The sequence below is a fragment of the Abrus precatorius genome, unplaced genomic scaffold (genome assembly GCF_003935025.1).
Source record: "Abrus precatorius isolate BTA unplaced genomic scaffold, Abrus_2018 Scaffold10, whole genome shotgun sequence".
Classification (NCBI taxonomy): domain Eukaryota; kingdom Viridiplantae; phylum Streptophyta; class Magnoliopsida; order Fabales; family Fabaceae; genus Abrus; species Abrus precatorius.
The window spans coordinates 10,807,883-10,879,971 of record NW_020874292.1 but is presented as its reverse complement, the minus strand read 5'-3'; the positions used below and the strand labels follow the sequence as shown (position 1 = coordinate 10,879,971).

The 72,089-nt window shown below is 32.1% G+C and overlaps 3 protein-coding genes, 1 non-coding gene and 1 pseudogene across 6 annotated transcripts in view; 3 read left to right on the top strand and 2 right to left on the bottom strand.

Annotated features, from left to right (window-relative positions):
- The window catches only part of LOC113851419 (spermidine synthase 2-like), a 19,453-nt gene extending 10,016 nt beyond the window's left edge, over positions 1–9,437 (bottom strand). Inside the window, exon 1 of the mRNA XM_027481888.1 lies at positions 9,362–9,437. Within this exon, the coding sequence (XP_027337689.1) occupies positions 9,362–9,437 (76 nt within the window). The remainder of the gene's footprint in view (positions 1–9,361) is intronic.
- Positions 9,438–29,403: 19,966 nt separating this feature from the next.
- On the top strand, positions 29,404–33,941 carry LOC113851410 (probable cyclic nucleotide-gated ion channel 16). The gene is made up of 6 exons (XM_027481878.1): positions 29,404–29,847; positions 30,637–30,849; positions 31,219–31,532; positions 31,832–31,943; positions 32,057–32,293; positions 33,195–33,941. Exons 1-6 carry the CDS (start codon positions 29,404–29,406, stop codon positions 33,939–33,941), a joined length of 2,067 nt encoding a protein of 688 aa, XP_027337679.1.
- A 7,382-nt stretch (positions 33,942–41,323) lies between these two features.
- Positions 41,324–46,342, top strand: LOC113853137 (aldehyde dehydrogenase family 2 member B4, mitochondrial-like). Of its 3 annotated transcripts, none has more exons than XM_027483608.1 (11): positions 41,324–41,608; positions 42,114–42,248; positions 42,338–42,480; positions 42,567–42,720; positions 42,826–43,055; positions 43,625–43,714; positions 44,328–44,501; positions 44,594–44,731; positions 44,922–45,059; positions 45,136–45,197; positions 45,673–46,342. In XM_027483608.1, the coding sequence occupies exons 1-11, from the start codon at positions 41,521–41,523 to the stop codon at positions 45,944–45,946; spliced, it is 1,626 nt and encodes a 541-aa protein (XP_027339409.1). In that variant the 5' UTR covers positions 41,324–41,520; the 3' UTR covers positions 45,947–46,342. The 3 variants fall into 3 exon arrangements, with proteins under 3 accessions (XP_027339409.1, XP_027339410.1, XP_027339408.1); XM_027483609.1 differs by having other exon boundaries at positions 41,345–41,611; XM_027483607.1 differs by having other exon boundaries at positions 41,350–41,608; positions 44,922–45,051; positions 45,128–45,197; positions 45,673–46,097.
- Positions 46,343–46,695: 353 nt separating this feature from the next.
- Positions 46,696–69,848, top strand: LOC113874758 (annotated as a pseudogene).
- Positions 51,045–51,151, bottom strand: LOC113853351. Its single transcript, XR_003502524.1, has one exon. It is a non-coding gene; the product is annotated as a small nucleolar RNA R71 (small nucleolar RNA).
- Positions 69,849–72,089: the final 2,241 nt, after the last annotated feature.

Sequence of the window (72,089 nt, the reverse complement as noted above, 5' to 3'; positions counted from 1 at the left end):
TATATGGCCTGTGGTATACCCACGCTCAATGTTGATATTGTAACGCCCCAAATTTTGTAACTATATATATATATATATATATATATATATATATATTGTTTTATGAATATAAATATATGTGGATTGCTATAAGTTGTTGTGTTCGATTTATATGATGATGATGTGAATACATGTGTAGAAATATATATGGATAAGTCTGTGAGTATAAGTGTATATGTTGGTTTGTGGTTGAATTGAAATTGTTGAGTATGTTTGGAATTGATTGAAAATTTGGTTAAATGTATAATGCAGGGGATTTGAAGTTGTAGCGAGAAGGCCCTGAGCGAGTTGAGTGATTCTGTTGTATTCTTGCTGTAGCAAGAGGCTTCTCGCTGTAGCGAGAAGGTAATAAAGAGGGGTGCAATTCTGAGTGCAGTTTCACTGTAGCGAGATTCTACAAAACCTAGAGTGCAATTTTCTCTGAGATTTTTGCTGTAGCGAGGAAGGGTCTCGCTGCAGCGAGAGATGGCTTGCCGTAGTGAGAGTATTGCGACCAAAAGAGTATTTGAGGGGTTTAGAGTTTGGGAAACACATTCCCACTCTTTTCTCTTTATCTCTCTTCCAATTATATCCATTCCTAACTCGTTCTTACCAATTAAACTGCCTCCAAAGCCGTTTGTGAGTTGGATTGAAGGTTGAATTGTGTTTGGGACGCTTGGAGGTAAGCTTTAAGAGTTAGGGTTCCGATTTTCAGTTTTTAGGGCATGTAGTGTCTAAAGATGGAATTATGGTAGATCCCGCGAAGGTGGAAGTGGTAACCCAATGGCTGAGACTAAAGAATGTGACGAAAATCTGCAGTTTCCTAGGACTAGCGGGCTATTATAGGAAATTCATTGAAGGGTTTTCTAAAATAGCTTTACCTTTGAGAAAGCTGACCCGTAAGGGTAAGGAGTTTTCCATTCCTCTTCCTTTTTCTTTTGATTTCTCATGGAGTTTTCCATGTATTTAGGATGGAACTCATGTGGAGAGCACATTCTTTGTTGATTTCGTGTTTGGGTCTTCGATTTGAGGTAAGGGGGGACTCTACCCTATCTCTTATGCTTAGAATTCGTTTGTATGATTATGTTTGTGAATGAGAGTGATTGGAATATTCGAATACGAGTGTTTTAATGAAAGTAACTTGATTGTAGTGAGATTGTGGTGAAAAGATTGCGTGGATTATAGTGTAATGGACATTAAGCATAATGTGTGTGATGTAGTAATTTGATTGTGATAGAGTGTTGATGTTTAAGTGTAATGTGATTGAATGCGGGCATACGTGTCATGTGTGAAATTAAATGTAATGATGTGATTGAAGATGTGGATAATTGTTTGTGATTGCATGCCATTTGTCGATGATGAACAATATGAAATGGTTGAATATGGGTGGAAATGGCATGTTCAATGCGATTGTGGTTGTGTCTGAAATGTGGGAAAATTATAAATGGTTCAGCGATATAATAGGGGTGTGGAAGATGGGGCAGTAGAAATACCTTGAAGAAGAGAGGGTGGTGGTGACATTAACAGTGAGCGTGGGTACATGTTGTTAGCAATCTACACTAGCAAGTGCACTAGGATTGCAGCAAGTGATGAGTAAATTTAAGATCCAAATATCGTCTCCACAGGGAATTTAGATTCAAGTATCACTTCATAGAATTATAACCATTTAAGCTTTTTCGAAATTGTAAGGAGAGTGGTAACATCTAATAACAGCAAACTGGAACAATTAAAAGTAAAATGAACTTGCAGAAAACAAAACAATGAACACACAGTTATGTGATAACAGAGGGAGAAACCATAGCTAGGGAATTGCTTCACCAAAACTCCAATGTTTAATCAATAAAGTTCTGAATTAACAAGCAATTGGAAAGAATGACAATCAGTTTCACATTATACTATTCAGAGGTTAATTCCTTAACTCAGTGAACCTAACATTCAATTAAACCATTCTAATTCCTTAGATCTAATTCAATTCAATGTTGCTTTAAGTGTAAGAAACCAAAAGATTGCAAGATCAAAGTTCCTTATCCCTAAGAAAACTAAAATCTCGGTGATTGGTTCAGATCTGAAGAACAAATTCAATTTCCATTGACAAAGGTTCCTCTGAATTTAGTTAATCAAATTTCCATTCAATTCACACGTGAAGTTCAGAATCAATCACTCAATCTATTCCAAAGCTTGAAATCCAGATCCAAATCAATTCAACATGTTCATTTCAGATCTACAATCCCTAACTATGAACGAATTACACAGCCATGGCAGCAGAAGAAGAAAAAGAAAGAGAAGAAGAGAAGAAGAAACTCAGAAACGCCATGGAAGCTTGCTCCACTCCAATTCCTCTTCGTGAAGTTCCAATATCTGAATCCCCACTCCTCTCTCTCACTTCCTCTAACCAGAAACTAACTAAAAAAATTGAAAATGAACAGAATCCCTTTTTTCCGGATCGTTTCTGGTATTTATAAAATTTCCCAGATTTTCACGTCATCACTTTTATGAGAAATAGTAGTTACGCAGAGAGTTTTTGGTTGCACGTTAACACTTTTCCCAGAAATAGTGGCCACGCGCATTTTCCTGATATTGAGAGCTCTCTGGAACTATCACTCTTGATGATAAAAGTGACAACGCAGAGCCAAGGTAGTTGCGCGTTATCACTTTTTCTGATAAAAGTGACTACGCGCAGCTCGCCAAGTTGAAGATTTTCTAGAACGATCACTTTTGATGACAATAGTTGTTACGCAGAGCTTTCCTAATATTTTGCCTCTCTGGAACTATCACTTTTAATAATAAAAGTGATAACGCCCAGGCTTCACTTTTCTTTGAGTTCTGAAGTGATCACTTTCACTGACAATAGTGATCACGCCCAGTCTGCAATTTATTATTCTTGAGTTTTTGGAGTCCAGACTTGCTTCTTTCCTCTTCCTTGTCATCAAACTTCCATGAATATGATCCTTGCTCAATTTATTCCTACAAAAACAAGATTAAAAACTTAATTTCTAAGCAAAAATTTCACAATTGCTAAAATAACTACATATGTAAACAAAATTCAATTCTTTCTCTTTTTCTAAGTTTTTCTGCTTTCTTTATATATTTTTCTTATCATTTATGTTAGAATTATGCTAAAATATCAGTCAAAATATGGATTCATCAGTACACCACAGGTCACACACTCTCCTCCTGACTCGGCCTCTGACTAACACTTTTGCTAAGGGGCCCATAACTACACACGTTGTATCTGTGAGAAGGGGGTTATCCGGCAACCATCAATGATGTGAATTAAGTAAGTCTCTGAGGTTGAGGGCATCAAGAAACTGTGATCATAGTGCAACAGTGAGCATGACTAACATGCAGTGAGTGCACGTGTGTGTGTATGATGAATGTTTGATGGTGCAGTGAGCACACCTGTTTGTGATTGAGAATGAAATGATGGAATTAATGCCTTATACTTGTTGATGCATGATTTAGAATATGTATGGAATGAGCAAGGTGAGACTCTATGCTTGTTAATATGTGTGATAGTGTAGAGTACTTACCCTTACATTTATTTTTTAGGTGACCAAGACGATTACCACTAGGCTCAGTGAAGGAATGGATGAAACTGCTATAGGGTTTATAATGTTATTTTCTTGAAAAATCTTATGTAATTAAACTAGTCCTATAGCAATGACTTGATATAAATTGTAATCCATCCTTATTTTAGAACACTTTATTGAACTGTGTATTGAGAATTATTTGAATGAAAATTTTTATTATTTCCAATTTTACAAAATTTATTTATTTGGAAAATTAAATCAAGGTGTTACATATGTCACCACTACTCTCTCTTCTTCAAGATATTTCTATCGCCTCCATCTTTCACACCCCAGTATATCGTTAAATCATTCATAGTTTTCCAACATATTCACACATATCCACATTCACATTCAACATGTCATTCCACACACTTTCAACCATTTTATATTATTCAACATCAATCAACGACATGCCTAAGCATTTCAACAACATTCTCAATCATATTACACTTAAACATTAAATTCTTATCAAAACTCCATCATAATGAAATTACTACATCACACACATTATGCTCAAGACCCATCACACTATAATCTACGCAATCTTTTCACCGCAATCTCACTACAATCAAGTCATTTTCATTAAAACACTCATTTTCTAACATTCCAATTATTCACCTTCACAATCATAACCATACAAACGAATTCTAAGCAAAAAGGGATAGAGTAGAGTTCCCCTTACCTTAGAATGAAGACCCAATACGAAACTCAATAATGAAAATGCTCCCAAAGAGAATTGAGAAAACAGAGAAGAGGGATGAAAACTGAAACCCTAGCCATCAAAACTTACCTCTGAACGCTCTAAACATGATTCCAACCTTCAATCTCGCACCCAATTAGTTTTGGAGACAATTTAAACGGTGAAATAGGATTGGGGGTTGAGAGAATCGAAGAGATTTCAAAGAGAGGAATGGGAAATGAATTTCCTAAATCCTAAACCCCTCAAATACCCCTTTGGTCACGATGTTCTCGCTATAGCGAGACATCCTCGCAGCAGTGACACCCTTCCTCGCTACAGTGAAAATATCAAAGGAAACTACACTTTGATTTCTGCAGAATCTCGCTACAGCAAGGTCCTCTCGCTACAACGAGACTGCACCAAGAAATGCACCCTCTTCTGTCGCTTTCTCACTACAGTGAGGACTCGCGACAAAATCACCCAACTCGCCTAGGGCCTTCTCGCTATAGCGAGAATGTCTCTGCAACACACACTTAACCTATTCTCTTAATCACTCCAACTCAACAACCAGTTAAACATTTTCAATCAATTTACATATATTCACATATATTCCTACACACGTATTCTCATCATCACACAGTCAAATGTATATATATATTCACATCATCATATGTCTCAAACACAAAACATATAACAATTTACATACACTTACATTAATAAATCAAAATATTATTATTACAAAATTTGGGGTGTTACATTTTTCACAATTTCCTGAGCTGCATGAGCTAACTTAGCATATCAAAGATCAAAATTTACATTCTTATTTCAACAAAAATGCTAAGTACACATTGTTTGAATACAAATTTTGACTTGATATAGTTGAGAGAAGGTTGTTATAGGCATACAATCCGTTCCCTTGTAGTAAAATTAGTTTAGTGTCCTAAGATTTAACAAATAATGGTTAAAGAAAATTTCAAAATAGACTTTATTTGTCTTTACAAAATGTTCACACTGAGTAAATTTTTGTAAACTCTAAGAACATGAAGTAAATTTTTTAGAATCACAGGAAAAGAAGAATTTTCAAATAGAATTTTAGAATTGTCAATGTGTTTTATAGGAATACATGCAACATTCATTACTAAGTTATGCAAATTCTTGACCATTATATATAGCTGATAAGTCTGTATTTTGACATACTTTTTGAGCATGTTCATACTCACTTACTATTGATTTGAATGAAGTTTTACACTAATTACTTTGTTAATTGTTGTAGATGAGCATGTGTGAAGGCTCAAGGGATATTCTGGGCTCAATTTCAAGAGAATTAGGCCATTAAAGATGAAGCATGCCTAGTTCCTTATTTCTAGCATGCCCATGCTAAAGCATCATGCATGCCTAGTCCTCTCGTTTTAGCACGCCCATGCTTTGTTAGCATGCACGACCGTGCCACAATCAAGCATGCTTATAACTCTAGTATAAGCACGGTGTTGCATTCACTTGGTACAGCCCTGCTCACCTATGCAAATCATAAACTTAACATGATTTAGGAGTTTTAAACCCTATAAAAGAAGGCATGGGGGCAACGATTCAATATAGGGCTAGGCAAAAAATCCAGTTTTATAAATCTAATCCATAACTAATATTAAATTAGTTTAAAAAATCTAAATCTATATTAAACTGGTTTTTTCATTAACTATATTTGTGTAACCAGTTTAGTGTCTAAATCTACTTTCTAAAACTAGATTTTTTATTTTATTATTTTATTTATCCAAATCTATATATATGAAAGTACTATCTTCTATATTAATTTTATTATTATTTATATTATTAATTTTTATTTTTATAGGTTTTAATGTAAACTTTCATCATCAACAAAAAATAATATAAATATTTTATAAACTTCTATAAAATATAATATAATTAATAAATATTGTTAAAATATTTTTGAAATACACTAATTTAATAGAACATTACATATAACAAATTCGTTTTACCTTAAAAAAATTCACATATTTAAATCTAAGCACAAAATTTAAATCTATGAATAGATGTCCATTCACTTTTTCACTTTTAATCCTTCAGCGAAATTAATATTTTAAAAAAATTAAATTAGCATTTGGTAGTTTCGTTGGAAATTTGGACTAAGTCCACCCCTGCACTATTTGATCCCAAACAAATGTGTAAACATATCAAATTTTTAACTATGTACAGAAAAAAATATTTTCATTTATTTAAATCATAATAAATTAAATTTAAAATTAATTCAACGTAAAACTAAATTTAAAACTAGTTTCAACAAAAACTAAATTTAGAACTGATTTTAAATTAAATTTAAATTTCAAAACTACTTTTAAATTGATTAAAAATAAAATAAAATAGTTTAAAATTTGATCCATATAATTAGTTTGTGTAATAGATAAATAATAAAAATTAAAATATATATAAATATTTATTAGTTTAATAAAATAAAAAATAAAAAATATAATTATTAATAAATTAAAATATATGTAAATATTGTCTTTACATATATTGTTAATTTCTATATAGATGTAATGGGTTAGATTACCCTTTATACTTATATTTTATCTTTAATAAAATGTTGATGCTTAACAAAAAATTATATATATGCAAATGTAATGTTATATTAATTATTATAAAATTTAAATATTTTTTTATATAATAATGTAATAATGATATAAAAATATTTATAGTATATTTTTATTATATTTAAAACTAGTTTTAAACCAAATCTAAATTTTAAAATCAAATTTAAACTGATTTTTGAAAAAATTAAAATGAATTAGTTTATAATCCAATCCATATAATTGGATTTTAAATAGATCTAGATTGGTTTTTAGAAAATCTAATCCATGTTCACCCTTAGTTCAGTATCTAATTTTCAGACTTTCCTTCTATGTTTCTATGTGACTCTCTCATCTCTTCTACATGGGATCTCTGACACATTCCTGTAGGATTTAAAACTTCAAGCAACCGAATTTGGAGAACAGGATCTTCCTTCCAGCTTGTTTTCCATCTTTGTTCATGACATTGTTTATGCCTTTGTTTACAAATGCTTTAGTTTCTTTCTTCAACATGAGTAGCTAAATCCATAGTTAGGGCTATGGAAACTCTTATTCATGACTTTATGCAATATTTATAATTAAATCTAGGTTTGATTTCTATTTGTGATTAGTGTTTCTCCTACTACTTTTGATTGTGTGTTGTGAACTGGCTACTTGTAACATAACTCTAATTAATTACATCGTTAAGCGATTCTACCTCAATTAGTTAATAGATCTATAAGATAAAACGAGACAAATGATTAAGTGGACCAAACCAATCTTTCTCTTTTATTAGATTAACAAGTTCATATGTTTTTCGTGCTTCCTTTAATTGATATCTTACATGACCATTGGGGATATTAATTTAGGAGAAAAAAATATTAATACTACATGACCATTGGGTATTAGTGACAACTGTATGAATAATTGGTAATCATAAGGACATTAGATCTAAAGTTAATTAGAAAAAGAACATAAATGATTGAATGAGTAAACCCATATGCCCTAGGTTTCCCTTCTATAACTTTCTCTAAGGCGTGTGTTGTGATTTCTGCTTTGAGATTTGGTGACAATTGTTTTAAATTCTTAAACTTTAATATGCAATTTCGCATCCATTATGTTCAAACAATTAGATAAAGAAATTCTTATTAATTGGAAATCAATCCTTATGGGACGATAATTTTAGGACTCATTTTAAAACTCCTTTATTACTTTTTGACAGGTACGATTGCCTTCTGAATAATAACCTTGGTGTATAGGCTAGACATTTTAGATGTCATAAAATTTGAGGCACCTAAATTAGATACAATGTAAGATATATTATTAGGGTAAGTGTAGTGATTAATGTTTGTGGTTAAGACTCTACATTGGCAACATATGCTTATTACTGAGATGGTGTATTATTCTAGTTAGTGAAAGATTCATTATTTTGATCAACAAATGAATGAGATAGATTTTGATTAAATCTTTGATAGCAATTCTTTATACATTTCTAATTTTCTATAGAAGGTTTGGACCAATTGTTTAATCTTGCTTCTTTGAAGTTTTAATCTTTATTTGAATTATCATCTCCACCTTTGCCATTATTATAACCTCCTCCAAAATTGAAATTGACTTTTTTTGTTGTGATTATGTGCATGATTTTCTTGAATAGGGAAAGGAAGATCATTATTCTTTCTATTCTTAATGCTTTCTTCTTGAACCATCAAAAGAGCTTCTATTCCATCAATGATGTAAGGATTCATTCTAAACATAATTACACTAATGATACTTTTTCTATAATCTTATGAATATAACATTACTATGTTAGGTATCTTTGAGTGGAATACCTATAGTTGGTATATACACTAAGACTCTGAATATTTCTATTCAATATAACATAATATATAAAATACATACAAGGTCACAAACATAGAACAAACTTCTTAGGAAAGTAATATTTTTGTTAAACTAAAATATTATCTTATTGTGTTAGATTCATCAAATATGAGCCTAGTCATAGTAAGACAAAATTATGGTTAGTCATCTCAATGTGTTTATAAATAGAACATAAGATGTCAAACTCAAGCCACCTTTATGGAAAAAATAATTATAAATTGTTCTTGTGGACATCCATAGAGACATAGTTGTCATTGTTGGGATGTGTAAACAAAGTTTCACATTGATTAGAATTAGAGAGGATCAAGGGCATATAAATATAGTAGATCTCTATTAGTACGAAGCCTTTTGGATGATGTCCAAAAACAAAACCATGAAGCTTAGGTTCAAAGTGGACAATATCATACTAGTGTGGAGATATAGTAAAAAGTTCATCGGTTTGGGTAGAGCCCAGGTGTGTAGTGATGGTTGTGGATTCCTATGGGATAGCTATGAGAAACGCAAGGGGTAAAGGTGATATTTCTTTTCTTCTCTACCCAACAGTCACTGCCATGTTCATTTCTTGACCAACTTCTTCTTCCATGTAGTCTCTTTATTTTTTCACATCTTCTCATTTTTCTTCTAGAGCTATTCATTTAGGGCATGAACTTGAATACGGACTATATCCTCCACCCTCCCTAAGTGCAAGAGAAGGGGCTTCCCCAATGATAGAGTCTGCAAAGCAGCCTCCATGCCATAAATGCAACATCTATAAAAATTGCTACCATCTTTGATCACACAATGTCCTTATCAACAAACTCTGTGTCCTTAGTAGATGCAACCTTCACCCTTTGGACATAGTCACCCTACAATTTAGTGTAGATAATTATATATTAAGCTAAATTTTTTTAAATTATTTAATAAAAAATATAATTTGAGAAAACCATACTTACATATGTTGTCTGAATACCAATCCACGAGGTGTTGTCTCCCTTGCAAGCATGCGTCTTCTTGAACACCTCTCTATGCATAGGTTTTGAAAATAAATTGTATGCCAGTACTCTTGCAAGGCATGAAGAAAGTTGGATGCTATCCAATTTTCACATGACAAGTCTTGATAGGCTTTAATGTACATTTGTCTTAGTCGATTTGCAGTATGACTCTTCTAGGCCTTGAAAATCATCTTCTTGTCTTGGGAGAATGATGAAGTGGCTCTACATAAATAGAAATTAATTAATCAAAGTAAAAAAAATTAGAGATCTAGTTAGATTTAAAATAAATCAATTGACTATTATTACCTTATAATCTTTGTACTACTCCACCTTTTTATCCGTAGCAAAACTGTTGTAAGGCTCATCATACATATTTTTAATGGTATCAGTGACTTAGTGGATACCAACTAAACACATAATAGAAATACATTATATAATAGATAATGACAACATAAAATAAGTGGATCCATTCAATCTCAAACCTAGAAGCACTCTAGAGGGTGCATGGGTCTATGATTGTTGTCCAAAGGAAGATGCAACAACATTGGATCCCTCGCTTGTGTGTTGTGTAGAGGGGAATGATGTGGTTTATGTAGTTGATAGTGCAAGCTGGAGGAAGAGGAGATACATACCCACGGTTGGGCACCATGATGCATTGCTTCTGCCCCTAACCTAGTAGGTCTGCACTGCAGCTGGAGTGGAGATGAAAGTAGGAGCAATAAGTGAAGGGGTGTTGCTACTACTACCATGACTAAGATATTAAGTAGCACTTTTCTTACCTTTACCTTTATCTATCATTTCTAACTGAAAGATAATATTTGGTTAGTCCAAAATATCATAGCACACAACACTATATAAACATCTTTTGTTTTACATTACACAAATTTTTAATATAAATTTTGATTGAATCTTTCCCTAATGTATGAACATTTCCTTATGTATAATATAATTTAATTCAAACAATAAAAAATATATATTGATAAATAATCATAAACATACAAATCATAATCTCAAAATCTTCCTAGTTAGAGTACATCCTCTTACAATACCACAACATGCATACTCTATAATCTTTGCAAAGACAAACAATAATGTAACTTCCTTTATTTATTCAAATAATTTTCTCCTTTAAAAATAGAAATATCAATATGATGTGATTAAAATGAGTAAAAGATAAATAAATATAGAGAAGATTTTTTTTTTGTATGTATATAAAATTTGAATTGATGAAAATAAGCAAAATTTAGAATTTCATACATATAAATCCCATTCATAATAGAATTAATTTTGAGATTATATATTCACAATTAAAAAAAAGCTAAAATTTTATAGTAATGAATAATTGCTAAATATTACACCTGTACTTTGAATCATTATTTAAAATAATTACATATTATAAATAATTTAGAATAGAAACTCAATTAATAACATTATTACAATTTTTCCAATAAACTAAATCCTGCAGAGCAGTTCTTTTCCTATTATTCCTTGCAAGTATGATTCTAGAATGGATCAATCTCCTTTTTATCTCTTCATTACTTGAAAAGTTTGTAAGGGTAAGCATTCCTTGTCCCACAAAATTTTTATTTCATAAAATAAAAATAAAACAGAAACATTTCCAATACAACATATAACAAATAGACCTATTCTATTGTTAACAGGTTTAACTAAATAAAATTATTCATATTATGCCAAACATCCATTCATCACTCAATCAATTAATGTCTATTTCTCCTTTATCAACACGATCATCCATTTTCTCAACTCATGTTACTTTAATCATTTCAATTCCAAAATATTCATCAAATAAGAGTACTTCTAGGTACTCACGGCCCCCAAAGTACTGCCAATGTACTCTCCCTAGTTACGAAGGACTTATGCAGCATGGATAGTCGATGGTTAGCTAAACTACACACGGATACAACATATGTGTTCACAGCCTTCCAAGCAAAGGTATATTTAGGAGTTTGGTTAAGAAATGAGTGGGAGGCCTGTAAATGCATCCCACTTATACATCGTGTACACGTCAGTGAACTGCATTTACCATTCTCATTTCCCCCATATTTTCATAATCAACTCTAAACCCTATACCTTTAGTGTATCCCTGAATTATCTATATAGTATCTCAACAGTAGCACATCAAGTTATACTATTCTAATACATATGTTGCAAACGCACTAATTGATGTACTACAACATGTGTTATAATCTCACTCATTGGTGTATTATAACGCATATATTATAATAGCACCAAATGGCATATTTGTGACACACGTACTAGTATTCCTTTCTCTTTTCTCCACAAATATTCATCACTTTTCATATCACACAATTTCCTTTTCTTTTGATAATATATACAATTTCCAATTCGCATATATGACCTTAAACATCATTTTCAATTTCACAATTTCTATTTTCTCACATAATCAATTTTATACTTTCTCAGAATTCTCAAATATTCATATTTATTGAAACCTAACCCAACTCACACAAATAGGATATGATACCTTTTATATCACTCTCACATAATAACAAACTTCTCAATTACACATATCATTACAAGTTCAATACAATCATCATGTTCTATCATTTCAACACATATTCACAAGACAGAAACATATAAGCACATAATTTTATACAATATGCTGATGGTTAGACTATTAGAAATTTTATTTCTAATAGTTAATGTGGGCAATACATATTATTTATACTATTTTTATTAGCTATTTACATTTTATTAGCCTTAATAAAAGTGATCTATTTTTGGTAAGCCTTTAAACTACTAATTAAAAATAAATAATATGAATAAAGGAATATGCGCTCAATAAGTGGAGACTAGATTTGGCCCGTTAGGGGTTGATGGGAACCCTAATAGGTTTAAAATCATAAAGTTGGTCATGGTCCCTAATATGCTAAAATAAGAAACATCTCTCTGTCTCCCCATTACAAAAGAAATATCAAGTCCTATTAAAGAATCCAGTGATTTTGGCTGAGGAAGAGCATTGCAACAAAAGGCTATTCCTCTGCAACCTCTGATCAACGTCAATCGATCCACGTATTCCTAAAACCTCCTATCTCTATTTGATAATTTGAAGTAATGGTACTTAAGTTTTATTTGAAATCCCATATGCTTCAAAAGGAAAATTTCTAACAAGTGGTATCAGAGCTCCATTACTGTTAGATTATTGGATTTTAAGATTGATTAATTTCTACTTTCCAGGAATAATTTGGTTTTATTTTATTCCTTTTAGGTTCATCTGATTTTTTGGGTTTGAAGTTCAAACACTTAATAATATGTATATTTCTAAATGCTTATGCGTAATTTATACATTTATGATAACATGTGTCGCATGATTATTATTATTATTATTATTATTATTTTATTAATAATGTTTGGCATTCTTTGGAATCATATATTTGTTGCAAATATTTATAAGGATGTTGACTTTGAGTCGCTCATATGCAATTTATATCTATAAAGACATTATCGTTGCATGAGTAAATTTTTATTTGGCAGATTATAGATCCTTTTTTTTATTATTATTTATCTAGTAACTTTTAATTAAATTAGTTGATGTGATATATTGCTAAAGCAATCTCTATTATAGAAATTGATTTACTTAAAAATTACATGGATATTGGTATGGGGTTATTCATGTGGGTTGTGCTTCTACCCAAAGGTGAGACACAATTTGACCAAATATTCTCATGCTTATGACAATAAATTTACGACAGTTATAAAGTTATTTATTCATATGGGTGATCTTTTGTGCAAAGATGGTTTTTTACCTTACAGAACCGACTGTCAATATTTGATCGTTGCGTGAGAGTACCATTTACAAACCAACTTTCATGCCCAAAAGCATTTGGGGTTGGTGGAGTGCTTGGTATCTTGTTGGATCTATAATAATTTTTTTATATTATTTATACTTAATCACTATTTATTATTTACTATTCATAAGCATGTAATTAATTATGACTACATTATATTATAGTTACTATTGCTAGTGTTGCTAACATGTCTACTCAAATCAATAGCATCCCTATGCTTAATGGGACAAATTTTAAGGTCTGGAAGGAATCAGTCGAGATTATTCTTGGTTGCATGGATCTTGATCTGGCACTTCAAGCTAATAAACCTACTCCAACTCCAACGAAATCGGAGGAGGATAAGGTTGAAAAGTAGGAACACTCAAACTGAATGTACTTGATGATCATGAAGCGATCTATTCTAGAAGTTTTTTAAGGCTCTATTTCTGAGAGTAAGAGCGCTAAAGGTTTTCTTGATATTGTTGAGAAGTATTTTACCGGTAATGAGAAGGCTGATGCAAGTAGTCTACTTGCCAAGCTTATCTTTATGAGATACAAAGGCAAAGGAAACATAAGGTAGTATATTACGAAAATGTCTAATCTTGCATCAAAACTGAAAGCACTAAAATTAGAGTTGTCTAATGACTTACTCGTGCACTTAGTTTTGATTTTCCTTCCTCCACAATTTGGGCAGTTCAAGGTGAGTTATAATACTTAGAAAGATAAATGGACCTTGAACGAACTAATTTTTCACTGTGTGTAAGAGGAGGAAAGGCAACAAAGAGAAAAAGCTGAAAGTGCTCATTTGACCTCAAGCTCTCAGAATAAGAAGAGAAAGAATTATAAGGATGTTGTAGAAAGGACTTTTCAGCTAAAAAAAGCCAAAAAGGAAGAGAAAACTCCTACCTGTTTCTTTTGCAAGAAATTTAGGCACATGAAGAAAGAGTGTCTCAAGTACGCCACCTAACGTGTAAAGAAAGGTAATTTTCTCTCTTTTGTTTGTTCTGAAGTAAATTTAGCTTTTTTACCACATCATACTTGGTGGGTAGATTCCAGAGCTACTACTCACATTAGTGTATCTATGCAGGGTTGTCTTTAGAGTTGACCACATAGTGATAATGAAAGATTTATCTATATGGGTGATGACAACAAGGTTATGGTGGAGGCTATCGGAACATTTAGATTACATTTAAAAACTGGATTTTATTTGGATTTATTTGAGACTTTTGTTGTACTATCTTTTAGGCAGAATTTGGTTTCTATTTCTAGTTTGGACAAATTTAGTTTTTCTTGTTCATTTGGAAATAATATATTTAGTCTCTATCAAAATTTAAATGTTGTTGGTTTTGGTTTTGGTTTTGGTTTTTAATTGATAATTTATACTTGCTAAAGGTAATTAGTTCCAATAAAGAAATCCTTCACATCAATTCTTATGGTATAAAATGTAAAAAATAAATGAGAACTCAGCCACTTTATGACACAAACATTTAGGCCATATATCTAAACAGAGAATTCAAAGGCTTATGTCAGATTAGATTCTTAGACACTTAGACTTGTCAAACTTTGAGGTCTGCATTGAGTGTATTAAGGGTAAACAAACAAATTCTAGAAAATTAGGTGTCGAAAGCGCTAAGGACATTTTAGAATTAATTCACAATGATATTTGTGGACCATTTCCTACGATATCTTAGAATGGACAACAATATTTCATTACATTCATAAATGATTATTCAAGGTACGGTTACTTATTTTTAATTCGTGAGAAGTCTCAATCCTTTGATGTCTTTAAATCTTTTAAAACTGAAGTTGAGCTTCAACTTGGAAAGAAAATTAAGGCCGTCAAATCTGACTGTAGAGGTGAATATTATGGTAGATATGATGGATTAGGTGAACAATGTCTAGGACCTTTTGCACTTTTCTTACAGGCATATGGTATCGTTTCTCAATATACTATGCTTGGGAAACCAGGCATGAACGGTGTTACTGAAAGTAGAAACAGGACTTTTAAGGATACGGTAAGAAGTATAATTAGTCATTCTTCTTTGCCAGAGTCATTATGGGAAGAAGCGCTTAAGATTCAGTTTACATCCAAAATAAAGGCCAAGCTTGAAGCATTTACACATTTGGGGTTGTCCAACTGAGGCACGTCCTTATAGGCCACACGAAAACAAGTTAGAGTCAAGGACTGTTAGCTTTTATTTTGTTGGCTATCCTGAACTCTCTCACGACTATAAATTTTACAATCCCACTACTAGATCATTCTTTGAGACAGGGAATGCGAGATTCTTTGAGGATGTTGAGTTTGGGAAGGAAGAGAACATAAGGAATGTTGTCTTTGAGGAAGAACCTATTATTGACAGTGATCAAGTTCTCATGCCTATTACTGTTCTAGTACCTACTCCTGTAATAGATGACAGTGATGGAGTTATTCCTAACATTGTTCCAACACAAGAAAAGAATGAGGTTCTCTGTCAAGTACTTATAGAGCAAGCTAAACAATCTCAAGAAGTGTCATTGAGGAGATCCACTAGAGAAAGAAGTAGTGCAATTCCAGATGATTATATTGTGTTCCTCCAAGAATATGAGGATGGTATTGGTTTAACAGAGGATGATCCTATCAACTTCTGTTAAGCTATGCGTAGTTCTAACTCTCAAAAGTGGATTGATGCCATGAGGGATAAGATGAAGTCTATGCATAATAATAATGTTTGGGATCTCATTGAATTACCTAAAGGTGTGAAACCTATTGGTTGTAAATGAATATTTAAAACTAAGAGGGATTCAAAAGGTAATATCGAGAGATATAAAGCTCGTTTAATTGCTAAAGGCTTCACTCAAAAGAAAGGCATTGATTACAAAGGAAATTTTTTATTGGTTTCCTCAAAGGATTCTTTAGGAATAATAATGGCATTAATAACTCATTATGATTTAGAGTTCCATCAGATGGATGTTAAGACTGTGTTTCTAAATGGTAACATTGAAGAAACAATCTACATGATGCAACCATAAAATTGTGTTTGGTGACTCAAAATCTATGGTATGCAAACTAAAGAAAATTATCTATGGTCTCAAACAAGTTTCCCGTCAATGGTATCACAAGTTTCATCAAGTTGTTACCTCATATGGTTTTGAAGCAAATAAAGTTGATGACTGTATTTATCATAAGTTCAGTGGGAGTAAACATATGTTCTTGGTGTTATATGTCAATGACATACTGCTTGCTAGCAGCGATATAGGCTATGTAACGCCCCGAATTTTGGTAATATTAATTATTATTATTCTTATATATATATATATATATATATATATATATTCATATATGTGTTGATTTATTTGAAAATGATGTTTTATGTGTATTAAGTACATGGATGTGTGTATGTATGACTGGATAGGCTAAAAATGAGCTAAGTGCCTAAGTGCGAGGTGTAACACTAGGCTATTCTCGCTGCAGCGAGAGGATTCTCGCTGTAGCGAGAAGGCCCTAGGAGGAAGGACCAGAATTGTCGCCTTCTCGCTGTAGTGAGAGACGTCTTGCTGTAGCAACATAGCAACAGTTTGGAGTACAATTCTGGGTGCAGTCTCGCTGTAGCGAAAGGGTCTCGCTGAAGCAAGATTCTGCAGAAACTAGAGTGCAGTTTTCTCTGTTTTTTTGCTGTAGCAAGAGGGCGTGTCGCTGCAGGAGGGGACCTCGCTGCAGCGAGAGTGTCACGACCAGAAAAGGATTTAAAGGGAGTTAGGGTTCAGGGAGAGTTATTTCTCCCTCTCCCTTCGAAATTCCTTTGATTCTCTCATTCTCAAAGCCCTATTCCACCGATTAATTGCCTCCAAAGCCGTTCGGGAGCTTGATTAAAGGTTAAATTCGTGTGAGAAACACTTGGAGGTGAGTTTTAATGGTTAGGGTTCTGTTTCTCATCCCCAATTCTTTGTTTCTCAGTTTCTTGGGGTTCTCATGGAGTTCTTCCATGTGTTTTAGGTCGCAATATGTGTAAGGAGCACGTCCGTGGTCGAACCCGAGTGTGGGCCTTCAATCTGAGGTAAAGGGGGACTCTATCCTACTCTTTTGTAAATGAATTATTGATATTTTGCTGAATATTGTGTTGTGGCTGAGTTAGTGGGTAGAAAATTGCTAAAAATTATAATGTGGGCCATGTGCCGTGATATGTGAACATTATGTGTGTGATCTGAAATTGATGGATTTGGATTATATATAAATGTTGTGTGATAGAATGAGGATGGGCACCTGTGTCATATATTTGAATGAATATTGTGAAAATGTGGGCCAAGGGCCATGTAATATGAACGATAATTGTAGGCTGCGTGCCGTGTGCTGTGAATTGAATATAGGTTGTGTGCTGTGTGTAAGCATGATTATTGCATACGTGAATGGAATATGTGTGAATAGGCGTGTTAGCGTCGTTGTAATGTGCTGTGAATGGTTCAGCTATACACTGGGGATGTAGGAGATGAGGACGGTAGAAATACCTTGGGGAAGAGGGAGTGGTGGTGACACGGACTGCAAAACGGGTGCACCACAGGCCAAACACTCTTTTCCTGACTAGACCTCTGCCCACTATCCTTGCTGAGCGACCCGTGACTACCCACGTGGTATTCGTGAGGCGAGGATAACCGACGGCCATTCATGGTTTAAATCTGTGATCACAATACTATAGTGAGTGTGGCTAGTATGCGTATGCATGGATTTGTGCTTTGTACTTATGGATGTGAATTGCTGCCTGTGATTGTGTTTGTCTAATGTAATGGAAATGTTCTGTAGGTGAGACTCTACGTTGATTGTGTGTTTTAGGTAAGGTAGAGTACTCACCCTTACATTCATTTTTCAGGTAATCAAGACGATCAGCACCGGACTCAGTGAAGGGGCAGATGGAATTGTATAGGACTTAGGATATTATTTTGAGAATTGTTGTATTTGAATAAGTCTTGTAGTAGTTATTTGATATTAATTTGTAACCCTTCACTTATTTCAAAATCTTTTATGAAAATTTGATTATTCGATTTGCAAAACTATTATTTAATTGAAATTAAATTTAAGGTGTTACAGGCTTATTGCACAAAACCAGGAGATTTTTTACAAAGAATTTTGAAATGAAAGATCTTGGTAAAGCTTCTTTTGTTTTAGGTATTAAGATACTAAAAGATCGTTCTCATGGTATCCTAAGGTTATCATAAAAGAGTTATACAAAAAAGTTTTGGATAGATTTGGCATGAAAGATAGTAAATCAGGAGACACCCCTATAGCCAAGGGAAAACAAATTTAGTCTCAAACAATGTCCTATAATGACCTCAAAAGAAATGAGATGGAAAATATTCCCTATGCTGCAGCTGTAGGAAGTTTAATGTACACTCAAGTTTGCACTCAACCTGATATAGTATTTATAGTGAGAGTTTTGAGCAGATACTTAAGTAATCCTGGGATGCAACATTGGAAGGCAGTTTAGCATGTAATGCGCTATCTAAAGAGAACAAAAGGGTATATGTTTACTAATCAGAAGTTTGACAATTTAGAGATTATTGGGTACTCTGACTCTAATTTTGTTGGATGCCAAGGTATCAAACGCTCCACATCTGGATACATCTTTATGTTGGCTGGAGGAGCTATCTCCTGGAAGTCTGTTAAATAGACTATTATAGCTTCTTCGACCATGGCTGTGAAGTTCATTACTTGTTTTGAAGCATCCAATCATGGGATATGGTTGCAAAATTTTGTCACTAATTTACATGTGGTTCACGGCATTGAAAGGCCATTAAAAATTTATTATGACAATAACTTAGCAGTTCTTTATTCAAATAACAATAGCAATATAACTAAATCAAAATTCATTGATATCAAGTATCTGGTTGTTAAAGAAAGAGTTCAGAATAAGCAAATTTCTATAGAATATATAGGGACTGACTTTATGCTAGTTGATCCTCTTACTAAGGGTTTAGTGCCTAGAGTCTTTCATGAGCACATTGCTCATATGGGCGTAATTTCTGATAATACCTTAGTTTAAGTAGAAGTTCCATTTATACTGTATATTTTATTTTTTCCTTCGCATCTTCTAAAGAATAAAGTTGGTGTTTGTCATTCTGCTCTAATTATTTTTGCAATAATTATATTACATTTTTTATTGATCTCTATAAAGAATAAATTTTGGACCAGTTGGAAATAGACATGACTAAGATCACATTGTATGTAATTTCTATGCCACTTATCCATATTTAATCTATGTCATTGAGTACATACAATTGTGGTGATCACAATGGTTTAGTCACAATGGGTTATGATAAAAGTTGTAATGGTTCCCTGTTGTTGTATGAGATGGACCAGATTGTTTAATAGGGGTCTAAAAGTGAATAGCATATAGTTGCGTGCCTAAAGAATTTTGTGATATAAATGCTTAAATGAATATGAAGCCCAAGTGGGAGCCTGTTAGAAATTTTATTTCTAATCGTTAATGTGGGCAATACATATTATTTATAGCTTTATATTAGTTATTTACATTTTGTTAGGCTCAATAAAAGTGATCTATTTTTGGTGAGCCTTTAAACTACTAATTAAAAATAATTAATATGAATAAAGGAATATGGGCTCAATAAATGGAGACTAGATTTGGGCAGTTAGGGGTTGATAGGAACCTTAATAGGTTTAAAATCATAAAGTTGGTCATGGTCCCAATATGTCAAAATAAGAAACATCTCTCTATCTTCCCTAGGGGTGGGCAACAAATTGAAAACTGACCGAATCCGTCAAATGTGAAGTAGAATTTTAATATCTCGGTTGGTCGGGTCAAAATTAAAGATCAACGGGTTAAAACTTCGGATGTCTGCAGGTATAATTGGTCAGGTGCGGATTTAAAATTTTGTATCCGACCCCGACCAACACCGACTTATATTATATGCTGTCAATAATTATACCCAGGCCCAAGCCCAACCCAACTTATACATCTCACACGGTTTGGTCACAAATTTTAGGGTTTCATTGTTTCACTTTTTCAAAATTTGTATCTTTCTCTCTTGTATGTGCCGCTCTTCTTCTTCGTTCGGGGTTTCACATTTCAAGGTTTTTTTTCTCAACATTTTTTCTTATCTCATACTTTACTCTTGTTAGCACTTTCCTGAACTGTCTATCTCTACCACCTAACTTAGCTTTTGTTTATTCAGAATCACGATCTCGTTCCCTACTAAGTCTTGGGTGCTCTATTTGGTTAAGTCCCTTTGCATGCAATGACAGTTTCTAGTGTAGTGAGTATATCTGGAAAAGTTATGATTAGAGATTTTGGACTTTAGATTCTCTCTGGTGTAAAATAGGGTACGATTACTTTACTCAGTTCTCTTCTCTTTCTTTAGAAGCATTATAACCATATTGTAACAAAGCAGAATTTTTTTCCTTTTTTCTTCAATAATCTCTCCATTTTTTTATTGTTTTTAGGATTAACGGTACTCACAACTTAAAGGTTTTAAAGGTACAATAAATATAGTAGCAAGTTTATATCTTTCTTTTCTTATCTTTTGCATTTTTTTAAGAGCTTAAAATTTTTGAAAATTTGCCTATCAGGGAAGTGGATTTGAAGATCAACAAGTCTCTTAATTTGAAGGTTCTTAAAGTATAACACCCTCAAAGGTACATCTATATTTGTCTTTTATTTTATTTTTTTGCTTTGACATCTGGGAGATTAAAATGTTTGAGATTTTATTTGCTAGTTTACTATTTTTTAATGACATTCTATTTTTTTCATTTCTTAAAAAAATGAAAATGTATGATATTTAGTTTCTAATATTTGTTTTAGAATTTTTTTTAAGTTGTTAACTTTTTTAAGTAGAAGTTTGTTTGCTAAATACTTGTTAACTTTTTTAAATAGAAGTTTGTTTGCTAAATATAGAGATAACGAAGCAAATTTATGTTCTTGTTTGTTAAATATATGATATTCTATATTTGTTTCAGATTTACTTTTTTTTTTTGTTAAAAGAGTTTAACTTTTTTTAGGTGAAAATTTGTTTGCTAATTATAGAGACAATGAATTAAATTTACATTATACTTGTTATTTTTCTTAATTAGTTTAGAGCTAAAGAAAGATCAAAGGAACTTTTTAATCAGAATGTTCTAAAAGTATAACATGGTAACAACATGCTCATAGGTAAGCTTATGTTTGTCTTTCATTTATTTTTTACATCTCTAAGAACTTAAAATTTTTTAATTTTATTTACTGAGTTACTATTCTATAATATTTTATTTTATTTTTCATTTTCAAAAAGACTAAAATATATGATATTTAGTTTCTTATAATTGTTTCAGATTTTATTTTATTTTTTGTTAAAAGTTGTTAGCTTTTTTAATTGAAAGTTTGTTTACTCAATATAGAGATAGTGAATCAATTTATTAACTTTATCAATGTGTGTATTTATTGTTTGCTCATGATTTGCTTGCACATGTCTAATTGAGTTTCTATTTTTTTTAAAATAAAATTTTGGTGTATGTAAATTTGTATTGTTTGAACTATTATTCATTTTGCTTGTACATGTTTAATTGAGTTTTTGTTTTTAAAATTGCATATAGTATGCTTATTTTAATGGTTTGATTCTATTTAATTAGGTGTTGTTCATGTAATTTTTAAAATTTTAGAATTGAATATAGTAAATTGTTAGTGACTATGACTCCTTCGTAGAATCAGCAATGGAGTAGTCTAGTCAAAACCCACTTCCAATACTTACCCAACTAGTACCTACATCTTTAAATGAAATTGAAGGAGTTGTTTTCACTAATTCTGCCCCAATAGTAGGAAGGGGTGGAAGTGAGCCTAATATAAAATCTGTAGCAGTTAATCCCACTTCTCTTCCTAAAGAAAAAAGAAAGAGAAAACCAAATGCTAGTGGTTCTCGAAAAACTTCAGCAGTTTGGGATCACTTTACTAAATTATCTGAATCTGAATGTAAAGAACCAATGGCTGTGTAATTATTGTAATAAAAGGTATTATTGTGACATGAAAGTTCATGGAACATCAAACATGCTAGGACACTTAAAATGTTGCTCTAAATATACATATGCTATTAGCAATGATCCTAGCCAAAGAATTCTTACTTTTGGTCCTATTAAGAGTGGAGAGAATTCTAATTTGATTGCTGCAAGTCAGAGATTTAATGTAAAAGCATGTAGAAAGGCTTTGGCTTTATTTGTTACCTTAGATGAACAACCTTTCAAAGTTGTTGAGGGTGAAGGATTCAAGATTCTTTGTAAACAATTGCAACTCCAATTTGTTGTGCCTTCAAGATATACAATGGCTAGAGATTGTTTTAAATTGTATGAAGCTGAGAAGACAAGATTAAAAGCTCTTTTAAGATCAAATTGTAATAGGGTTTCTCTCACTACTGATTGCTGGACTTCTGTTCAAAATCTTAATTACTTAACCCTCACAGCTAATTTCATAGATAATGAGTGGAATTACCAAAAAAGAATCATAAGCTTTTCAGTTGTTTCCAATCATAAAGGTGAGACTATAAGAAAGCATATTAAGGACATCTTAAGGGACTGAGGCCTTAGAAATGTATTTAGTATCGCTGTTGATGATGCTTCTTCCAATGATGTGGCTGTGAGTTATTTGAAAAAAGAATTAAGAGTTTTAGTGGGCTTGTTTTGGATGGTGAATTCTTTCATATGAAATGTTGTGCACACATATTAAATTTGGTTGTTAATGATGGCTTAAAGGACATGCATGCTTCCATAACAAACATTTGGAATGCTGTTAGATTTGTGAGGTCCCCACCTCAAAGCTTAGCTAAATTTAAAGAGTGCAGTGATTCAGCTAAAATTTCTTCAAAAAAATTAGTATGTCTTGATGTTCCAACTAGATGGAACTCAATATATTTAATGTTAGATTATGCTGAAAAATTTTAAATTGTTTTTGAGAAGCTAGAATTTGAAGATGCAGGTTATTTGGATTATTTTGGGCTGTTGGTCCCCCTACAAGCATTGATTGGGAGAATGTTAGAGCTTTTATTAAATTTTTGAAGATATTTTATGATGCAACAAATATTTTTTCTACCTCTGTTCAAGTCACTATACATGCTGCTTTTCACCAATTAGATTTGATTTTGTGTGAGTTGAAACAATCGTCCATGAATTTGAATTCTATAATGGCCTCAATGGGATGTGAGATGAAAAGAAAATGACAAATATTGGGGTAATGTTCTGAACATAAATCATCTTCTATATTTTGAAGTTATTCTCGACCCTCGATATAAGTTGAAGTATGTTGAGTGGTCTTTCAATGACATTAGTTTTTCAAATGATTTAGCCAGTAGTGTGAAACAACGTTTATGTAAATTGTATAATTGGTATGCTACAACTCATAAGCAGCAAAATAAGGAGGTACAACCTTCTTTTGTTTCAATGGAAGGGTATTCACATGGTCAAACATCTAGTCTTACATACTTGCAACACATTTGGCTAGGACAAATGCTTTTAAACAACATTTGAAGACAAAAAAAGATTCTATTGACCAAAAGAATGAACTTGATAGATATCTTGCTGAAGGTTGTGTTGATGGGGATGAGAATTTCCACTTGCTTCTTTGGTGGAAACGCAACTCCTCACGTTTTCCTATCTTATCATCAATGGCAAGGGATGTGTTAGCCACACCTGTTTCTACTGTAGCTTCTAAAAGTGCATTTAGCACTTGGGGTAGAATATTGGACATATTTAGAAGTTCATTGTCTCCTGAAATGACTGAGGCACTCATTTATGGTCAAAACTGGTTAAAGCTTTCTCTTTATCAATTTAAACACCTTGATGTTGGTGAAGATTTAGAGATTTCTAAAAGAGTCATATCAGGTGATTATTTCTTATATTTTTTTCATTTTATACATTTTTTTTTGTTTCTAATTACTTCTTTTTCATGCAATGAAACCAAGAAATTCAAGATGAGTCATCTAATGTTGGTGGACTTGGATCTGCAAGTTCACTATCTCAGCCTTTGACCATTGGTTGAAATACTTGATATAATTTTTTGTGAGTTATTTTCTAAATTTAGTTTTCTCATTTAATGAAGTAATTATATATTATGTATTTATAAATTTTATTGTATATTTACAGGATTTGAGGTCTGTTTTTTTTTATATTTATAGACATGACATGTTGGAATATCAACTAATTATATATTTTGTGAGTTATTTCTAAATATATTTTTATTTTAATGTACTATTGATATATGCAAATTAAATTTGGTTGTCTTATGAGCTCAATCGTGGGCTATTATTGTATTAGACTGAAATACCTAACTGATACAATTTTTTGTGTATTTTCTAAATTTATTTTTTTCATTTAATGCAATATTTAGACATTATGTGTTTATAAATTATATTGCATATTTACAGGTTTGAAGATCCGTATTTTTTGGATATTTACAGACATGACATGTTAGAATATCAACTAATGATATATTTTGTGAGTTATTTCTAAATTTAATATTCTATTTTAATGTATTGATATATGCAAATTTAATTTTAGTTGTCTTATGTGTGTAGTTGTGGGCTATTGTATTTGCAATATATGTAAGGGTACACAACTTTTTGACTTTGGCAGCAACACCTCCTAATTGACTATTCTTAGGTAATTTATAAATTATAGTAATTCATATTGCATAATTTTTCATATTTTCAATTATTATTTTTTTTAGTGTCATATGTACATTTCTAATGTAAAAGCTATTTTGAGTGGCTATTATGTGGCATAATGACAATAGAATTTGTATTTTTGGAAGTTCAAGCAAAGTTTCTACATTTTTTTTATCTCATTTCTTTATACGAAGATTAAAATTTGCTTTATGTATAATGTTAGTGATATTAATAATATGTTAATGTATGATAATTAAGGAGATAGTTTAATTATGTAAATAAAATTGATGGTTTAAATGCTAGAATGATGACTTTGGTTATATCATTTATGTTACTGGTTTGATAATTTTGTTTATAGTACAGCCTTGTACAATTGGTTAAGAGTTTAAAAAGTGTCTCACTTGCAACTTCCACACAAAACAAGAGGTATAAAAATTAGTTCAAATTTATCTTTTTAAAGAACTTTTCAATTATTTTCTTCATATAAATGTTAATTTATAAGTATTTTGTATTCTTTTACAGGGTTTGGTTACTAGTTCCTAACTCAATGCTCACCACAGAATTCTCAAAAGACATGCTTTACAATTTTTGCTCAGAATTGGAGGAAGCAAACTTATTTTAATTTATTTTTTTAAGTTATTTTTTTATTTGATTGATCTCATGATTATCAAGTATCTATTGCTAGACAATGAACATATTATTTGAAAAAAATAACTTATTTTAATTAATTAGCTCAAACAGTTAATTATTTTTTAGTACTCACGTAAAGTTGCAAATTTATAAATAAATTGAAATATATATGTATAATCAGAAATTATGAGTTGTAAATATATAAACTTGTAAAATATACATGTATAATAAGGTTTTTGAATAATTTTTTTTATTAGGACTAAGTAAAGCAAATAACTATTTATTATTAAGGGTCTAAGATATATAAAAGGAAAGTTTACTTTATATTTTTTTTTATAAAATTTGCTTTTATAAAAAATAAAAATCACCTTAAGTATTCAAATAAAAAAATATACAAACCGTAAAAATTCACCCGATCAAACCGATTTTTTTTTATCCAACACCCAAATCAACCCAGTGAATTTATAATTACTTTCGGCCTAAAATATTTGTATATTTAATTTAATCAGTTCTGAATTTTTGAACCCGAAACTGACCTAACCCACCCGTTACCCACCCCTAGTTTTCCCATTACAAGAGAAATATCAAGTCCTATTAAGGAATCCAATGATTTTGGCTGAGGAAGATCATTGCACCAAAAGACTATTCCATTACAACCTCAAAGATCATTGCACCAAAAGGCTATTCCGCTACAACCTCTGGTCAACATCAATAGATCTAAGTATTCCTAAATCCTTCTATCTCTATTCAATAATCTGACGTAATGGTTCTTAAGTTTTATTTGAAATCTCATATAGTTCAAAGGGAAATTTCTAACACAAACACCCTCAGACTCTGCTCAAATCGTGCAATCCAGAATATATTATCGAAGATCACATTATCTCGGTCTTAACAGAATCTTCTACCCTAAAGTTCAACATATTACACTTTTTCATCATTCAACACATATATAAAAAAAATAGTAACTTATCCATAAAACTGTTTAACTCATTCTTACTTGTGACTATTTATGATAAACTTCATCTCAAGTGATTTTAAATGGATCAAAACCTCTTTTATACCAACAATCCATTTCAAACTTATATAATTTCAAGAAAACTTTATGGATTTACTTTTTAAAATAAGATAGCCCCTTTCTCTCAAGATTAATAAACATATTTAGGTAGAACCTAGGATTCAAGAGTAACTTTTCTTACTTGGAAATGGATCTCAAGAACTAAGTTTTTTGTGTGCTTTAGAGAGAAACTTTACGTCTCGACCACAAATACTACCCAAGGACTAGAGTTCTTCATAATAACACAAGGTAGATTACTATTATGAAAGAGAGAACAGAGAAATAAGAACAAGATTCAAGGGATGAGCTCCGAAAACTTACTTAGATTTGAGTAGAATGGACATTTGAGTTTAGATCTGAGGGAGATCCAGAGTTATTGGAGGCTTTCTCTGGGAAGGGAGAATGAGAGAATGGAGAGGGAAATATGATTTTGTTGAAAATGAAGTTTTTAGGGCAAAATTTCTTCAAATATCTCTCAAATTTGCGACTTTATCACTACAACGAGCAGCTCTTGCTACAACGAAAACAACAGATAGTATTCTTCCTTTGTTATCTGTCATTCTAGCTACAGCGAGAGAAGCCTTACTACATCGAGAATACTGTTGGGTCATCCTTATTCACTTCTCGCTACAGTAAGAGGGCTCTAGTGAGCCTGATTTTAGATGACTTGTCTTTCTACAGCGAGATATCCTGCATTTCACATCAATTAAACACTCTTAATTTCAAATAATATACACAAACAAAATGAGAGTGTTACAAATATCACAACAAATAATACAAACAAATTTGGAGAAGGACTTTTATAACCATCCCTCCAGTCTTACAATTTTACCTTAGAAATTATAACTCTCTACCCTATATACATTATAAGGTATCATTTTGAATAAAAAATAAATAAAATATAAAAATTACCAATGCACTGTAAAGTGGCAACTAAATGCTCCAAATTGATCCAATAACGCTCCTAATATAGTCCAAATCCTAAACAAATGAAATTTCTACCTATTAGTAAGACTAAAAGCTACAAACAATCATTAATTTAAAGAAAAAAAAATAAAACACCAAAAATAAAAGTCAAATTATAGATGAAAAAATGTCTATAATTCCATTAATAAAACATTTTATCTTTTTAATGCATTTATAGATAAAAAAATTTGTCTACAATAAGGTATATCATTTCTAAATATATCTATAATACAAAAAATATTTTATCATTTATAAATCTATCTGTATTTTGCTTATATATATATATATATATATATATATATATATATATATTTTGCTTGTTTTTAGTAATAATGTACGTATGTATATACATGAAATAGATGAAAGAGAATAACAAATATCTTACAATTCAATTAACTAACCTATAATTAATTGTTACAACTACTCTCATTTAATAAAGTAAATTCAACCTTTGAGCACGGTTAATAGTTTGTGAAAGAAAAAGGTTAAAAAATGAATAAGAATGTAAAATTTTAAACACATGAAAGACAAAATAGAAAAATTCAACAAATTAAAAGAAACAAAAATAACATGGTAATGTCTCGTTAAATGATTAATTGATTATGCATAGTAAAATATAATAAATTAAATACTAGTAATTTAAAAAGTAATTATGTATTTTTTATTTTATAGATAGGCGCATACAATCCTTTTATTTATTTTTTCTTTGAGCTTGCTTATTTAACATACTCAGATGAACAATAAAAAAATACATGCATGTCAAGGTAAAAATACATTAAATATATAAAAATAAAACATTAATATTACTCGAAGGCCATGCTAATCTACATGTTGCATTTCATTATTAACATGTTAATCAAATTGATAAAAATTTCATCATAAATAAATAATTTTCTATATTTTTTATTTGTCATTTTTAATATCTTTTTTTTTTTGTTTTAATATATGTTACTTTAAAAATTTGAGTAACATTAATTATTTTTTTTATCAATTCTCTTAACGTCAAAATTATAAGAAAAATAACAATTGTAATAAAAATGAAAAAAAAATTATTTCTATATTCACGTGTCAAAACTTTTAAATATAATAGATAAAAGGAAAGGGAGAAATAAACGTTGAGCTTTGTTGTATTCTTTTTATTTTATAAAGTAAATATTTAAATAGAAAAATATACGTATTTGTTATATTTGAAACATAAAAATATTTAATATTTTTTATTTAATAATTAGGGAGGATTATCAACATAAAAAATAGAAAAATTAGACTTGTTCAAATTTTTATTCTGTTTCACTAACTTTCAACTAGGGTTTTATTTTCTTAATAAAGACTATTTAAAAATAGAAAAAATTTAGATACAATATTGTTGGTGGTATTCGCTAAGTATTTTTAATGTTGTGTATCCTTCAAAATATTAGAATTTTCGGCTATTCAAATGTTGTACATGTCATTAATGTGTATATATAGATATTGATATTCCTCCCTTGTTTAACGTCCATCCCATGATCCTACCCCAGAAGGTAGGAGGAGGTTCTCAGTCGTCCACATTCTCTGGGCCTTTTCCTTGTTGCTGATTTAATTTCCAAGAAGTGACATTGCATGTGGTGTGGGTTGGCGATGACAGAAAGGTTTACAGAAGGAAATTATTTAGAAAAACAAGAACGATGAACAGCGATCTACACCGTTTCGCAGTCTCAACTCGCTTCAGCGGGTTCCCAAAATCCTTCTCTCTGAGAAAGAAGGTGCCATGGTGGTACCAAATCCTTGATCCAAGGTCAAAGTTCGTGGCGAGATGGAACCGCACGTTTCTCTACGCGTGCGTTGCGGCTCTGTTCTTAGACCCTCTATATTTCTATTTCCCCATAACGGGTGACAAAGCGTGCATGCAAACCGACTTGGTCCTTGGCGTCTTCGTCACCTTCTCTCGCACCGTCGCTGACCTCTTCTTTCTCTTCCACATGGTTCTTAAGTTCCGCACCGCTTTCGTTTCCCCTACCTCTCGCGTTTATGGTCGCAAAGAACTCGTCACTGATCCTCGTGCTATTGCCTCCCGCTACCTCAAACATGATTTCATTGTTGATCTCTCCGCCACCCTTCCTCTGCCTCAGGTTAATTTGCTACTATGCTATGCAATCATCCTAACAAGGTTTTAAATTGAAATTCTGGTTCCAATTACCGTTCTCTTGCAATTGCACAGATTTAAATTTTAGAAATCTAGAAGTGATACATGATAAAAAGAGAAATACAAAAACACAAGGGATATTACATAACTAACCGATATTACTGGAAAGTTTATAAAATCATAATTATCAAGGTTTTTTCCTGCATTTTAAAAGCTTGGCAATTGCCGTCGGATGACACATTTTTGTTTTTCTTGTACTCACTGTGCATTACGGAGCTTATTCTTTCTAAAGCAAATATGATGTTAATGTGATATTATGTATAATTATTTTTATTTCACACTTAATTTTTATTTTTTATGTATACATCCATTTCAAAAATATATACAAAACACAAAAATAACACTTTAAACGTTTACTTTTAGGTGTTCAAAAAATATTTTCTTTTAGAAGCTCAATGACTTTTTGCATTGGCATGATTTATTTTCCATGATTTCAATAATTAAAAAAAATAAAACAAGTAATGACAGAAAGACATTATGTTTGGTATAGAAAACGGATTTTTTGGCACACAAAAAATTATCATGTAGGAGACAAAAGTTTATTATTTAAAAGCTGAAAACTTCTCTATCGGGTTTCATTTGGCAATTGAGAGGAAGGGAAAAAGCAATAGAAAAATCTGATAGGTGATTTGGAATGTTAGAAACAGGGTATTAATCGGAACTTCTCCATTGACTAAAATTTGCCTTTTTCTTCCTTTCGTGCATGTAATTGCAGATTGTGATCTGGTTCGTGATTCCAGCAGTGAAAACCTCAACCGCGGCTCACGTAAATCACACCCTGTCCTTGATTGTTCTGATACAGTTCATTCCTCGGTTGTTTCAGATTTTTCCCCTGCAAAGGAGAATCTTGAAAACTAGTGGGCTTATTACCAAAACTGCCTTGGCGGGGGCTGTACACAATCTTGGGCTCTACATGCTAGCCAGCCATGTAATTATTCCTACATAGTTGTTCTAATTTCCCAATGTATAATTTAGAAATTAGTTACACATTCTTAATAGAAATGTTTTTGTTATGAAACCTTGGGTTTATCTAAATTACTTCCTAGGACAAACAAAGCTTTTATATGTGGACAACGTATTAAGTTATTTAACTTCTTATAAACAAAATTTCATTAGTTTACCTGAGATGAAGTTATTTACCATAAGTTAAACAAACCCTTAAATTTTATATAGATCCCATTAAAATACATGAGCTACTTTCCTTCAACAGTACCATATGAAATTTGATAACAAATATTTGCAATGGGATGCAAATGGCTATAACAGTTTTATTTCAAATATCGTGTTGTCAGTGCAGGTTTTAGGAGCTTCATGGTATGTATCATCGATTCAGCGCCAATACGAGTGTTGGAGAATAATTTGCAGAAGAGAGATGAACAGAACGCACTCACCATCTTGTAATCCTTCGTTTCTCGACTGTGCGAGCTTGGACAACCATGAACGACAAGTATGGTTCAGACGCACGAGAGTTCTCAGTGATTGCGATGCCCTCAATGATAAGAACCAATTTCAGTTTGGATTGTTTGCCGATGCTTTCACTGATCATGTCTCTTCATCGAGATTCTTCCAAAAATACTTTTACTGCCTCTGGTGGGGTTTGAAGAATCTAAGGTATAACCTTTTCGATTTAGTTTCGCCATATTAAATTTCAAATGCTATATAACCTTTTTCGATTTATCTATAAAGAGTTTATACAAATTCATTAATCTATTTAAGATGTGATTATTTATCTATAAATTAACTTAGAAAGACCCAAATTAAAAAAATAATTCAGATTAGTTTATATATATGAATTATATTCAACAATATAAAATCAATTTTAACTAACTAGCTAGCCATTTAGCATTGGTAGTGAGTTCTAACTTTTTGAAGATTCTGTAATTAGTTTTGAACCCTTTCTCGATGTGTAGTTCATATGGACAAAATCTTCAGACGAGCACGTATAGTGGTGAAACATTATTTTCAAGTTTCATCTGCATCGCGGGTCTAATTCTATTTGCGCATCTTATAGGTAACATGCAGGTAAGATAATAAAATTTCTGCTCTAGATATCACATGGAGGTAGACCTTCAAATAATATTGTCAAATTCTTTTTAAAATGTATAATGAATTTTCATTTATATTTTCGAAAAAAGAATTATCTGCAATCAACAACTGCGAGAGTTGAAGAGTGGAGACTGAAACAAAAGGATACAGAAGAGTGGATGAATCACCGGCAACTTCCACCAGAACTGCAACAACGTGTTCGTCGATTTGTTCAATATAAATGGCTTGCAACAAGAGGTGTAGACGAAGAATCCATTTTGCGCGCTTTGCCTTTGGACCTTCGACGCCAGATTCAGAGACATCTCTGTCTTGACATCGTTCGTCGGGTAAGTCTTCGTATTGCTTCAAAATGTATACATACACACCTTTAAACAATGAGTGAACACCTAAGCTGTAATCAAAATTTTGAAAAGGTCGGATATTTTAGTTCTTTACGAATTAAAAATATTCTGTTAGTCTTTAATTACTTTAACAAAAAATGTTTCTTTTTATTCTTACTATTATTTTATGCTATAAGATTAATATAAATTATGTATTATGAAGTTAGAGATAAACAATTGTTTTTTTTTTAATTAATGAATAACATATTTGATCCATATTATTTTGAATACTAATTTAAGTATTTACTGTTAAATCAATTATAAGACATCTCAAATTATTTATGCTCCAAATTTAACTGACTCAAGTCTTTTGTCTCATTTTACATTCAGTCTAACGTTAATACCTCACACACAAAAAAATTCAGGAGAAAGAATACTATTTTTTTTTCCTTTCAGTAACGTGTCAATTTTCAATTAGAGAAAGAGAAAATGGGACAAGTAAAGGGGAATAGATTATTTTAATTCAAGTGGGTTATTTTACTAATTTGACGATCAACATTTTACATATCGAACAATTATTGCTTAGAACTTTGTACTGAAATCTTTTATAGTACACATAATTATGTAGAGAAAAAGAGCGGGAAATATTTACAAAAAGTTAGTAATAGAGTTTTCTTACACACTTTTCTAAGACATTTTTTATTATTAGCTAAAATTTATTAAAAATTATAAAAATATTAAATTAGAAGTAAAAAAAGTGATATTAATGTAAGTTTTCAATAAAATTTAATTAGTATGTTAGAAAGTGTTTTGCTTTAAATTTATATAGCTGTCTTTCAGTAAAGTATTATCAATGAGGTCCAACAAATTAACATGGACATGGATCTCTAATTCATGTAGTATGCAGGTTCCGTTTTTTGGTCAAATGGATGACCAGCTCCTAGATGCTATATGTGAACGCCTTGTTTCATCCTTGAACACAAAAGACACATACATAGTCCGCGAAGGTGATCCAGTTAAAGAAATGCTTTTCATCATTAGAGGACAAGTGGAGAGCTCAACAACCGATGGTGGAAGATCAGGATTCTTCAACTCCATCACCCTAAGACCCGGTGACTTTTGTGGTGAAGAGTTGCTAACATGGGCATTGATGGCAACTTCAAGTCTTAACCTTCCATCTTCCACTAGAACAGTTAAGACGCTCACTGAAGTTGAAGCATTTGCACTAAGAGCTGAGGACCTCAAATTTGTGGCAAGTCAATTTAAGCGCCTCCACAGCAAAAAACTTCAACATGCTTTTAGGTACTATTCCCATCAGTGGAGGGCTTGGGGTGCTTGCTTTATACAAGCTGCTTGGAGGCGCCACCGCAAGAGAAAAATGGCAATGGAGTTGTTGGAAAAAGAGAACTTGTATTACACAAATGTGATGGAGATAGAAGAAGATGAGGAGGAAATTGGTGCTGGAGAGAGTTCAACTGGGGACAGTACAAGCTATGCCCAGAATCTTGGGGCTACGGTTTTGGCTTCCAAATTTGCTGCAAACACAAGAAAAGGGGCATTTAAGAAAGTTATGATTGCTGATGATAGAAGTTTGAAGATGCCCAAGATGTTCAAGCCAGCGGAACCTGATTTCTCAACATTTCATGAAGATTAGTTGGAGTATCTTAAGGACTGAATTAAGATTGGGCTCATCTAAGCCAATCTTGTTGGTTCCTTTCTCTTTGTATCTATCTAGTACATAAACAAAGGATTTAATTTCTCTCAATAGTTTTGAGTTGCAACGTGTAACATCAAGTAATTTATGTTGATGTTTGTAATTAGTAAATTGACTAACTAGATTTTTTGCCAGTAATTCAAAGTTTTATGTGATGGTGAAAGAAGTCCACCCATCTATCGAAATGTGAAAGCTTTTAGCGTATATAACAGATTCTTATAACCATTAAAATTTACATCATAGTATTCGTAATTATATTATTGTATATATAAACATATTCACAATCATCTAAAAGTATCTCCATTTAAATGTTCAAGAAATATTTTCACATAAATTGATGTGTTTAACCTCATGTTGTCTCTTGAATAATTTAGGGTATGTTATAACTCATGCAAAATAACCATTGATAACCTATACCAAAGGAAATTTTTTCTTCTTTAATGAGGGTTATGTACATACTTTTGGTAAGTTTTTTTTTTTTTTTCCTTTGGTGAGAGTAGTTTATCCCTCTTTAGTGAGTCTTGTCCTCCCCTTTTCTTCTTTTTCTTTTTTTCTTTTAGTTTTTTTCCTTTCTTCTTATACTTCCTCCTCTTGTCTATTTTTTTATCATTGTCTTTGACTCTTTTTGTCTCCACACACTTTCTTTTAGTAATTTCTTTTCCTTTTTTGTTTCAATTTCTATTCATCTTTTTCTGATTGTTTATGTTTCACTTTTGTCATCTCTTTGTTTCTTCTTTCTATTGTTGTATTTCTTTTTTCCACTAGTCTTAATATTTGTCTCTCTTTCACTCCCATTTTTCCTTCTTTTGTCTCGGGATTTTTTTACTTGTTTATACTTTATGTTCTTGAGCAGCAAATCACATCTTGATATTAGGAGTCTAATTCATATTTCGACTGCATTGTTTTGGCTAAGAAAAAAAGAAAAACAATGTATAAAAGAAAATGAACTCTACTCCACTACCACTTCCAAGTGGATGGTATTTAGCTATAGGCTATAGCTGACTCTAGCTCTTAAGGTGCTTCAAAATGATAATAATAAACAAGCACTAAAGTTTTTCTATTCAAAAAGATTTTCAATCATATTTCAATAATAAATATTAAGTAATTTATGCACACTTTCATTACAATAATGCCAAATTTTAATGACTTTCTAATTATTAATCACAATTAAAGGAAGATGACAAGATTACATTTTATAATAACAATAATGTATCATTAATAACTATCATCTTACACATTTCATAGCAATGTCTTGTTTCGACATATTTAAGATATTTTTGCTTTAAAACTTGCATAGTATTACATATTTTAGACTTGTAATTACAAAGGAAAGAAAAATCATAAAATTCAATAGACTTGTAATTGCCTATTAAAATTATGTTAAAATGGTGCACCACTTGCTTCAATTGCTTACTCATTCAACACTCTAATTGATGTTATACATGATAAATCTGTAATTTGATATGTTTTTGTAATTTATTTTTATGAACTTAATCCTTATTTGAATGAGTTTTGCACTAATTATTTCATTGATTATTGCAGTTTAGCATGTTAAGAGTTTTGATAGATTATTAAGACATTTTTAGCATGAATGAAAAATAGTACTAATATATTGGTATGCATGGTTTACTAAGCCAGAAATGAACTTTTGTAACACTAACTTAGACAGCAGTTAGTAAAAACTATTTTATAACTATATATTTAAAGAGCGGTTCTCTATTAACCACTCTCAGATCTATACTTTTGAGAGCAATTTTTTGTTAACCGCTCTCAGAATTATACTTCTAAGAGATTCTCTATTAACCATTCTTTAAAGTTACACATTAGAGAGTGGTTAATAAAGAACTGCTCTATAATGTTATTAAAGTCATTTATAAATGAAATACGCTCAGCGCATTTCTTCTTCTTAGCTAGCAAAGCCGATCTCTTTTACTGTAAGTTTCTTCTCTGCTCTCTTATGTTCTCTTTATCTTCTTTGTTAGTCTGTTTTCTTTGTTTTCTCTCGCTAACAAATTAATTTTTTTCCACATTTGTAGGTACTTCTTCATTCTCTGTTAGTCTGCTTTCTTCATCTTTTCTACACTAACAAATTGGTTTTTTTTTCACACATGTAAGTACTTCTTCATTCTCTCTTTCTTTCTTCTTTTCTTTGTTAATGATGAATCATCCATTCTCCTTTTTTTCTTTTTTTCTCTATTAATGTTAAAAATCATCCTATTAATTTGCTCTATTTTTTCTCTGCTTACTTGTCTTTGGTTCAAGTAGATGTGGACTGTTTGGTTAACACCAAATGTATAAACTCAAGATTCACTTTTGATTTGTGATAAAAATGAAGAAAACTCACAAAGAAATCAATTCTACATTTTGATTTAAACGTAATAATAAATTAATTTTATTTTACAACAGAAAACTAAAAAAAAAAAATCAATTTCAAATTTTAGATTCGCGGTCTACATATATACTTTGTAATCGTAACCTATACTTTAGAGAGCAATTTCGCGTGGAACCACTTTCAAATGTTAACATTTGAGAGCAGTTGTTTAACCGCTCTCTTAAATATAACATATCATATAGAGTAAGATTTTAGAGTAGGTCTAAACGCTCTCTAATTCAAAATAGAACCGTTCTCAGATCTCTGTTCTTGCGTAGTGGTTGTGCTTCTCTTCTGCTGCAACTAACTTGGACATTTTGTAAAGACTCGTGAAGAGAGAATTCGAATTTTAAAATTGGCAATCCATATTTTTCCCTCTTGATACATTATATCTTTATTAGAGATAAAACATATCTCATAGAGGTAACAATCATCATTTTTTAGATTTTAAACCCTATTTAAAGAACCTTAAAGGCTATGACTTGGACATCTTAGTTTTGGCTAGCTACTGACAACTATTAGAGCTTTGAGAGTGTGTCTTGGGATTAAGAAATTTTTTCGTCTCTTCTTCATTGGAAACTTCTCTAGTTTGCATTACTTTTTCAATAACTATGAATTGGTTTATTATTATTTTGGTTTTCTATTATATTATGTCTAGTTAAATCTATAGCTAGTGTTATAGTGGATCCTTTACATGACTCTATAATTTTTTTTTATTAATGATAATTTCATATTTCCTTTCTTAATTAGTATTTATCCTATTACACTATATTTGTATGCTCAAAATTGACAATTTTTAAACATATTATAATTATTTATATTTTAGGCGATTGTATCATATATAGTTAATAGATCTTTTATCTTGCATGATTAATGGAGGTAATAGCTTAGGAAAAAAAAGACAATTAACATTACATAACCATTGGGTGTTAATAGATCTAGTATGAGTAGTTGGCAATTATAAGAGAACCAGAATTAGAATTAATCTAAAAGTGAAAAGAAATGTAAAAGTGAAACCATATGCCTTAGATTCTTCTTAATTAGTTTATTGTTAGAGGTTGTGTTATTTTTTGTTTTTAATTACTTTTATATTTAATTCCTTATTTTATTTAATTTTACATCTTTTATGTTTAAACAATTGAATTAAGACATTTTTTATACTTAAAAATAATTCTTGCTGTGAGAAAATATTTAAGAAACTTATTTTAAAACTCCTTTATTACTTTTTTATAAGTACACTTATCCATGAATAATACATTGTCTTTATTGAATACAAATATGAAGTTAACATACATACAAAGATGATGTCTCCATTGATATTTTCTTATTTTGCCTATTTGAGATTAACTTTCTTTACATGATTAAAAAATGACCTATCAACCATGATTAAGAATAAAAGAAAAACGAATAAGATGAGAAGATAAACATGATGTTTTAAGAAATTCTTATCATTAATTAAAGTCTACAAATTTAAGAGCGCATTTATGAAAAAAGTTGTAAACTATCTTGATCCAACCCACCAGCATTAGATAAAAAGCACAAAACCTTACTACTATAAAACCAAACACCAAACTTTTCAATTTTGAAAACTTCAAAATTATATAGAAGACTTAATAATAAATCTTAAGTAATTTTTCTAATTACTACTTGTAAACTATTTAAATCCAACCCACCGGCATTCAACAAAAAGCACAAAACCTTAGTACTATAAAACTAAACACCAAACTTTTTCAATTTTAGAAACTTTATAATTACATAAAAGACTTAATAATAAACCTCAAGTAACTTTTCTAATTACTACATGCTTTTACTAGGATTATCTTTACATTTCTCAATTCAATTTAATTCAATTATATTAATTAAAATAAATATCAATAATTTAATTAATTGTTATCACTACATAATCCTAATAATCATAGAAAGCAACAAGATAAATAAAAGTATTAAAAAAATATTAGATTTATTAAATTTAATTAACTGATTAAAAGTCTAAGCAATAGATTGATCTTCTTAACTTCTAAACTCAAATTGCCTTAACTAACTAGCCTATTAATGACACAATCGTCTATTAATTGATTAAATAAGATTTACTCTTGAGTAGTCAATTCAAGAATAGTAATAATACCAAAAAGACAATTATAATTAACAAATAATATTAATATCATAAAAACTAGGGTTCAAGAAGGATTACATCACAAGAATCTATAATAACCTCATAGCAAGAGGTATTTAGTTACATATATTTATAAAGATAGAAGTAAATGAAACTAAACATAAAACATCTATAATATGGATGTTTCTCACTAGTTTTATTGTTAATTTTCACATTTAAACATAAGAGAGAACCACTGTGCATTTTTGGAATATTTTGAGGAAAAATTTTGATAATTTTAGCTGGCCCTGCACTTAAGCACGACCGTGCTTCTTACTTGACATGAGCGTGCTTCATTGTCTAGCACGGTCCTGCTGGGTGAGGGTGCACAGTCGTACTGAATGGATCTGCGATTAAAAGTTTGAATTCAAATTCAAACCTTGTGGAAGTTTTGATCCAAATTTAGATTTGAAATTCAAATAAAGATTTTGGTTAAAATTTTGATTATGGACAAAACCGATTCAAAAAGATAAAACTCAACCACTTAAGATCAAGTGACAATTAGAGAACTCATTACACACCTCTATATAAAGAGACCTTATGCTCCTGGAGACACCTTTTCAACACACCTTCTTCCTCCTTTTAGTTTTAACTTATTTCACCATTAAGAGTTATTGGAAAAAGACAACGAACTTTACTTTGGAGTCCAAACGTGTGATTAAGTACCCCTTGAAGAACAAGAACTATTTTCATCTTTTTCCCTTTTGTATTTATTTTGTTTGAATTTTCCTTTATATTTATGGATTTGTTCTTCATGCTTTTCATTGTTTGTTTTATCATGAGTAGCTAAATCCATAGTTAGGGCTATGGTGGATCCTATTGTATACTCTATGTGATTCTTATGTTTAATAATTATGTTGGTTTATTTTTATGTTTAGTTTTTATCCAATTGAATTGAACTTTGCATGTTAAGAACTGTTCACTCTTAGCATCTCATAGTTAGTCATATCGTAGGCGACCGTACCACATGTAATTAATAGAACTATATAATAAAATCAGACAAAGGGTTAGGCAGATCAAATTTAATTTTTTTTTCTTCTAATCATTATTAAATTAACAAATTCATAAGCTTTTTATGATTTCTCTACCTTTTGTCTTGCACGATTATTGAAGTAATCGCCTAGAGAAAAAAATATTAACATTGCATGATCATTAGATCTTAATAGAATAAGTATTGATGGTTGATAAACATTAAATGAACTAATATTGGGATCAAACTAAAGAAAGCATAGAAAGGTGTAATAGGTGAAATCATGTATCCTAAGCTCTTCTCATACAATTTCTGTCAAAGACCTCTTTCACGCCTTTTAAATTACTTTTTGGATTTAAACTCTTTTTATTTTAATTCACTATGCACCTTTTTTGGTTTAAATAATTAAATCGAGATATTTTTGGAACTTGAAAATAATCTCTATAGGACAATACTTGGAAATTTAATTTTAAAAATCCTTTATTACTTTTTAATGGGTACACTTGCCTATGAACAAAAACTCATGACTAATCTACCTACCAAAAGCATAATTTTGCAATGGAGAATGAGAAAAGGAGAAGAACTTAGGATGAAATGTTTAGGATTTTAGTGTGTAGAGAAAATGATAGGTCCAATGTGTTTTTATCAATGAGATTGAGCACTCTTTTTATAAATTGTAAAATCCTAAAGATAAAAATAAGCCTCCAAAATTCTTTAATTTTATGCTTTTTTATGTTAATTCTTACAATTAAAAAAATAAAAATCCTAATTTGTTCTTTAACAAAAAGTTTTTAATATAAGTTTAATTCTTGTTATTGTAAGTTTTTTTTTTTTCTATATCCACTAATTAGAATATTATAATAAAAAGGTAGGATCTTTTTACGGTAATGTAAATTTAAAAACTCTTGCACTCGATTTGAGTATTTCATTTAACTTACATTTAGATTACAATTTATTATTTCACTGACTGTTAGGTATAAGTTGAATGAAAGACTTAGATTGAATATAAGAGTTTTTAAACTTACGTTACCATAAAAAGATCTTTCTCCTTTTATAAATATAATTTCTATATTAATTATTATAAAATTAATAATTTTGGCTAATATAATAATTTATAATTAGATAATAGTATAATTTTTTTATATTATTAATGTATTTAAATTAAATTATTTTTTCTGTGACTGTGAATATGTTTTGAAAAATTAGACTTAAATACGTTTAGTCCTTATATTTTTTAAGATTTTGATTTTAATTTAATTTTTTTAATTTTTATGTTTTAAACTTTTGGCTCTCCTAATAAACAATAAAATATTGTCATACGATTTAAAAGATTAATACGTATTTAGTTTACGGCGTTATTACAACAGTTAAAAATTGATGAAATTTAAAAAAAAAATAAAGAAGATAAAATTAAATTCTCATAAAAATATAAAATAAATTATATTTAAATAGTAAAACTAATAATAATCTATGTACCTAAAAGAAAAGAAAAGAAAAGAAAGAACATAAAAGTAGAAAAGGCATCTCAACAGTTGATGCTCTGGAATCTAAGATCAACAACAGCAGACAAGTCTATTATCTTATCTTAAGCCTAAGCAGTAAGGATAATAGACGTGTGTACCAATGGAGATAATTACTTATGTAATTTTGATTGTAAACATTTAAACATTAATAATCTCTATTTAATACATTTTTTTTTAATTGCTTCACGTTATTTATTATGTTTATCATTTTTCTGTCTGGATTCTTTTATATCAAGTATAATTTTCCTATTACCTTACCTTTAAGGTACATATATCTTAATAAAAGAAATCCACGAAATGACACATCAAATGATAGGTGCACAGAGCACGGTCTTTTTGTCTGTTCTGTTTGGTGTTTATTTTTTTTCTTTTTTCTGCAGAAGGGACAGTTGACGGTTACAGACAAAACTTCCAACCCTTCATTCGTATCTTGTGAAGCACCTCATCAGCTAGAGAAGAAACAGGTAACACACCCTTCGGAGATATTTGCATTGGTCTTGCTCATGGCAACTCGCAAACTTTCCTGGCTCCTCTCTCGCTCTCTCTCTGCTTCCCCTTCTTCTCAAGCTGCTTCTCTTCTTCACTCACTAGGTAGCCAACTTACTCTCTTATTGCTCACTGTTCATCTTTTTTTATGTTGGCTTCTTTAGAGTGATGGATGTACTCTAGTGGTTTAGCTAGATTGCCAAGTGGTTCTTAGTTTGAATGTTTTCTGCTTCTCTGCTCTCATCAAAGCACAGAACACGTACTTGACTAGCTAATCCACATGTAGTTAGATAATATTAGTGTATCAAGTATCATCCAAGTTATTTTTTCTAATCACTTCAAGATTTGATTTTTTTAGACCCAACCAAATTCTTTTAGACTATCTTCCTTTAGTCTATTGGTTATCGTCCACTTCTTGTAATTTCTTCCTTTTTCTCGATTTTTTTTTTATAATTTGTCTTGACTTGTGTATGTGTTGTTTTTAATTTTTTTTCTCCTCAGCAGAATGAGTGCTTTGTTGTGACTGAAAACTAGATTATCAGTTATGACTAATATGAATGCTATTTTCAATTCATTGCATAGAAGTTTCACATGGTTTTTGTTCCCACAGGGAGAAACTATGGCAAATTGGGGAACGTAAACAGATTCAGCACTGTAGCAGCAGTTGAGGAATTGATCTCTCCACAAGTGCCAATAACATACACAAAGCATCTTATAAATGGGCAATTTGTGGATGCTGCATCAGGTTTCTCGAGTTTGAACAAGGGTTGTTTTACTTTGCCTTATAACAAAAACTCTATATGGTGCCTCATTAGGCACTTGTTTTGATCACAGGGAAAACTTTTCCGACTTACGACCCGCGCACAGGAGAAGTTATTGCTCATGTCTCTGAAGGTGATGCTGAAGATATCAACCGTGCGGTATCAGCAGCTCGCAAAGCCTTTGATGAAGGACCATGGCCAAAAATGAATGCTTATGTAGGCTTTTAATTTTCCTGTGTCAAAACCCTTTCTTGCATGAGCTGGAACTAGCGTATAATGATGATTTGTCAACAACTTTTCAGGAAAGATGTAAGATAATTCTTCGCTTTGCTGATTTGGTTGAGAAACACAGTGAGGAGCTTGCAGCTCTGGAGACATGGAATTGTGGAAAGCCTTATGAACAGTCTGCCAAGTCTGAATTACCTTTATTTGTGCGTTTGTTTCGTTACTATGCTGGTAGGTTCTGTAACACCAATTAGATGTGTGTGTTTGTTATCCATACCTTTTTTTTTTCAAAGCAACTTGCTGATAAATTCCAAAACTTTCGGTTTTTTTTTCCAGGTTGGGCAGATAAAATACATGGTTTGACAGTGCCTGCTGATGGAAATTATCATGTAGAGACATTGCATGAACCAATTGGTGTTGCAGGACAAATCATACCTTGGAACTTCCCTCTCATCATGTTTGCTTGGAAAGTTGGACCAGCTCTAGCTTGTGGTAATACTGTCATCCTCAAGACTGCTGAACAAACACCTTTAACAGCTCTCTATGTGGCAAAACTATTTCATGAGGTGAGCTCTTATGCTTTGCTCTATGACCTCTATGAGGGGCCAAAAGCTCTCTCCCCTTCCCTATTACACAATTGGACACAGACTGATAATCATTAAGACATCAGCTATGTACTAAATAGTTTAGTCCATTATTGCATCTCTGTCCCCTAAAAATATTGCTCTGGTGATACTTCATTCCAATTTTACAATTTTACATGTTTATAGAAAAATAAACTGTTACATAAAATTACATGGAATTCTGCCTATTTGGTGCAGCTTATGGACTTAAGCCAGTAACGAATAAAAAGTGTGTTCAAGGGATCTTAATATTTTATAGTTGAACATTGCTGTATAATTTGTCATGACATTGTCTTTTTCTTCTAGCACTGCATTTTGGACTGTTGTAGTTGCGTAAAAATGCAGAGAGTATGTTTCGATAGAGGATGCCTATTGTCAAACATATACCACTGCCTATGATAAGTATACCTCAATTTTGCTACATGCTGATGCTGTACTTCAGATTCTGAAGGAATATTTCTTACATTTGTGTTTTACACGGGATTTAACTTAATGTGCACCCTTTTTGGCAGGCTGGTCTTCCACCAGGTGTTTTGAATATAGTTTCTGGCTATGGTCCAACTGCTGGTGCAGCTCTTGCAAGTCATATGGATGTGGACAAGGTATTTAGCAACTAAAATTAAAGGGTACTTTCATATTGCAAGCACAATTAGTCTGAAACCCAACATGTGGTACTTTCAAGTTTCATTAATGGAGCGTTGTACTTATTTCTGTCCTGTTGTATATGATATATGGTTATTTTGGTGTCTGAAAAATTCTTCAACCCCAATTTCAAGGATATCAAAACGAATGTCTCAACATTAATCAATGGGAAATCCAAGACTGCTTATTCTCCTTTTCTTTCCATCCTATGATCCATAATTTGATCATAAATACATTGCTTAAATTCTTGAACGAGATTACACTTTTTCACCAACAATATTTGTTTTCTTGTGCATATGGTTAATATGTTGAGACAATAAAGCAATTATGCTCCCCGTTTCTTCTTCTAACAATCCAGAGCCTCCTAAATCCTATTAGCTTAACATGTTTGGACAGGTCTTCAAGTGGTTCTTGACATTATCAAACATAGATATTATGGCATCTTATGCAAAAAAGTGCTAACATGCATGTGCTTAGCCTTACCGTTTACATTACATAATCATATTGTGGAAAAATTCAATCATTTATGTTAAAATGTCCTGTAATAATTTATCTCTTCTTGTTTTCTCGCAGCTAGCATTTACTGGATCCACTGAGACTGGAAAAATTGTACTTGAATTGGCCGCAAGAAGCAACCTGAAGCCTGTTACACTGGAACTTGGAGGAAAATCACCTTTCATTGTATGTGACGATGCTGATGTTAACAAGGCTGTGGAACTTGCACATTTTGCTCTATTCTTTAATCAGGTATCTTTAACCAATTCCCATCATTTACTTGAATTTGCATCTGCATATGCAATGTGTTGAAGGTACTTTCACTTATGTTGGATTCTTTCTAGGGGCAATGTTGCTGTGCTGGGTCTCGTACCTTTGTACAAGAGCGTATCTATGATGAGTTCTTGGAGAAATCGAAGGCCCGTGCTTTGAATCGTGTTGTTGGTGATCCCTTCAAAAAAGGGGTTGAACAAGGCCCTCAGGTACTTTTTCTCTTCATTGCAGGCAACATATTGTTGAGTGTGTTCTTTTATATTTTGTTTGCTCCTTTTACAACTACCATTGAAAAATTAACGTTTGACAGAACAGCTCATACTTCGTTGTTATGTACATTTTTTTTTACTCTGCTGTAAAAAACTAACACTGTTTCTTGGTCCTTGGGGAAAATCCCAGATTGACGTGGAACAATTTCAGAAAGTCCTTAGGTACATAAAGTCTGGTATTGACAGTAAAGCTACTCTTGAATGTGGGGGTGACAGAATTGGCTTAAAGGGTTTCTTTGTTCAGCCTACTGTCTTCTCAAATGTTATGGTAATGACTAATTTGCTAAATGTAGTTGACAGATTTTCAATACCTTGATGCATTTTCTAACTCGTGCTACATTCAGGATGATATGTTGATAGCAAAAGATGAAATCTTTGGCCCAGTTCAAACCATCTTGAAATTCAAGTGAGTGAAATTCCAATTCTCACTTTCTCGTTTGTGAACTTTCCATATGGATACAACGTTGTTCCAAAGTGAGAGTGTCTGGCATATTTTAGATGTCTTTTGGATGGAACCATTCATGGATGGCATATTTTGAAGATTCATGCTAACTAATGTCTAAGTACTCGCTAAGAAAATAATAAATAAAAATATTAAAACTTAAGATAGAATGTATTAAAAATTATAATAAACATATATTAATATTCTTTTTAATTTTTTTAATTATTTAACGAAAAATGTTGTCACACAATCATGAAGAACTATGAAGTTTTTCAATTAGGTTTCTCTTAGTTAGCCCATGGAGTAAATGACTCCCATTTTTGGTATACTAATGAGATACTGTATTGAAATTTTCATTAATGTGTTGAAAATCTGAACTTACACACCCTTTTCAATTTAACATTCCAAATTTATTGAAATAATTTTTGCTAAATACTAGGGACATTGACGAAGTAATTCGAAGGGCAAACGCAACGCATTATGGTCTAGCAGCTGGTGTTTTCACGAAGAACGTGCACACAGCCAACACTTTGATGCGAGCACTGAAGGTTGGAACTGTGTGGATTAATTGCTTCGATGTTTTTGATGCTGCAATTCCCTTTGGAGGGTACAAGATGAGTGGCATTGGCAGAGAAAAAGGAATCTACAGTCTCAACAATTACCTGCAGGTCAAAGCCGTGGTTTCACCTCTGAACAATCCTGCATGGCTATGAATTCCTCAAACTGCTATGTCGTCTTGTTCTGTATGGTTGGATGATATATAATAACGACATTTTCAGGACTCAAGAAACCTTTTTTAAATTATGACTCATATTCTGCGTGGCTATCAACATTTTCCTCTCATGCAATGCCATAAATAACGTGATGTTAGATTCTAGGACAAAACCTGATTTGATAAGTAAACATCATTAGTCTGTTAAACGTTACAATTTATAATTTTGCGCTGAATTTACATTTACAGGTTTATTTAACGCGTTTTCAAATAAACACACGTTATACGGGATGGAATGATGCTTGTGTATTTTATCTATTTTCGTCAGTTAAATTTCTCAAACACAATTTGTTTGTACTCTGGAATGACACTGTTACTGTATGATCAAATTATTTGTACCATTGACTGCGTGGAAAAGTAATCAGTATAAATTAATTAAGATGAAAATTTTTGCTAATCATCAATTGCTTCCTTAACATGAACGTCATGTAAAGTGGAAAAAGCAGGAAACAGAGACCGAATAGATGACATTGGATTCTGATAACGATAAGTTGGGTTTCATCACCGGATTCGGTGAAATACTAAAAATGCTACGTGTCGGGACATAGAATTTGAAGGATAATTACGAGGAAGAAATGGGGCGACAAACAAGATTTGTTTTCTTCTTTTGTTGGGTACATTTGTTTCTGAAATAAATCCTTGTGCTAATGCTTATTGCGACAAGGGTTAAGTTGGATTCTCTTTTCTATCATGGCAGCACCCAGATTTTCCTCGTTGCTTAATCGCTCTCTATCTTCCTCCTTGCCTCTTCCTTGCTTTGCTTCTCGGATTCAGAGTTTAGGTGAGCCTAATAATAAAAGTTAACTACTTTTTCACCTGTGTATTTAAATGCTTAGCTTTTCTTATCCATTTATCATTGATAACTCCTCTAGATTAACTTTCTGTGGCTTTTGTGGATGTTACATTTGCGGGTATTTTATTAGTTTCCAGTTAACATTTCTAAGATGCTGTTTAGATTATATGATCAAAAAGGAAAATTTTCTCCTGGGTGATGTTTTCATATTTATTTCCCAGTGCATATAGGTACGATAAATCTTCATTATTATGAGGCTTTTTATTAAAGGCATATAAATTAATCTAAATCACACATTTTTATTACAATGTATATTTTTTAGAATGGATATTATTTAAAGAACTGATAAATGATATTTTTTTCTTAAAAATCATGTTGAAATGCATTAGAAATTACACAGGCAAATATCATTTTACATTTTCTAATAAAAAAATGTCTACTCTTAATTCTTTAATCAGTGTCTTAACATTTTCCTACTTTTTATTAAAAAATGCAAAATTTAATTTTGTCACTTTAAAACAAATAAACCCATAAAAATTTTGAAACTATAAGGAAAATGATAGGGCAGAATATGTAAGGATAATGGAAGAGCAATGGTATGCCAATGAAAGTTATGCATATTGGTCCTATCAAATGTAACACATTCTTCTGTTTTCTTGAAGGTAGAGACAGTAAATGGAGGAAAAATATCAACAGCTTCAGCAGCGTCGCAGAAATTGATGAATTAGTTACACCATCTGTGGAAATAAGATACACCAATAATCTAATAAACGGAGAATTTGTGGATGCTGCTTCAGGTTCATATGGTTTAACACTTCTAATGTCATGTAACGTTAGGTAGGTGACAAATTGTGAAACCTCACGGGGAACATTTGTTGGTTACTAGGAAAAACTTTTCCTACATATGACCCACGAACTGGGGAAGTGATTGCTAATGTCGCTGAAGGTGATCAAGAGGATATCTATCGTGCAGTATCTGCAGCTCGAAAAGCTTTTGACGAGGGACCATGGCCAAAGATGACCCCTTATGTATGAACTCCCTCTATACTTCATACTCCTACATACATCACATCTATGCTTTTGAATTACACTTACAGTTCTAATCCAATTGTTTAAATAAAAATGTTAACCTTAATCTTATTTTACACAATTAAAATGGCATAATTTTATTATAAAAAAGTATTCAATGTGTTTTTTATCTGATAAATAATTTTTTAATACAATTTTATTACTTTTAAATACATAAAATTAATTCTAAAAATCAATGTTAACAAAAATGATTATTAAAATTATAAAAATTAAACTACGAACACCGCCATAGATGCTATTACAAAGGCCTCCTAACCGCAATTTAATATGCTAACATACCATCTATTCCTTTATTGCAAATACATTTATTTTAATCAACTAATATTATTTTTATGTCTGTGAACACTGCAGGAAAGATCACGAATACTATTGCGCATTGCTGATTTGGTTGAGAAACACATTGAGGAGCTTGCAACACTTGAAACATGGAATAACGGCAAGCTTTATGAACAGGCAGCCAAAATTGAATTACCCATGGTTGTACGTCTGCTTCATTACTATGCTGGTGAGGGAGGCCCGTGAGACCACCATCAAATGTTTATTTATTATCCATATTTTTAGTGTGTTTAAAACTTATATATGATAAATTTTTATCAAAAATCATAGAATTTGAATAGATGAATAACATTATATCTTATAATTTCTAATAAAATCGGCGCATTAGAAAAATAGTTATTCATCTATTCTGGAATACATTGTTTTTCTGATGATTTCCCTGCCATAATTGATTCAGGTTGGGCAGATAAAATACATGGTCTCACGGTTCCAGCTGATGGGAATTATCATGCACAAATATTGCATGAACCAATTAGGGTTGCAGGGCAAATCATACCTTGGAACTTTCCTCTATTATTGTTTACTTGGAAAGTTGGGCCTGCGCTAGCTTGTGGTAACACTCTAGTAGTAAAGACAGCTGAGCAAACACCTTTGACTGCTTTATTTGCAGCACAGCTATTTCACGAGGTACTCTTCTTAATGGGTGTATCCAATTTAAGGAACATTGATAATGTTGCATTGGATTGTAATCCATCTAAAATGAATATTTCTGTGACAGGCCGGTCTTCCCCCTGGGGTTCTAAATGTGGTGTCTGGTTTTGGTCCAACTGCTGGTTCTGGTCCAACTGCTGGTTCTGCTCTTGCTAGTCATATGAATGTGGACAAGGTGGTAATCGTTTAAATTATAAATACATGTTTGATAAATGCTTTCTATACTTGATTCTACATTGTAATTCATGAATGATAATTGAGAGTTTTAAGCTATTCATTGAGAAAATTTACTATTATTAATTTTATTTTATTCATATTTCAGGAAAAAAGATCAAGAAGTGAAAGCCTTAAAGATGTCAAGAATTGAAGAAAAAGAAACCAGAGATATACACGGGCAAGTACATGCCCGTGTATATGAGCGTGTATCTTACTGGTCGCGTCAATTGAAGTGTATCATCAAGACCAGAGATGTACACGGCCAGATACATAGCCGTGTACATGAGCGTGTACTTTTATGGAAAGCTTTGAAAGGCGTCTATTAGAAAACAGAGATGTACACGGCCAAGTACATGACCGTGTACTTGGGCGTGTACTTTTACGCGCGTCAGAAATTTAACTTTTGCGAGAAAATTAACCCTAGGATAATTTCTATAAAAGGAGAACTGAACTCAGAGACGGAAGAGGAGGAGGTTTTTGGAAACGAAAGACTCAGAGACGGCAAGAGGATGGGATTAAGCATTTTATTTCATCTCTTTTGTAATTTTAATTTGAAGATGTTTAGGTTCTAATTTTCCTTTGAGTATCTAGACATAATGAATCCTAATTGACTAAATTTTCTGGAATTCTTCTAATGCTATTTCATGTTCTTTACTCTTGGGTTTAATTGAGTAGTATCAATTTTCTCTATCTTGTTTTCTTGTTTGAATTTGAGTAAAATTCCTGCATGAAATTAACATTGCTCAATTAAAAAGACTTGAATGTATTTCTAGAGATAGAAAGACGTGAGTTTTCTGTATTAGGATTAACCCTAATTATGGAATTCATAATGAACTTAATGCAACCTAGGAGTATTAATTAAGGAAGAGATTCCGATTAATCAACTGAGGGTTAGGAATCATTATCCTTGAGAAAGGTATTGATTTAATTTGGAATTTCCTACAGCGATAAGGGTTTGGAACTAAGTAGTTGAAGAAGAATTTCAGTTATTTGGACACTTAGGGGGATTTACAGTCTAGATACTTGCCTTTTTACATTGAATACCTATATTCATAATTTTCTATAATTTATTTTCACTAGAATATCTGTTCCTTTTAATTTATTATTCTTTTACTTTTAGCAATTTCATCAACAAGGTTTATTTTTCATATTTATTAACAATTACGCAATTAAGGAAAAGTTTCTTAATAACAGTCCCTGTGGATACGACACTTGGTACTTTAATTTTAATTTTAATAATATTACTTCGACAACGGGTACACTTGCCCAGTGATCAGATTTTTACACACCAAGTTTTTGGCGCCGTTGCCGGGGACTGTTTAATTAGGATTCCCTTTATTACGTATTTACTAATTTTATTTATTTCTTTAGTCTTGAATTAACTATCTATTTTGCTTTCATTCTTTTTAGGAGCTGATTTTTCTGGTGTATGATCAGAACCCGTTCTACTGCACTGTCTGAAGAACTATTTGAATTTGACCCAGAGATCGAAATAACTTTACGAAAAATTCGGAAAGAGAGGCGACTGCTAGTACAGAAGGAAAACGCACAAACACACATGGAAGGAATGGCAAACAATGAAGATCAACCAAGGACCATGTCCGATTATGCTCGTCCATCATTAACAGGGACAGAGTCTAGCATTGTTCGTCCGGATGTGCAAGGAAATTTTGAAATAAAGCCCAATATTATTCAGATGGTCCAGCAGTTTGTTCAATTTGATGGGTTGCAAGATGAAGACCCAAACGCTCACATCGCTAATTTTCTGGAGATCTGTGATACTTTCAAGATTAATGGAGCTACTGATGATGCAATCCGCTTGAGGTTATTCCCATTTTCTCTCAGGAGCAGAGCAAAGCAATGGTTGAACTCTCTCCCGCGAGGATCTATCACTTCATGGGAGGCTATGGCAGAAAAATTCTTGGCAAAATATTTTCCTCCCGCTAAAACTGCCAAGATGAGGAATGATATCTCTTCCTTCTACCAGTTAGAGACAGAGACGTTATACGATACGTGGGAGAGGTTCAAGGAATTGTTGCGGAAATGCCCACATCATGGGATTCCGGACTGGCTTCAAGTGCAGACCTTCTACAATGGATTAAACCCAGCCACAAGACAAATGATAGATGCTGCAGCTGGGGGCACTTTGAATAGCAAGACACCAAGGGCTGCACAAGAACTGTTTGAAGAAATGGCAATGAACAGCTATCAGTGGAGCTCCACTCGATCCAAACCTGCAAAATCGGCGGGGATCTATATTCTTGATGCAGTAACATCCTTGGCAATGCAAGTGGAAGCCTTAGGGAAGAAGATTGATGGTCTATCTGTTAACCATCAAGTTGCTCCGGTAATGAGATGTGATATTTGCGGAGGAGGCCACCCTAATCATGAGTGTCGAGCTACTCAGGAAGAATATACCAATGTGATAGGAAACATACCACCTTACCAAAATTATAATGGCATGAATAATCCGAGCTGGAGGAACTATGCAAACCAACTATGGAACAACAACCAACAGCCAATGCGGAACAACACACTCCCAGGATTTCAACAAGCTTCACATCCACCACCACCCCCAGCTGAAAAGAAGTCAAACCTTGAGGAGTTGATGACCAAATTCATTCAAACTTCAGAATCTCGGTTCCAATCTACCGAGACAGCACTAAGAAATCAACAAGCCTCTATCCATAATCTAGAAATTCAATTGGGTCAAATTTCTAGACTTCTTTCAGAAAGACCCCAAGGAAGCTTGCCTGGCAATACTGAGACTAATCCTAGGGAGCAGGTCAATGCAGTAACATTAAGGAGTGGCAGAACATTACAAGAGAAGGGGAAGCAAGAAACAGAAAAAGATGCAGTTGAAGAGGAGGATAAATGTCAAGAGGAGACTGTGGAAAAGCTCCCTGTAGTGAAAGAATTCATACCCCCACTTCCCTACCCAGCTAGATTGAAGAAGGACAGAGACAATGAACAGTTTGGTAAATTTCTTTCCTTATTTCGTCAGCTTCATATTAATTTACCGTTTGTTGATGCCTTGGCACAGATGCCCAAGTACGCCAAATTTTTGAAGGATCTATTGTCCAACAAGAAGAAATTGAAGGAGTTGGCCACAGTAACTCTGAATGAAGAATGCTCAGCAATTCTGCAAAACAAGATGCCCGAAAAATTAAAGGATCCAGGGAGTTTTACTCTTCCTTGTCTCATTGGTAGATTGATAGTTGATAGGGCTTTAGCTGATTTAGGTGCTAGCATTAATTTGATGCCATATTCTGTTTTTAAGAAATTAGGTTTAGGGGAACCTAGGCAAACTAGGATGAGTATTCAATTAGCTGATAGGTCAATTAAATATCCTAGGGGTATCATTGAGGATGTGCTTGTAAAAGTAGACAAATTTATTTTTCCTGTTGATTTTGTGATTCTTGATATGGACGAGGACACTAATGTTCCCTTGATCTTAGGTCGTCCATTTTTAGCTACTGCAAGGGCTATAATTGATGTGAGGGATGGAAAGTTAATTTTGAGGGTTGGAGATGAAAAAGTCACTTTCAAAATTCCTGATGTGATAAAAAAGTCTTTGAAACAAGATGATTCTTGCTACTTTATTAATGTAATTAATGATTATGTTTATGATTGTGCACAGGAATTCTTGATTTCAAACCCATTGGAAAGAAGCTTAGTTCATGATAGAGGAAAAGATGATATGAGCTTGGTAACTCAAGAACAGTGGTGTCATTTAAAAGCCACTAAGCCATTATGGAGAAAGAGAGACTTCAAAGTTTTAGAGTGGAAATCAGAGAAGCAACCCAACCCATCCATTAATGAACCACCAGATGAAAAATTGAAGGTCTACCATCATAAAAAATTCAAGGGAGGTAAACTATTTCAAAAAGGTGATTTAGTACTGTTGTACAACTCTCGCCTCAAATTATTCCCAGGTAAACTCAAATCCCATTGGTCTAGACCGTTTACTGTGCATAAGGTATTTCCTTGTGGTATAATTGAATTAACTCATCCAGAAAAAGGAAATTTTAAGGTGAATGAACATAAGCTGAAACTGTACCAAGGGGGTCAACTACAAACTTTTGCAAATGAGGAGTTTAAACTCCTCATGTTGAATTTTGAATGTTGAATTATATTGAATAGTTTAGGTTAGGTAGGTTTAGTTTATTTTAATTTAGTTATTTATTTGCTCATTTATTTATATTTTGAATAAGCGTCCTCGCCCCAGCATGAACCCCATCTCCTTCTGACCACTTTCTTAGTATAGATGATGAAGACTAAGATGATGCGCAGTTTAGTCTACAATTAGGAGTCTTAGTTGTTAAATTTTTTTACTTATGTTATGTTTAGGATTTAAATTGCTTTTGTCTGTTTATTGCTTCTGTTTCTTTATCGCATTATTTTGATCGTTCTACTCCTCTTGTCATTATGAACTGAGTTAAATCTTCTTATAAATCAATTTTAATCAGGTTTCCTTTCCAAGTCAATCTCAGATTAGTTTTGCTTCCCAAGATTCTTTGCTTATTTACTTACTCTTCAGGGAAGTTTTAGTTGCACTCTAACTCTTCTATTTGATTGAGGACAATGCAAATCTTACACTGTGGGGTAGATAATTATAGATGTTTGAACTGAATTGTTGTTTTATTCTTGAGCAATACTGAGTCAATTTTACTGTTGCATAGAAGATGATATTCCTGAAAATAAAAATAAAAAAATAATAATAAAGATTCATATGCAGTTATTCTAGATATTGGATTTGTGTTTTTGATTGTTTCTCGATTGAAATATCGGTAGATTTTTCTGATTTGAGGACCTTGAATCTATGCCCTTGAATCTATGCAATTTTTTTTTTAAGAATCGTTAATATCTGAAAAATTGGGGCTCTGCTCAGAAATAAAAGAGCATGTCATAGAAGCATAACTAGTTGAATGTGGATTGCAGGCAATGTCCGGATACCACATCCTAGAACCCCGAAATTGTTTGAGGTATCAATGTGGAAACCAAGGGGTGGAATTTTCCATTAATACCTTGTGCTAATTGGGATGGAGCATAAAATGCACCCTATTAGCCGATCATGGCTCAAAGTAAAGAAAATTAAAAAACACCTTGTAGAAGAATTCAAAGTTTTGAATTAAAATTTTAAGAGCTAATGGTAAAGAGGTTCTTATTTCAATTCTGTCTGAAGTTACAGAGGTCGAGAGCAAAAGAAAGCACAATTTGATGTTTAAGAATTACTTTCCCTCTAAAAATAAAATAAAATAAAAATAATAAAAATAAAAAAAAATCAGGAATTTGATTCTTTGTTGTCAAGGGTAAAATTGATTCATTTCTTTGCTTGGGGACAAGCAATCGTTCAAGTTCGGGGGAATTTGATAAATGCTTTCTATACTTGATTCTACATTGTAATTCATGAATGATAATTGAGAGTTTTAAGCTATTCATTGAGAAAATTTACTATTATTAATTTTATTTTATTCATATTTCAGGAAAAAAGATCAAGAAGTGAAAGCCTTAAAGATGTCAAGAATTGAAGAAAAAGAAACCAGAGATATACACAGGCAAGTACATGCCCGTGTATATGAGCGTGTATCTTACTGGTCGCGTCAATTGAAGTGTATCATCAAGACCAGAGATGTACACGGCCAGATACATGGCCGTGTACATGAGCGTGTACTTTTATGGAAAGCTTTGAAAGGCGTCTATTAGAAAACAGAGATGTACACGGCCAAGTACATGGCCGTGTACTTGGGCGTGTACTTTTACGCGCGTCAGAAATTTAACTTTTGCGAGAAAATTAACCCTAGGATAATTTCTATAAAAGGAGAACTGAACTCAGAGACGGAAGAGGAGGAGGTTTTTGGAGACGAAAGACTCAGAGACGGCAAGAGGATGGGATTAAGCATTTTATTTCATCTCTTTTGTAATTTTAATTTGAAGATGTTTAGGTTCTAATTTTCATTTGAGTATCTAGACGTAATGAATCCTAATTGACTAAATTTTCTGGAATTCTTCTAATGTTATTTCATGTTCTTTACTCTTGGGTTTAATTGAGTAGTATCAATTTTCTCTATCTTGTTTTCTTGTTTGAATTTGAGTAAAATTCCTGCATGAAATTAACATTGCTCAATTAAAAAGACTTGAATGTATTTCTAGAGATAGAAAGACGTGAGTTTTCTGTATTAGGATTAACCCTAATTATGGAATTCATAATGAACTTAATGCAACCTAGGGGTATTAATTAAGGAAGAGATTCCGATTAATCAACTGAGGGTTAGGAATCATTATCCTTGAGAAAGGTATTGATTTAATTTAGAATTTCCTATAGCGATAAGGGTTTGGAACTAAGTAGTTGAAGAAGAATTTCAGTTATTTGGACACTTAGGGGGATTTACAATCTAGATACTTGCCTTTTTACATTGAATACCTATATTCATAATTTTCTATAATTTATTTTCACTAGAATATCTGTTCCTTTTAATTTATTATTCTTTTACTTTTAGCAATTTCATCAACAAGGTTTATTTTTCATATTTATTAACAATTACGCAATTAAGGAAAAGTTTCTTAATAACAGTCCCTGTGGATACGACACTTGGTACTTTAATTTTAATTTTAATAATATTACTTCGACAACGGGTACACTTGCCCAGTGATCAGATTTTTACACACCAATGTTCCTTCTTAATACTTTACCTTTGAACTTGTCTAGTTATGAAAGATCCATTTTCCCTTCCTACACATAACAGGGAACTGTTAGTAGGTGGCTCAGTTTGTCAAATTTTGTAGGCATCAACTTTGTTTTTTTTCAACTTTGTAGGCACCGGCATTCAAAATCTGTAGGCATTGAATTTTGCATTTGGTAGGCACCGAATTGCTACAGTAATTGTTGAAAAACTTTACAAAATTTTGCCTATAAATACCCAGTGTAAGAATGAATGAAGAACATACGGAAATCGATCATTCACTGATCAGAAGAAGAAATTTGAGAGTGTTATTTTGTAGCTCTTATTCTATTCTGAGAGAGTATTTATTGAGAGAAAAAATAGAGTGATTTATTACTCTTTGTCCTCATAATTTTAGAGGACTTTTTGTACTCTCCCTTTTACATAGTGGAATTATTTTGCTCGTCGTTGTCCGTGGGTTTTTTTTCCGATTTGGAGTTTTTCCCACGTTAAAATTTTGTCTCCATTATTCTCTTACTTCTCTTTATTTCCAATTAAATTCGATCCAATCTTCCGCATTGACTTGATACCCCAACAAGTGGTATCAGAGCAGTTATTTAATTGGAAATGTCTACCGTTACAAAATTTGACATTGAGAAGTTTGATGGCAAGATTAACTTTTCTATTTGGAAAGTACAAATGAGAGTCGTTCTCACTCAGAACGGATTAAAGTAAGCTTTAGATGGAAAGTTAAAAAAACTGGCTTCCATGACCGATGAGCAATGGAATGAGTTGGATGAAAAGGCGCTTTCAGCAATCCAACTTTGCTTGTCCAAGGAGGTTCTACGTGAAGTGGCCGATGTAACCACCGCTGCGGAATTGTGGTTAAGGTTGGAAACTTTGTATATGACTAAAAGCCTCATCAACAAGCTTCGTCTCAAGGAGCGATTATATACGTTCCATATGATAGAAGGTACTCTCATTCAATCTCATCTTGATGAGTTTAATTCTATTATTATGGATCTGCAAAATATCGATATTAAAATCGATGATGAAGATAAAGCTATTTTGTTGGTTGTCTCTTTACCTTTTACCTACAAACACTTCAAAGAAATTATGTTGTATGGTAATAATGATACCTTATCCTTTGAAGATGTTAAATCTAATTTATTGTCCAAAGAAAAATTTGATCTTGAAATTCATTCTGAGGACAAGGGTGAGGGTCTAAGTGTTAGAGGTAGAACTCAAGTCAAAGGGAGTACTAGTCACAAAAAGAGTAGATCCAAATCTAGGGGACGAAAATCCAACACTACCTGTCGTTATTGCAAAAAATATGGGCATGATATTTTTGATTGTTTTATCTTAAAGAAAAAAGAAGAAAATAAACAAAAGAAAGAAAAAGGTAAACAACCTGTTGAAGCTGCTAATATTGAGACTGATTCTGATGGAGATGTTATGGCATCTGTTGTCTCTTTTGACAAGAGAAGCAAAAATAAGTGGCTTCTTGACTCTGCATGCACATACCACATATGTGCTTATAGGGATCTATTTACCACTTTTGAACCAATTAATGGTGGTATTGTCTTAATGGCTAATGATACCCAATGCAAAGTTGAAGGAATAGGTACTATTCAGATCAAGGCTCATGATGGTGTTGTCAGGACTCTGACTAATGTTCGCTTTATTCCTGAATTAAAGCATAATCTTATCTCTCTTGGCACCCTTGAATCTTTTGGGTGCAAGTTTTCATCTGAAGGTGGAGTCCTAAAGGTATCAAAAGGTGTCCTTGTCTTGTTGAAAGGTAACCGAGTTGGTACTTTATATTTCTTGCAAGGTTCTGTTGTGACAGGTTCAGCAGCTGTATCTTCTTCTATGCTTGATAATGATGTCACCAAATTATGGCACATGCGCCTGGGCCATATGAGTGAAAAAGGCATGCATCTTTTGAGCAAGCAAGGTCTCCTTGGTAATCAAGGTATCGGTAAGTTGGAGTTTTGTGAACATTGTGTCTTTGGGAAACAGAAAAAAGTAAGTTTCTCTACTGCAACTCACCGTACAAAGGGTATTCTTGATTATATTCATTCTGATCTCTGGGGGCCTTCTAAAGTTCCCTCTTATGGAGGACGTCGTTATATGATGACTATTATTGATGATTTTTCTGGCAAAGTTTGGGTTTATTTTCTCAGGTATAAAAGTGAGACATTCCCCACTTTTAAGAAGTGGAAAACTCTTGTTGAAACCCAGACAGGGAGAAAAATCAAGAAGCTCAGAATGGATAATGGATTGGAGTTCTGTGACGGTGAATTTAATGAGTTCTACGCAAATCATGAAATTGCTAGACATAAAACCATTCCAAGAACACCCCAGCAAAATGGTGTTGCAGAACGAATGAACAGGACTCTACTTGAGAGAGCTCGTTGTATGCTCTCAAATGCTGGGTTATGGCATCGACGTGAATTTTGGGCCGAGGCAATATCAACTGCTTGTTACTTGGTTAATATTTCTCCACACTCGTCACTTAATTTCAAAATTCCAGAAGAAATTTGGTCAAGTAATCCTGTTGATTATTCCAATTTGAGAATCTTTGGATGTCCTGCTTATGCACATGTCAATGATGGCAAATTAGCTCCAAGAGCTGTTAAGTGCATATTTCTTGGTTATGCATCTGAATCTAAAGGATATCGTTTATGGAATCCTAAGTCACAAAAATTAATTCTCAGTAGAGATGTGACTTTTAATGAGGATGCTTTATTATCTTCTGGAAAACAAACTTCTGTGATTTCTTCTACTAGTACTAATAATCTGCAGGGTACTAGTGAGAAGGTGGAGTTGGAGTTGAAATCTACAACTCCTAATGTTGATGTTCCATCTACTTCTATCAATGAGTCTAGCGCTGATATTTGTGGTGATGATGATGTTGATGAGATTACCACTTCTCCAATTCAGCCGCAGGAAGAGGAGTATTACATTGCCCAAAACAGACCAAGAAGGACGATTACTAAGCCAGCTAGATATGCAAATTATGCTTATGATGATAATTTAATTGCATATGCATTATCTGTTGCACAAGAAATAAATAATGACATTGAACCAGCCAGTTATACTGAGGCTGTTTCTTGTGCTGATTCTTCAAAATGGCTAGTGGCTATGAATGAAGAAATTGAAAGTCTTCATAAGAATGGTACTTGGAGTTTAACAGAACTTCCCAAGGGCAAACGGCCTTTGAAATGCAAATGGGTCTATAAGAAGAAAGACGGCATTCCCGGGGTTGAAGATCCTAGATGCAAGGCACGATTGGTTGTTAAAGGCTTCAGCCAAAAGGAAGGTGTTGACTTTAATGAAATTTTCTCACCTATTGTTTGTCATACCTCCATATGTGTTTTGCTTGCTTTTGTTGCTTTATTTGACTTGGAATTGGAGCAACTTGATGTTAAGACAACTTTTCTGCATGGAGAGCTGGAAGAGGAAATTTATATGGAGCAACCTGAGGGATTTATTGTTTCTGGTAAGGAGCATCTTGTCTGTCGATTGAAGAAATCTTTATATGGAGTCAAACAAGCTCCGAGACAATGGTATAAAGGGTTTGATTCCTTTATGATTGGACAAGGTTATTGCAGAAGTCAATATGACGACTGTATTTATTTTCAAAAACTTCCTGATGAATCTTACATATACTTGTTACTATATGTTGATGATATGTTGATTGCATCACGTGACAAGTCTCTGATCAAAAAATTAAAAACTCAACTCAATAATGAGTTTGAGATGAAAGAATTGGGTGCAGCTAAGAAGATTCTTGGTATGGAGATTTGCAGGGATCGTCAAGCTGGTAAATTGTTCCTATCTCAACAAAAATACGTTGAGAAAGTGCTTGACAGGTTTAATATGTCTAATTGCAAACATGTTTCTACTCCACTTGCTGCACATTTCAAGTTATCATCTGACCTTTGTCCTGAGACAGAGGAAGACATGGAGCGTATGTCACGCGTTCCTTATGCTAGTGCTGTTGGCAGTCTTATGTATGCTATGGTATGCACTGGACCTGATTTAGCATATGCCGTTAGCATGGTGAGTCGGTATATGCATAATCCTGGAAAGGATCATTGGAGTGCTGTAAAATGGATTTTTTGGTATCTCAAAGGTACTTCTGATATTGGCTTGGTATTCGATAGAAATCATGCAACAACTGAAGTTACAGGTTTTGTTGATTCGGATAATAGTGGCGATCTTGACAAAAGAAGATCTCTTTCTAGTTACATATTTATTCTCTGTAATTGTGCTATTAGTTGGAAAGCTCAGCTTCAGTATCTTCCATCATTATCTACGATTGAAGCTGAATATGTTGCAGCAACAGAGGGTGTGAAAGAGGCTCTTTGGCTTAAAGGTCTGATTAATGAACTTGGTCTTACACAAGATGTTCTTACTGTGTTTTGTGATAGTCAGAGTGCTATTTACTTGACCAAGAATAACCGCTACCATGATAGGACAAAACATATTAATGTAAGACATCATTTTATTCGAGAAATTGTTGCTAAGGGTGAAGTCATGGTTCAGAAGATTCATACATTTGAGAATCCAGCTGCTTACTAAGCCTCTTCCAAAGGCCAAGTTCCAGCATTGCTTGGACTTGGTTGGTCTCTACAGCACTTGAACGCCCTTCGGGGTTTAAACAACGTCAAGCAATTTATCAAAACTGATCCAAGGTGGAGATTGTTAGTAGGTGGCTCAGTTTGTCATATTTTGTAGGCAGCAACTTTGTTTTTTTTCAACTTTGTAGGCACCGGCATTCAAAATCTGTAGGCATTGAATTTTGCATTTGGTAGGCACCGAATTGCTACAGTAATTGTTGAAAAACTTTACAAAATTTTGCCTATAAATACCCAGTGTAAGAATGAATGAAGAACATACGGAAATCGATCATTCATTGATCAGAAGAAGAAATTTGAGAGTGTTATTTTGTAGCTCTTATTCCATTCTGAGAGAGTATTTATTGAGAGAAAAAAATAGAGTGATTTATTACTCTTTGTCCTCATAATTTTAGAGGACTTTTTGTATTCTCCCTTTTACATAGTGGAATTATTTTGCTCGTCGTTGTCCGTGGGTTTTTTTTCCGATTTGGAGTTTTTCCCACGTTAAAATTTTGTCTCCATTATTCTCTTACTTCTCTTTATTTCCAATTAAATTCGATCTAGTCTTCCACATTGACTTGATACCCCAACAGGAACTTTAGGAACAATACCTTAACCATGGTTACTGAGCTATCTCAAATGACTCTATTGCATACCGAATCCACCATACCGCGTATATTTATACTAATTATGTACCCGTACCCCGTACCCGTATCACATACTTGGCAACCATGGATTTAGCATATAATGCATGAAAAATGTGTCACCAACTCACTCTACCGTACTCTTAATTTTAAGTTAAAATCTATAAAAATACAAAAAAAATTATTAAATTAAGAGTAAAAAAGTGAAAACTTACGTATTTTTTAAGAAATGTTTTAGTCAATAACTAGGATAGAATTATTAAATTAAAAGAGAAAAGTTATATTATAATTTTAGGAGAGAAAATTTAGTTTCATGTAGGGATTTTATTTTTTTAAATACCTATTTTCTTTTTCATTTCTTTTACATTTTTTTTCCATCATATATTCATGGCATCTCTCTCCTTAGTTATTTCTTTCTTTTTTTCATTTCTATGTCTCTTCGCTCCATTTCACACCGATCCTACAACAGATGTGAAGAAAACGTTACCCTTCGTGTATTTGACAAAGTAGTATTTTGTGCAAAATCAACATTTTCCAAAATAAGCCATTCTGATTAGGTGGATAAAAATATTTCTTTTGGATCATTGCAGTTGGCTTTCACTGGATCAACTGACACGGGAAAAATTATATACCAATTGGCTTCAAAAAGCAATCTTAAACCTGTGACATTGGAACTTGGAGGGAAATCACCATTCATAGTGTGTGAGGATGCTGACATAGACAAGGCTGTGGAACTTGCGCACTTTTCTCTGTTCTTTAATCAGGTTAATGTTGGGAAAAAAAATTAATAAATTGATAAATAAATTAATAAATTAATTAGTGTGACTCATGTGAAATATAATTATGGATAAAGGACCTATTGGTAATTGGTTATTATTATGGGAAGTTACAACTGAAAGAAACCAACTTGATGGAAGTGGATCTAATAGAATAAGGGTTCTATCTCTGCCAATAAGATCTCAAGTAACTCACCATTAACCATCGAACGTGAGAAAGAACAGAAACGAAAGGGCAAAGAGATAGATTGAGAAAGGAGATTCAAGAATTACTCTCATCAGATTTCATGGATAAAGGTTAGTGTCTCTTGTTATTTCAACGTGCATGTGAGAATTATAAATTCTATGATCCTTATCAAGAAACGCAACATGTGGTATCAGAGCCAGGTTTAAATGAAATCCAGTGTCAAGGATTAAACGATAAGTCCCGACAGCTTCCATTGGAACCTTCACTCTATTCCCCATGAAGACAAACTTCTCATTTGGGTTTATGGTTCGGGTTGAAAGGAATCCCTGCATCATATTAGAAACATGAGTTGTACATCCAGAATCAATCCACCAAGTATTATGTGAAACTTCAGTTAAATTTGATTCAAAACATACATAAGCATTATGCTTACCTTTCTTTTCGAACCAAACTTTACGTTTTGGGCAATTCTTCTGGAAATGCCCAGACTTCCCACAGAAATGACATTTGTCATCTTTCTTCTGGATTTTAGTAGAGGACTCGCCAATCTTTAATGGTCCTTTTCCCTTTCCATGTTTCTTATCAGCTTTCTTTCCAGCTCCCTGATTATTCACATAGTGAATGGAGTGGTTTCCTTGATTCTTAAGTCTGGTTTCCTCTTGAACTAACATACTGTGCATAAGGAAATTCTCATCCACTGCCATTCCAAGAGACTTAAGTCTTGCTGCAATATTTGTCATTTCAATGACATGTTCATGCATAGTACAAGAACCATCAAACTTCATGGTGGTTAAAGTACTCATTAATGTCCCAGCAAGAGACTTATCAGCAGTTTGGGAGCGCTCTTCCACATTTTTCATAAATTATTTTGCATTATCAGTCTTGGGAAGAGCCGATTTGATGTTACTTACTATACTCATTCGCATGAACATTAAGCTCAATCTGTTTGATCTTTCCCAAGCCTTAAAATGAGTTTTCTCTTCATTGCTACTAGTAGCAGTAATAGCAGCAGGCTTATCAACTTGAAAGGCCAAATCAAGATCCAAGACACCTAAGTGAAATTGGACTTGTTCGCTCCAATCAGAGAAATTCAACCCATTAAAAACTGGAACAGATGTAGCATGCGAATGTAAAGATACAGGAACAGATACTGCAATTAACACATGTCTAACATTAACACTTTGAGTCATAAATTAATCATACAATACAGATTCAAATAACAAACAAACATTCTATACATATTAATGTTCTCATTTGGCTGATACACTAATACGCAAAACATAATGATGCTAATAAAATTAACATTATTTGGTAAGACATATGCATTAATTAGAAATACTTATTATCTTTGGATATATAAACAAAACTAATAATGCATACTCACTACCAACAATCATATTCATTATTTAAAAGAACAACTAATCAACCTTTGGGTGATTCATAAATGCCTTATAATAATGAATTTCAATTAACCCATAAACCAATTATCTATAATTTAGCATCTATTCTTTGGGCAATCGAAACATAGTTCATCACTAATTTGGAATTAAATAAAATTACAGACCTGATCACTTTGGTGATTAACAAATCTATCATACGTTTAATCCCAACAATTGAATTGCAACAATTATATAATTGATTTATGCCTTTAGAAAGCACAGCGGAAAATTGCATTTAACAAATACCAAATATCGAATTGAAATCAAATTGACGTGACATGGCATTCAAATTGCAATCAAATCGCATTCACGTTTTCAATCAATTTCAATGTAAAACTTTCACGCACAGGGGCATTCATAATTGAGATTGAAACATTAGATTGACAAATCCCAAATCACCAAATGTCAAATGCCTTTGACCATTCAATATTGATATTAATATAATATTCGTAACTTTCAAATGCTCGTAACATTCCAATATTTTATCTTTATCCAATTTGAAATTAACGTGACACAGGGAATCAACATGTCTTTCGGTTTCATAAAATTGGGTATTGGAAAAAACATCATTTATGGAGAATCATAAATCCAACAACCTAAGGCTCTGATACCACATGTTGCGTTTCTTGATAAGGATCATAGAATTTATAATTCTCACATGCATGTTGAAATAGCAAGAGACACTAACCTTTATCCATGAAATCTGATGAGAGTAATTCTTTCTTTGGAAATATGTCCCAAACGCTTATGCCACAAGTAAGCGGAACATTCATTTACTAAACTACGTTTAGCGCCAACATTATGATGCACGGTCATAAGAGTTTCAGCATATAAATTATCAAGATTCAATTTATATAAACCATCATAAAGTGTACCAGATCCAATCATACAAGTACGCTTATACAAACTGAAACAACCATTCCCAAACCTAAAAGAGTATCCAGCAACATCAAGTTTAGACAAAGAAACTAAATTCCTAGAAATACTAGGTATATAGAAAGTATCAAACAGGTCTATGTTTTACTGTCCTATCCATAGTACAAGAATTGTGGAAACAGGAAATGCCCGGTTCATTGTTAACCTCAGGATCATTAATTTGTTGTTCTTCTTGATTGTTATGTGGTTCAACAACATGAGGAACAACAGTTCTTGAAGTATAAGCACTAGTTAAAGGAACTTGTACTCTAACTTCCTTAATCTCCACATTTCGTGAAGCTTCACTTCCACTAGTTTCACCATTCTCAATGAACTGGGCATTTCCTGTTTCCACAATTCTTGTACTATGGATAAGACAGTAAAACATATACCCTTTTGATTTTTCTGGATAACCAATGAAATATCCACTGATTGTTCTTGCATCCAGTTTCTTTTCTTTACGGATTGTATATTCTAACCTCTGCTTGGCAACCCCAAACATGCAGGTGCCTCAAACTATGTTTCCTACCTGTCCACAGCTCAAAAGGTGTCTTTTGAACTGCTTTACTAGGAACCCTGTTTAACAAATACATGGCATTTTTTAAAGCATACATCCACATCGATATAGGTAAAGATGAATTACTTAACATGCTCCTAACCATATCCATTAAAGTACGATTACGCCTTTCTGACACACCATTTTGTTGTGGTGTACCTGGCATTGTGTATTGAGCACAAATACCACGTTTCTCAAGGAACTTAGCAAATGGACCTAGATGTTGTCCACTTTCATCATATCTTCCATAATACTCACCACCTCTATCTGATCTGACAATTTTCACCTTTCTGTCTAATTGCCTTTCCACTTCATTTATATAAATTTCTAAGGCATTCACTGCTTGAGACTTCTCATGCAGTAAATAGACATATCCATAACATGAAAAATCATCAATAAAAGTGATAAAGTACTTTTCTTTATTGAAAGAGTTTACATCAAAAGGTCCACATATATCAGTGTGTATTATTTCAAGAAGCTGAGTGCTTCTTGTGGCTCCTTTCTTTGTGTGTTTTGTTTGTTTGCCTTTAATACAATCCACACATATATTTAGATCAGTAAAGTCTAACTCTGGAAGAATTTCATTCTTTACTAATCTTTGCATTTTGTGAAGCTTCACTCCCACTGGTTTCACCATTCTCAATGAACCGGGCATTTCCTGTTTTCACAATTCTTGTACTATGGATAAGACAGTAAAACATATACCCTTTTGATTTTTCTGGATAACCAATGAAATATCCACTGATTGTTCTTGCATCCACTGATGTGGAGATTAAGGAAGTTAGAGTACAAGTTCCTTTAACTAGTGCTTATACTTCAAGAACTGTTATTCCTCATGTTGTTGAACCACATAACAATCAAGAAGAACAACAAATTAATGATCCTGAGGTTAACAATGAACTTGTAGTAGAACAACCACAAGAAATAACATTAAGAAGATCGCAAAGAGAAAGAAAATCTGCCATCTCAAATGATTACGTGGTTTATCTACAAGAGTTAGAAAATGACTTAGGGCATTGATAATGATCCAATTTCATTTTCAGAAGCCATTAATGATGATAATTCTAATAAGTGGTTAGATGCCATGAAAGATGAGCTTAAATCAATGGCACAAAATGGTGTTTGGGACCTTGTGGAATTGCCAGAAGGAAGTAGGAGAGTTGGGTGTAAATGGGTCTTTAAGACTAAACGTGACTCTCATGGCAATATCGAACGTTACAAGGCTCGACTTGTTGCCAAAGGTTTTACTCAAAAAGATGGCATTGACTATAAGGAAACATTTTCTCCAGTTTCTAAGAAAGATTCTTTCAGAATTACCATGTGTTTCTAAGAAAGTAGCTCATTATGATCTGGAGTTACACCAAATGGATGTTAAAACTGCCTTTCTGAATGGGAATTTAGAAGAGGATGTTTATATGGACCAACCAGTGGGGTTCATTGAAGAAGGAAAGAAACACATGGTGTGTAAACTTAAGAAATCAATATACAGACTTAAACAAGCCTCCCGGCAATGGTATCTTAAGTTCAATGATACTATTATGTCTTTTGGATTTAAGGAAAACACTGTTAATCGGTGTATATATCTGAAGGTCAGTGGGAGCAAGTTTATATTTCTGATTCTGTATGTTGATGACATCTTGCTTGCAACTAATGATCTTGGTCTATTAAGTGAGACTAAGAAGTTTCTCTCTAACAACTTTGAAATGAAAGATATAGGTGAGGCGGGCTATGTGATAGGAATAGAAATATTCCGTGACAGATCACAAGGAATGTTGGGCTTGTCTCAGAAAGCATATATTGACAAAGTTTTAGAGAGATTCAGAATGGATAAATGTTCAGCATCTCCTGTTCCAATACAAAAAGGAGACAAATTTAGTCTCATACAATGTCCAAAGAATGAATTGGAACGGAAACAGATGGAAAATATCCCTTATGCATCTGTTGTTGGGAGTTTGATGTATGCTCAAACTTGTACGAGGCCTGATATTAGTTTTGCAGTTGGTATGCTTGGTAGATACCAGAGTAATCCAGGACTAGATCATTGGAAAACTGCAAAGAAAGTGTTAAGATACTTGCAAGGAACAAAGAATCACATGCTTACTTATAGGAGATCTGATCACCTTGAGGTGATTGGATATACAGATTCAGATTTTGCTGGTTGTATAGATACAAGAAAGTCTACATTTGGTTATGTGTATCTTTTAGCTGGAGGAGCAATTTCATGGAAGAGTACGAAGCAGTCAGTCATTGCTGCATCCACCATGGAGGCTGAGTTTGTGGCATGCTTTGAGGCCACAGTTCAGGCCAACTGGTTGCGGAATTTTATTTCAGGACTTGGAGTAGTTGACAGTATTGCCAAGCCGCTGAAAATTTATTGTGATAATTCCGCAGCTGTCTTCTTTTCTAAAAACGACAAGTATTCCAAAGGTGCTAAGCATATGGAATTGAAATACTTTGCCGTTAAAGAAGAAGTTCAGAAACATAGTGTCAATAGAACATATTAGCACTGATCTTATGATTGATGACCCTTTAACAAAAGGGTTACCACCCAAAGTATTTACTGGCCATGTAGAGAATATGGGCATTATGTCTACTAGTGAATGTTAAATGTTAATGTTGTCTTTAATGCCTATTTGACACTGAGCTCATTAATGTACAAGTTTCTAAAATTTATGTTTTCTACTTTATGTACATACATGCAAATTATGATGTGGAAAACTAATTATGTTATTGTTAATGAAAATGACTTTATGTTTGAACCCACTATGGACTTCTCAGTTTAAAGTCATGTTAAGGAGAAGGGTAATATAATAGTACATAGAAGGGAATATGTTGATTGAATGACATGTAACCGCCATGACTCTTATTATTTCTGTATCTTTAATTATGATTAATGACGGAACTAATTTATTTAAAGTTTTAATGCGCATCATGATTTATGTAATTGTTAAATCATGAAATGTTATGGCATCACATGAGTCAAGTGGAAGAATGTTAGAAAAAAAAATAATAAATTGATAAATAAATTAATTAGTGTGACTCATGTGAAATATAATTATGGATAAAGGGCCTATTGGTAATTGGTTATTATTATGGGAAGTTACAATTGAAAGAAACAAACTTGATGGAAGTGGATCTAATAGAATAAGGGTTCTATCTCTGCCAATAAGATCTCAAGTAACTCATCGTTAACCATCGAAAGTGAAAAAGAACAGAAATGAAAGGGCAAAGAGATAGATTGAGAAAGGAGATTCAAGAATTACTCTCATCAGATTTCATGGATAAAAGTTAGTGTCTCTTACTATTTCAACGTGTATGTGAGAATTATAAATTCTATGATCCTTATCAAGAAACGCAACAGTTAATTCCATTCCATCTATGATTTATCCTTTCAATTCGCTGAGAACTAGGCCAGTACAAGCGAATAAGATATTTATGAGGTTACGTTTTTTAGGGTCAATGCTGTTGTGCGGGATCACGTACTTATGTTCATGAACGAAAATACGATGAGTTTTTGGAGAAAGCGAAGGCAACTGCTTTGAGACGTGTTGTTGGTGATCCATTTAAGAAAGGCGTGCAACAAGGTCCTCAGGTAAATATCTTTCTTAGACACACCATAATTTGGATTGCTTTTCTATTCACAAACTGAAGACTTATGTATAGTCTGCTACATTGTGGATCAAAACTTTCCGAACAAACAATAGATTGAAATGAAATAAAAAATTAGCTGCATTATTTTAATAATTTTTTAACCAGTTGAATTTAAATATCTAAAACTAATAAATTATAATTTTTAAAAATATTAACTACATTAGAAACACAAAGTATAATCATATTATTTTTATTAAAATATTACTATTATTAATTATTTAAATTTACTCTTTAAGAGTTGAGTTACTGTAGTTAAATTTTTCATGTAATTTTATGAAATTATTTAATTAAAAATTACACAAATGCGAATAATTATTCTCCAGTTATCTCTTCCGGGTGAGATAAATAATTTTTTTTAAGTACTCTTTTAATTCGGTGACTGTCCCTAATACAGAAGGGAACACTTTTCCCTCCTAAAAATTTATAAAAACAAAAAAAGGCAATAAATTATTTGATATGGTTATCGATCCTTTCCTATTTGTTATCCCAACTGAAAAGTGTAGGCATGATTAACTAATATCGTTGACTGTCTGTTCTGAGAATCCCAGATTGGTTCACAACAGTTTGAAATAATCCTCCGATACATAAGTCAGGTATTGAATCCAATGCTATTCTGGAATGTGGCGGTGACAGAATTGGCACGAAAGGCTTCTTTGTCCAACCAACAGTCTTCTCGAATGTTAAGGTGGTGTGAATATTTCTTAGCACACTCACAGACATATTGATAAGGGTTTTTGACAACGATTTCTGACGCAAGACATTGTTCAGGATGACATGCTGATAGCTAAAGATGAGATATTTGGCCCAGTCCAAACTATTCTGAAATTTAAGTATGACTTTTAGACCTTTAATTGTCACCTTTTCAAATTCAGAAATATATATATATGCTCTTATTCAGGAACTAATTTGATATATCACTCTGTTCACACTAGTTGAGTATTAAATTGATATTCTATAATTTGGTTTAAGCACGGAAAGGAGAAAAAGTGAAAGAAATTGTTGTTTTGACTTTTGATGCATTCACAGGGACATTTCTGAAGTTATAAGAAGAGCAAACACCACACGTTATGGTCTTGCGGCGGGTGTGTTTACTAAGAATTTGGAGACAGCCAATACGTTGATGCGAGGACTAAGGGCTGGAACTGTATGGATTAATTGCTTCGATGTGTTTGATGCTGCACTTCCTTTTGGTGGGTATAAGATGAGTGGGGTAGGAAGAGAGAAGGGTATATACAGTCTCAATAACTATTTGCAGGTTAAGGCTGTGGTTACACCTCTCAAGAATCCCGCATGGCTGTAACAAATCAAACAAGTATAGGGTGTGAATGAGATTATTTTGAGAACGATAAGGTTGTGACATGTATATGCCTGAATAGGATGAAGATAATGTTCTTGTTTGTGATTAATAATGAGGTTGAGGTCACCCATGAGATGCGGGTCGTGTTGGAATTTGCTTGTTAATGCGTTATTGAGTTGTAGAATATTATTAACTCTTTTTTTAAATTTGATATAAAAATAATATAAGATAATTTAAAATTGATTAATTTTATATTATGTAAAATGTTATTAGCCAAAATTCAAGTTTAACCTTTTATGTCAATAAATCTTGACTTTCTATGTATATAAAATAGTCTTACTAATTAGTTAAAATTTATTTAAAATTATAAAAGTATAAGAAATAATCATTATTAAAAATAAGAAAGACTTTTTTTTATAATTTTAATAAAATTTAATCAATAATTAAGAGTATATTTTCAGTAATGACGTAAATGAGTCATGTCATGATATTTAAAAGCTTAAGTTTGACTTTTATTAAAGAAAACAAATAATGTTTAAGCTTACTTCATTTATTTTAATGTTTCAACTTGTCTCACTAAATTATTTTTTATAATCTTTGAATATTTGTTTTTGTTAATTTAATATTTATTAAATATTATTTATACTAAAAATTAAATTAAAATAATAATAAAATATAAATTTAATATTTATTAAATATTATTTATACTAAAAAATAAAGTAAAATGATAATAAAATATAATCTTAGATACCAGAAATGACTTAAAGTAAAAAATAATTTTTTAATTATCAAACTAGTATAATTTTTAAAAAAAATTATGGTAATTTGTTTAAAAACTCTTAAAAATTAAAATTAAATAAATAATACACAATGATAATAATAAAAAAATATAAATTTTAATGAAGATAATAAAAAATTATAATTATCTAAATATGATATGCATGTGTTTAACTCATAAGTTATTAATGTTAAACTATCAAAACTTGAGTCGAACTCATTTAAATAACTGAGTGTAACTTTAAGTTTGGAAAAATAAGTCAAATTCAAATAGATCATGAGTACCTTATCTCATTTACATCTTTAGTTGTCATCATTTTTCATACACATACACATATAAGTAGAGATTGACTTACTCTAAAAGTCACTTCACGTAATAATTCTTTATATATATTCAATTCAGCACATCTAATTGTTACATAAAGTTATATGTTCAATAATCAAGTTTTAAATAAATCTAACCTTCGTAGATATGTAATTTTATAATCAATATTTGCATGTATTTTAAAAATGTATATTGCATTAAAATAAAATTATTTGATGAATTGTTAGTTAAGATTTTATTTGTATGATTTTTTATAAACTTAATTTATTTAAAAAACATAATTTAAATATTTGATTGATAATCCAATATTTATTAAGAATTATTAAAATAATTAACTCTTGTCAAAGTTACTTTATACATGTGTACATTAAAAAATTACACCATATATAAAACATACAAACATATAAAATTATAATTAACGATTTGATATAATATTATAACACATAAATTCCTATGTAATTATAAACAATATTCATTATTTTTATTTTTTATTTAAGAAAAATCTTTTTATTTTGTAAGTTGTAATTTATGAACTAATATCTTAATTATTTCAATAAACAATGTATATAAATAAAAATATAAGTCAAATCTAATTAGTAATAATTTTAATTTGATCTTTAAACTAAAAATTATAATAAAATTCATCATGTTTTTTAATAATTAAAAAATTCATGACTTGGTTGTAACAAAGCTCACATGAGTGAGTTAATTAATTGGACATTTTAGTGTACCTAAAACATTAATAAACTGCAAGATCATTTTTTTTTATTTAAAATGAAACAGTATTTACCACTTCTATGAGAGGTGCATTGTGTGCAAGAAGGATAAATTTAAAATAAATCAATATGGCCTTTATACTCTATTACTTATTCTAGATTATCTTTGGACTAATATTTCTATGGATTCCATTGTAAGCTTGTCAAGGGCAAAAAAAAAATGGCAAGAATATAAAATGACTCATTTTATTATCTGTGGTTGTATAAAGCTCTCTAAAATGACTCATTTTGTTATATGTTAGAATGTAAATAATGCTAAAAATTTTATGAATTTGTATTTCAAATACATTGTGAGATTGCATGACTTGCCATTAAGCATAGTTTCATATAAGACTAAGTTTTTTAGTCAATTATAAAACATTATGG

What these genes read in the sequence shown, in the direction of transcription:
- LOC113851410 (XM_027481878.1), top strand. Translation starts at nt 29,404, where the DNA reads ATGAACAGCGATCTACACCGTTTCGCAGTCTCAACTCGCTTCAGCGGG. An exon ending in TCTACATGCTAGCCAGCCAT is followed by an intron (nt 30,850 to 31,218) that starts GTAATTATTCCT and finishes TTGTCAGTGCAG; the next exon opens with GTTTTAGGAGCTTCATGGTA. An exon ending in ATCTTATAGGTAACATGCAG is followed by an intron (nt 31,944 to 32,056) that starts GTAAGATAATAA and finishes TTTCGAAAAAAG; the next exon opens with AATTATCTGCAATCAACAAC.
- LOC113853137 (XM_027483609.1), top strand. Translation starts at nt 41,521, where the DNA reads ATGGCAACTCGCAAACTTTCCTGGCTCCTCTCTCGCTCTCTCTCTGCT. An exon ending in GGCCAAAAATGAATGCTTAT is followed by an intron (nt 42,481 to 42,566) that starts GTAGGCTTTTAA and finishes ACAACTTTTCAG; the next exon opens with GAAAGATGTAAGATAATTCT. An exon ending in GGGTTGAACAAGGCCCTCAG is followed by an intron (nt 44,732 to 44,921) that starts GTACTTTTTCTC and finishes GGAAAATCCCAG; the next exon opens with ATTGACGTGGAACAATTTCA.